The sequence below is a fragment of the Emydura macquarii genome, unplaced genomic scaffold (assembly GCF_026122565.2).
Source record: "Emydura macquarii macquarii isolate MOO-44397 ecotype Brisbane River unplaced genomic scaffold, CSIRO-AGI_Emac_v2 contig_2205, whole genome shotgun sequence".
Lineage (NCBI taxonomy): Eukaryota > Metazoa > Chordata > Testudines > Chelidae > Emydura > Emydura macquarii.
Window position 1 is genome coordinate 107214 of NW_027132342.1, and position 72089 is coordinate 179302.

General features: G+C 42.9%; 1 protein-coding gene across 7 annotated transcripts; it reads left to right on the top strand.

The window, feature by feature from the left end:
* Positions 1-2001: 2001 nt before the first annotated feature.
* On the top strand, positions 2002-41486 carry BPGM (bisphosphoglycerate mutase). 7 transcript variants are annotated; one of them, XM_067559122.1, is made up of 6 exons: positions 16395-16499; positions 20761-20821; positions 22040-22179; positions 23577-24228; positions 37226-37443; positions 41431-41486. In XM_067559122.1, exons 4-5 carry the CDS (start codon positions 23628-23630, stop codon positions 37405-37407), a joined length of 783 nt encoding a protein of 260 aa, XP_067415223.1. In that variant the 5' UTR covers positions 16395-16499; positions 20761-20821; positions 22040-22179; positions 23577-23627; the 3' UTR covers positions 37408-37443; positions 41431-41486. The 7 variants fall into 7 exon arrangements, with proteins under 7 accessions (XP_067415220.1, XP_067415225.1, XP_067415223.1 ...); XM_067559119.1 differs by lacking the exons at positions 16395-16499; positions 41431-41486 and adding an exon at positions 2002-2283 and having other exon boundaries at positions 37226-39824; XM_067559118.1 differs by lacking the exon at positions 41431-41486 and having other exon boundaries at positions 37226-39824.
* Positions 41487-72089: the final 30603 nt, after the last annotated feature.

Genomic DNA, 72089 nt, shown 5'->3' on the forward strand with positions numbered 1-72089 from the left:
TTCAATCTCTGCCTCTTGCCATCAGGAGGAAGAAGATGCCACTTTACAATCAATGGCAGTAGCAAGAGTTTGTGGACAGATCTACATTTTTATTGGCGAAGGGCCAGATTTACAAAGGTAAGCACCTAAAGAAGCAGATCGGCACCTAGTGGGATTTTCAAAAGCACCTTAAAGGTTAGGCACCTAACTCCTATTGAAAGTCACAGAAGCTAGGCACTTAACTCTTTTAGGCACGCTTGTAAATCCCACCAGATGTTTATCTGCAGCTTTAGATGCCTAAATTCTTTTGTAAATCTGGCCCTAAAACCCTGATTCAGCAAAGCACTTGATCACATGCTTAACTTCTTTGTCCCACTGACTTCAAGTTAAACACATGCTTAAATGCTTTGCTGGCCTACAGGCCAAATATGGGTCTCATGAAAAGTTAATGAGAGTTTTACCCTTTACTTTAATGGGGTGAGGCTTTGATCTTAAATCCAATACAAAAACAAACTATTTGTTTTTAAAACGACGTGACATCGGTGTAGTTAACTCACTGGATGTACGGACACAAAGCACTTAAATGGAAAGAAATGAATTGTTAAGGACATCATAAATTTTGCAATGCTCACAAAACAAACAGTACTCTTATCATGTACAAAGAAATGCATATTTGATCAAAGCACAGCAACCCTAACTCTGACCATAGATTGTTGAGGGTTTTATGTATTGTTTTTGCTATCTTGATTTTAGTATCTAAATATTTTATTTTTAGGGATACTGTTAGGAGAACTGATGGTAGAATTTTTTGAAAATTACTTAATTGCTATTCTTTGAGGAGAGCGCTATACATTTAATGTTTTGTAAAACGTGCCCTTGGGGTGGGTATGCTCCTGGTCAGCTCCCAAACTGAAGGAAACAAAAGTAGCAAGGCACAGGACTGAGTCAAACAGAGGAGGTAAAATGAGTTTGAGTTAATGAACTTACAAGAATCTTGACTTTTGAGTATTACCATTTCAAAATGTAACTTCATATAATCAGGTGTGGGGGCTGCTTCTCCATTGCCCTGCCCCTCTGTCATTTTTCTCCAGTTCAGCTTTCATTCATGATGGGTGTCAAATGGTCTCAGATATGAATACAGCATTTTATCCCAACTTGTTGCTCACTGTGTGCAATCCTCAAGTCTGGCCAAGTTTTGCTTGGTGCAAATCCCAGGGAGGAGAGAGAGAGGTGGCTGGAACAACCACCACTCTTCCCCAACCTTGTGACCAGCTGGATTGCTCTAATTTGTACTGGGCTGCAATGTCTCCAAAGGGATATTCCAGCTGCAGAGTATAGCTGTGCTTAACTCCCTTGGCTGCACCCTGATGTGGTGGTCTCTATCTTGGGTGCCATACTGGGGAGGTAGCAGAGAGCTGTTGGGCTGGCTCTATGCTACCTGGAGATTCTGCCATACGGAGGAATCCTCTAATGGCTTGCTAAGCCAGCTGTAAAGTTACTTTGTCTGATGGACCAGTGCAACCCAGTTGCAGGGAGCCAGGATCTGGCCCTCTTTTCACAGGTGTAAGTGACTAAGTAGTGGGAAGAATCAGTTCCATAACAGATCATTTCCACTTCATGCAGATCTGTCTTCATGCTGATGGTACTGCCTGACCTCTAGTGGCAGGAGAGGCAAGTTATTGAATGATTTTGCTAACATGAAATATAGTATGCCATGTAAGCAATTATTAGGTATGATCTGAACATAAGTTTTTTAAAAAGAGGCTAATGTGTATTATGTTTGAAAAATGGAAATGAATACATTTTTGAAAGATCTCTGTGACAGAGAGCTGGGCAGCAACCCCTTAGCCAGCCCTCTGTCATGTCAGCCCCAATTGAGTGAGGTAAATGGGAGCTGGCTAGGGACACCTGCACCTGATTTGTGAAGGGGAAGCAACTGTCTGCCTAATTAGCCAGTGGCTATATACAGGCCCAGGTGATAGCAGCAGTGAGAAGAAACTGGGGTACAAAAGCTCCTGAGGTAGCGAGCTGAGGAGGATTATTATTGGACTGTATACTTGTAAATAAACTACACTGGACTGCTAAACCAAAGGGTCTTGGAGTCATTTGTGACCGAGAGAGTGGCTGAAGCAGAGGGGCAATGGTGGAGAACTCTTACAATCTGAAACAGAAGACACAATAAAATGCAAAAAATTGCTGTTAAATTCTGATTATTTTTGTTTATTTCAGAGGCATCTGAGTTTACAGAAGTGTAAACAAAACCTGATTCAACCATCTACAGCACTGTTTGCAGGGTATGGTGTGGTATGTAATGTACTTTTTTCATCAGATTTGGTTGCAACTAATGTATGTTGTGATGGGACATGCCCACATCCCTCTGGCGAAAAGACTAATGAGCATTCCTGCACTCAGGCAGTGCTAATTAGGAGCACCTGTGGAACACGCTCCACCTGGAGAAGCAGGACTTAAAGGGTGAGATCTTCCATAGCTGGGAGGGGAAGGGAATAAGCAAGTTTCCCTAGGAACAAGGGAGCTGCTAGTAAAAAGGAGTAGCTTAGCTTGAGGCAGTTGCTTTGCTTTTTCTTTCCATCAGCCACCTCCCATTTGAGGCAGGCGGATGCTACTTCGCTTGGTATGAATGAAGGCCCTAGAGGGCAGCTTCCAGTCAGTGACCTATAGTGCTTTCTGAGAAGCACTGTGAGGGTTAAGAGACAATGGGACTGTAAATTGGGCTCTAAAAAAATCCCAGGATTGAGCAGAACTCCCAGTGGGAACAACATGATTGTCCAGGAGTGAGGGATCCTGTAGTGGACTTGGGGGCAATACACTCAAAGATACACGGGTTTGAGCCTAAGCTGAAGTTTGGCTGACTAGCGATATTAGTATGTAAAAAGTGCAAGATGCATTTTAGATGTACTTGACATGTTAATGGGTTAAACAATCTTTGTTTATGATGATTTCTCCCTTGAATTACCTTAAATCACTGATTAACAATGACAGTCAGTTGGTACCTGAATTTGTCTCTCTTCCATGACTACAATCACTGTTGTGTCTGCACTAAATCTGGTCAAAATTTTCCTGCCAAAATGTTTAATCAAAAGTCTATTTTCCAATTAAATATAAACAGAACATTTTTGAAAAATCTGTTTTCATCTAAAATTTCTGAATTTTTTTATTAACATTAGGAAACCTTAAAATGAAATTTGATTAAAATGACATGTTAGTTTATATATTCTTTTCATGGAAAAGAATAACTTCTCAGCCAGATCTAATCTAGATGGACCAAATATTTTAAAATAATATAACTGTCTGTCTGTCCTAGCCTGTAGTGTGCAGTTGCATGGGTTTGAAGCCCCTTCAATAAGTGCTAAATCGAATAAAGTGTGAGGTCCATGTTCATTATCTCCTCCAGGAATGAGTTCCACAGTTTAGGTCGATCTGCTGGGAAAGCTTCCTCCTATTGTCACAAAGCCTCCCCAGTTTCATTGTGTTAATGGAACATAGCTATTGTGGAAGCTCATGATAACAGATGGTCATCTCATGGGCCAATCCCAAGGAAGGCTTTGAATAGTAAAACAGAACTTGTACTATACTGCATTGTACTCTGCATTCAACAAGGAGTCAGTGAAGACAGAGCACTCGAATGTTCACGCTGACTGTGTTGCTAAACAGATGGGCTGATGTGTTTGGTATCGGCCTTTTTGGGGAATATATTTTCATTCCTAAATATAAATAGTAACAATCAAGATTAGAGGCTGCTAATTCATGAATCACTGTGGCCAGGACTATATCTGATAGGATGAGGTTCCATATTTTAGTCCTTTGCTGATGGAAGTGGGGATTTTTGTTTTTGGTTTGTTGCTGCTGTTTTGCCACCATTGCTGTTTGGGTATTCTGTGTCTTGTAAGCCCCCAAAGGCTGCAGAGAGCAATGTCCTACTTCAGGTAAGGCAGTAGAATTCACTACTCGCACCCCGCATGGAGCCTGAAATACGCTAACCAAACAATCATCAGATTCATTAGGATTCCATTGTGATATAGACTATGGTTGTAGTGCTATAATGTCAGACTATTTTTAAAGCACTCTTATGTTCATCCTCCTTGTAGTTATTTAGGAACAGGCTTGGGTGTAACTCTTCTGTGTTGACAATTGTTTGTGTTTTATATTGATTTAGCTTAAGTCTATTCCTTCCATATTTATGCTAGTGCTATATAGGGCACTCTTAAACCAAAACCAAAGTGCCCCAAGCAGGTGCTGCACCAATTTAAGGACATCCGTTTCTAAACAGATGTTCTTAAATTAGTTCAACTTCCTCGTGCAGAGGAGGCATAAAATTGGTTTTTGGGGGAGGAAGAGCAAGGCAGGATCTATCAGGCCTTTGATCAACCCAGAGACAAACATTCTGAAAATATACCAGAGAGCTAGGCGAGTATGGGAGTATCATGATCTCTTAACATCTTCATGTAACTTCTCCTGGCCAATCATTGTGAGCAAAACAGGTCCTGCAGAACTGACATCAGTCCATCAAATGCCTTCTCCTATTTCTTAATTGCTTCTGTCGGAGGGTGGGTGATATTCCAAGGTGATAAGCATCTGATGAACAGTTAATGTAAATAGAAATGCAACAATAACACCCTGGCCAACCCTGCAAACTGCATTGGACTCTGAATGGAAAGTGTGTTCAGCTCAGATGTATATTCATGCGCAGTACAGGTCTAATGTTGTATACTCCTATTAACATAATGAAAACTTTCTATTGCATGTGCTTAGCTACAGTTTTGCCAAGGCTCATCATTCTCTGAATACCAAACTGATGTCTTTCACACTAAGCAAAGACTCTTGTCCTCAGGATAGAATATTTTCCTGCCTAGTTTCAGTCTTCAGCCATTTTTAGAGCTGGCTGAAAAGTGTTCTTAGAAACTTCTTTACAAAGGGGAAAAATGCTTTTCACTCTTATCAAACACAAAATTTTGTTCAATCTTAAAAAATAATCTGGGTCATGAACGAACATGAAAAGTATCAGTATACAGTGACCAAGCGTTTGCTGTAAAACTAGAGGGAACAGTTGACACTGGTATGCACATGAACCAGATTACTTCGATGTAGACTAGCATTTTTGTGTGTGTATTTGTCACTTTGTGGTGATGCCTCTTATTGTATCATCTTCTGCAGGCTTTATGTGGCCAAGGAATAAGTCCCAGATTTCTGTGAATAGTCTAGCTTATCCTGTGGGTGGCACTTAGACATTGGTGAGATTTCTCACTCATGTAGCCACTCTGCATACAAGGGTGTGTGCCCTCCCATGTCTGATTACAGGTTAGCCTACAAGCAATGGCACCATCTCCTATGTCTCCAAAGGGTATGAAACCTAAGGAACCTCAGTGAGACAGGATAGGCTTCATTTTATTGGTATCTCCCTAAAGAAAACCTTTTAGTTTTATAGTTCAGCATATAGTTACATGATCTTGATTTACATTATGATAAAGCAGGGCTGTCAAACGATTAAAAAAATAATTGTAATTAATTGTGTGATTAAAAGTCACTCACACTGTTAAACAATAATGGAATGCCAATATACATTTATTATAACTATTTTTGAATGTTTTTGTACATTTTCAAATATATTGATTTCAATTACACACTGGGAAGTAGGAAGATTTAAACATTATATCCTTTTTGCAATAGCTGAAGCACCGTGAAGTTGTAACTTGCTCTAGGCTCCACAGTGAGCCATGAAAAGAGATCAGAATAGAGATGCGTAGCCTGATTTTGATCAAAACAGAGTAAATCTGGTATAGCTACATTTAAGTAAATGGAGTTGCACTGGTGTGAGATTAGAATTAGGCTCTGAGTTCCTGGCTCCCAGTCCATATTCCATTCAGCTGTCCCTGCTCCCTCTCCACACAGTTGTTGTATCATTAAAGCATGTGAAAAACATTGCAAAAAGCCAATATGGTATGTGAATTAAGAACCTTAATTTATGCCATGGCTATTTATATAGGAATTTACAGGATTGTTTCTTATGCAATACGTGGAAGACCTGAGTTTGTTCTCACATCTGTGTAAATTGGGAGTAAATCCACTGAAGTCTATGAAGTTACAGCAGCATAGAACTAGTGAGAGAGGAGTATCAGGTCTGCTGTGTTTAACATAGTTGTAACAGGTACAATAGCATTTGCATACATGACAGATACATAGTAATCAGCCCTTTGCTGTCTACCTGTGTTTCTGAAATCAGGCTGTGTCTACTACAGGTATTGTGTAGGAGCAGTGTCGTAGAAAAACCCATTGACATGCAACGTGAACTTCTATGCTTTTGACTGCATTCAGGGGAAAATATTGTAGCAAATCCATGGACAGTACTACACATACATGCCAGTAAGTTCATATTTAACCCAGTTTTCACTTTCTTAATATTAAAGTAATCAAAGTTTTAAATAACCCCCATAATGGATCACTATTTTGTGGTGGGAAGAGATGAGTGCAGGCAAGCCCTAATATTGTAATTTGTTGGTTCCCCATCTGCCACCCGGGCCATCAAACCTCATTGGAGTTCTCTTTTCTGCCTTCGTTTTTATTTGCTCAGATTCTAGCAGTGTTGCTATGCTCTAATATATCAGTATTATCCAGTCTGTTTTTGACCATCTTATCATGTCTAGACTCAACACCACCTCTCCCTTTCTTTGCTCAGAGAAATCCCTTTTTAGGTTATCAGCCCTCTGACAGTCTTTTTCTGACGTCTGGATGTTTTTCATTGCCTTGTTTTTCACAGAAAATGTTGAGCGTAGGCCTTTCTTCTGAAAGAGATTAAATAAATTCACTCTCAATGTTGTGGCACTGGAAATGTAGCGAGATGCAAAAACAAACACAAATGTAAAAAAATAAATAAATAAAAGCACTAACCTAACATCTGACCCTTCAAAATGGTTCCATTTCTGGTTCAAAAAATGGGCAACAATTTGGACCTGGGTGAATCTGATTTTGCCTGAATTAGTTCCATAGTGTTAGACTACAGTATCTCTTATTTTGTACTGACTGTCTAGCAGTTGTTTTGGAATCTAATGTCTTAGCATATAGGCCCTGATTCAGGAAAGCAATTAAGCACATGCTTAACTCCCACTGAGGTCAATGTTTAAAGTGAAGCTTGTGCCTAAATGCTTTCCTGAATGAGGGTCTTATTCCACATGCACACATCACCCTACTGTCTGAGTGTGTTATCTACAGTGTATATAGGTATATATTACTGTTCCAGTTCTGCATTCCTTCACCACACTGATGACTGAGTGCACAAGGAATGTAAATTTTGTCCTAAGTTAAGGTTTCAGATAGTTAAGATTAAGTTTCAAGTTAAGGTGTCAGGTGAATATGTTGTGATGTCTTGGGCATTTTCTGGGGGACTTCACAGCAGAATGAAGTTTCCATGGTAACATAACTACCTCTCTCTCATCAACAGAAGTTGGCCCAATAAAAGATATTACCTCACCCACCTTGTTTCTCTTATAATTGGGGACTGACACAGCTGCAACAACACCACATACTTAAAGTTTTACAAATATATGCTCTGAAATCTATCAAGAGGCAGATATTATGGATGTTTTAAATAAGTCAGAAAATCCCTGTTCTCATGTTTAAATGGTAATAATTTAACTAGAATTTCCATTTATTTGAAATGTTGTTTTGGAAGCACTCAGACTTGAAATACATCTCAACTTTATTAACTAATGTTTTAAATACTCAGATTTTTAAATCAAAGTTTAGCTTTAGTTAAACTGATGCCTTGTGCCACAATGTATTTATACTGACTGACAAAAATACCTGTGGTATGTGTAAAATAGGCTGAAGGATGACCTCCTTTCATAAAGGCAGGATGGAATGAATTTATATTATATCTATAGGGATAATTGTGAAAATAGAACTAGATTTTTAACATTTGGATTCAGGACCATACCTGATTTAAGATATGGGCATTTCTGGGGCATAGCAATTACAACCAATAAAACCATTAGTCTACTATTGCATAGACAAATTCTGCTCGTAGTTACTTTGAAGTAAATTTGGAATTACTCCACTGAAATCAGTGAAAGTCCTCCTTGTTTAACAGATTAACTGAAAGGAGAATTTAGCTTTCTGTGGGTAGAATCCTAGTTTTACTGAAAGCAGGGGGAGCTTTGCCACTGACTTCAATGGGGACAGGATTTCACCCTATGTGTATTGTTTAGAGATTAGCTCAAATAGCAGAATCGACATCTGGATTCAGATTTTTAATCCCCTGAAGTTCAGAGATGAAAGAACCCATGGTTTTAAGTGTGCCCTAGAGATGGGGGCTACCTATGAAATTCAGTTCCAGATGTGGGTTCAGATTCTAACTTGTACATGCAGATATCGTTGGTGATTAGATGCAGGGACTCAATAATTAATGCATTATTTATTTATTACTACTTAGTCTACTGCTTGGTAGATGAGAGAATGCAATGAAACCATAATATTTGTAGGCAAAAATAGAAGAGCTGCAATCTTGCTAACAAATGCAGTGCCAGTTTGATAGTTTACACGCTCATTTTGTTTTATTTCAATTAAGATTGGCCTAATCTTAAATTTACAATTAGATGAATTTTTAAAAGTGGCTGTCCTGGGTTGCTCCACTCACTGTTGGAGGACGTCCTGCAGGTTACACCTAGGAATTAGCTCTGCCAAGCCCATGCCCCTTCCTGTGGTTGCATTCCATCTCTCTGTCTTGGAGTTTCAGGACTCAACTGCTCCTGCTTCGTAGCTTGGCCCTCTGGCCTGGTCACTGTACTTTCCCTAGGGGAGGTGTTAGTTTCTCAGGACCCACTGTCCTAGGCAGTCTTTTCTCTCACTGTACCTTAATGGTGCCACTTCCCCAGTGATTGGTAGGGAAACCCAGGTCTGCCTTCTATGCTGGGTTCCAGGTCAGGAACCCTACAACTAGCAGTTGAGATCTGCACAGTCCTATCCCTTACTGCTCTATCCCTCCCTGGGCTACTTCCTACCTTGCCCTCTCACCCTACCAGTGACTACAGTCTCCCTCTCTCTGCAGCCATCTTCTACCATCAGCTACCGAGCTTTATACAGTTACTGTCTAGCTGCACTTCCTCTTTAATAATTCTCATAACTCCCTGGCTGCTGCTCCAAGTGCAGCTGAGTGGTTAATTGGTCCACCTAGCTACCTTAACTCCTTCAGGCTTTGTATGGGGTAGATACCCCATCACAATCTGGCCAATTTTATTCGCCTTCTGAATGGATTTATTGTATTGTTTTGGTTTTGGCCTAAAGCAGGCCCATTAAAGTAGTTGACACCACATTGATATCATTATTTTATTACACCTCCGGGCCCCAAACATGATCACAGCCTTATTGTGGTAGGCACTCTGCAAACAGGGTGAAAGACGGTCCCTGTCATGAAGAGCATACACTCTAATTAATGCAAGACACAACAATTAGGCTGCTGGTGTGCGGAGACCACTGCCTATCTTCCTGGCCAGTACTATCTGACTGGTAATGCTAAGCCCATGCTCTCACACACGTATAATGTGTAAAGTATATGTGTAAAAAAACCAAAAATGGCTGAGAACTTAAACACAAGATGGTAACAGATTGCAAATCTCAGTGGTGATTGAACCTGGTGATATTTTAAACAAAAAGTGCTCTTTTTAGCTATTTTCATCGCTTCACACTGACTCAACATACATTCTAGGTTTCAGAGTGATGTCTGGAGTTATTGTGTGTGCTGGTTGTGTTGTGTGGATGATTGTGCTGATTTGTGTGAGGGTGTGGTTGTGCTGGGAGAGTTGTGTAGGTGGTGTGAGTGGGGTGTGTGTTGTGGTGAGGGGCTACATGTGCTTGGTGTTACTGTTGTGGGGTGTGTGGGTGGGTTCAAAGAACTGTGGCAGTTGAGCCATGTAATCCACCATGTGTGCAGTCCCCCCTCATACAGACACTGACACTGTAGTGTGCAAATGAGCTGTAGAGGGAGGGTATGATTGTTTGCATTACCTCTGATGTCACAATGGTCTAGGACACATGGGTGTAATTCGTAAAGTTAAAATGGCTGAGAACTTAAAAACTGGACAGTAATAGACTGCAAGTCCCAGTGATGAGTGAACCTGGTGATATTCTGAACAAAAGAGCCCTCGGCCATGCTTTTAGCTGTTCCCATCGCTCCATGCTGACTGAATAGACTTTGTAGGTTACAGGGTGAAAATCCTGGAATCTTCTTGTAAAGATTGTTTCCTTGTCCTCCCCCCATCTGTCAGTATCTATCCATCTGTTGTCTCTTGTCTTATACTTAGCTTATAAGCCCCTCAGGGCAGAGACTGTCTTTTTGTTGTTTTTACAGTGCCTAGCACAATGGGGTCTTGGCCCATGACCAGGGCTCCTGGGGCCTACGGTAATAAAATAGTTAATAAAAATAATACGTGGATGTAATAAACAGAAGAAGGACTGAGGCAGATCCAGGAGCTATGACAATATACACCAGCTGAGGATCTGCCCTCAGAGAAAGGAGGATGAGGACAACAGCAATAAGGATGTGCATTTGTACAGGTCAGCTGGATGAGTGGGTTTGGAAGAAGACAGTGATGTTATGACCTAGTTTGGGAACAGCATTCTTTACAGGATAGAAGAAAGCATTAAGGTGCTTGTGAGGAAAATGAATAATGGGTGGTTTAGGCTGTATCACTAGTGGAGCAGAGGCAATGTAATAAGATACAAGAGTGCATAAATAGGGAGGTGCAAAGGTGTGCAGGGATGTAAAGGTAGGGGCAAGAAACTTGTGTTTGATATGGGAGAGAAGGAGGAACCAGTGGAGGGATTTAAAAGAGGGGGATAAGGTCAGAATGATAGGCCAGGGAGATAATTAGCACAGGTCTTTTGAATGGATGTGAGGGAAGTGACGGGGTGGCAAGAAGTCTGGATAATAGTAATCAAGGTAAGAGATGACAGTGGCTTGGTTGAGAATTGTAGCAGTGTGGGCAGAAAGAAAAGGCTAGGTCTTAAAGATGTTATCGAGGAAAAACTGGCAAGTGTGGGACACAGCTTGGATGTGCATTCTAGTGAGGGATGGAGTCAAAGGACTTGTCTACATAGTGAGTTGTGCGCAGCAAACTAGGGTGCGAATCTACAGTGCACCAGCTTGCCATGGAGTAATGTCCTGCTTTATCCTGCTTGGACACTGCTACAGAGTAGTGAAAGTCCTTGAGTGCAGCTGGCTTATTATTACTTGAAAGCTTTGTACACCTGCCAAGATATAATCCTTGGCTTGCCATGCAGTAAGTTATTATGTAGACAAGCCCAAAGGGAATGCCTAGGTCACAGGCCTGGGTGACCGGGAGGAGGGGAGTGTTTAACCCTGCCTGAAGAAGAAGGGAAATATGGAGGGCTTGGGAGAAAAGACCAGGAGTTGGTGGCAAGAAATCCTGGAGAAGATATCCGAAAGAGAGAGAGCCCAGAGGCAGGATTTGGGCAGAGAAAGCCTGTTTTAAATTGGAAACTGTAATTATGACTGTTCATATGTCAAATATTGTCTGGTATCTAGGTATAATGTGTTCCAAAAATAACTCAGAGAAAATATCAAGGGAGTAGAGCTTAGTCAGCGGAGAATGATGAATATTTTGGCAAATGTGAACAATACACCACTTATTTTACTGTTCTTCCTCCTAGTTTTATTTCCTTCTGTCTCTACTCTGCTTTACTCTTCTCATACTATTCTTACTTACAATACGATTGCATCGGTATCCACATGAAACATGATTTGATGAGAAAAGGACTTTCCTAAGTCATTTGTACCCTAAAAATTCAGAGTGAGAGAAACTGTTATGTTCTGGAAAGGTTCCAGTTTGAAGACCTTGTGGGGGGGTGGGAAGGGGGATGACAGTCTAGCTGTTCTGAGAGATAATGGCCATCAACTGAGTGAAACTGGGTGGAGCAAGAGTAATGAATGGCATTATGGGCCAGATCCTTGTGCAGGTAAAGCTCAAATTGGAGTCAATTGGCTATTTTTGTTATAAATAAATAATAGAATTATCTGGTAAAAAGTCTGGTAATGTGTACTGGTAACAGCTTTATATTTAATGGATGAGGAGGTCCTGGCTAATGGCATGAGTTGATGTCTAACTAGTTGAGGTTATGATCGTATAGTGGCATATAATGGTTTTTCCCCCATTGTTTATGTAGCCAATGGTGGCAGTATACCCCATGCCAACCTCTTATTTTTATTTTTATATTTTCAATCTCTAGAATGTATTCACTTCTTTTCCTTGCAAAGTGAATTGAGCACGCTAAAAAAGACATTGCCACGTGGAAGTGCTAATATGTATGTGTGCCACTGTCCTCTCAGAGATGGAATGATTTCTTGGATTGAACTCTGAGATTGGTTTTTGTCATAGGCCCTGTCCTGGCCATGGAGATTCAAGTGGGGTAGCTGAAGAGGTGTGTGGGGAATGCACATCTTACTAGCTACAGTCGTGTGGAAATTAGTCAGAAAAGATACTACAATAGCAAGTTTTATTATCCTTTCCAGGCAGCTCCCACTCTTGGAACTAGCCAAAACAAGGGGGAGCTCCTGGTACAGTGGCTTCATTGGAGCCATGCTGCCATGGAACCAAGAGGATGAGGGATTGCTGGAGGCCAGAGTTGGTGCTGAGGCACAGGGACTCCAGGCAGTTGGACCTAGCCTCCCATGGATCTGTACGGATGCTCTGGCATTTGCCTGCTTTGGGCTGGGGTCCTGGGGTCTTTTCCAGGAAAAGAGTAGTATAAAACTTCACTTGTGATGTGCAAATATGGTCTCAGGGAAGGATCCTTGTGGAGTTTTCCTCCCCTTGATCTGTGTCCTGTGGGTTTTTGCACAGGATGGGATGATTTGGACCCAGGAGTTAGATCTGTCCTCTTTCTATCACTTCTCTGCTCACGCTCATGGATGTTTCCTTGGCATGCATCCCTCACTATCCTTAACTGGCAGTAGGACTTGCATTAAGGCCTAGATACAACAATGGGATCTGTGTAGGGTGACCAGATAGCAAGTGTGAAAAATTGGGACAGAGGGTGGAGGAGGGAGGGGGTAACAGGCACCAATATAAGACAATGCCCCCAATATCGGGACTGTGCCTATAAAATCGGGACATCGTCACCCTACATCTGTGAGAGCAAACTTGGGTTCCCCGCAGAGCACTACTCCCAGGCCCAAGGTGCAGCCCGTGTGGAACTGATTGAAATCGGGACCTAGGTCTGTTCCTAAATGAGTATGCTCACCACTCCTATGTTCTATTGCTTTTATTTGGGACGTGTAGTGTCTTTTTTTTTTTTTTTTTAAACATCCTTTTTGCAGTTTCGGGATGTACATCACCCACATCAGCATCCAGAGGGAGGGAGAAAGGGAAGAGGTTGGTGTTTTGCATTCATTAGCTTGTTCCTTTGAAGGGATTTCTTTGCTCCCTTCAGGTTGTTTGTGTGTTTGTGACACCTTCACTTAGGGTTTGATTGTGCCATTTAGGCACGACTCTGCATTGGGTAGCCCTGCCCCACCAGAAGCACTGGAAACTCTCCCCAAGAGAGACAGAATGCCTCCCAGAGCTCCCCAGTGTACAGGGGGGAATGAACACAATGCATTACCCCTTAGGAAGTGTAACATGCTTCCCATCTCAAGGAGGAGGCTGGTCAGCTCCCCTGGCTGGCATGTAAAAGGAGGGTGGCGCTATGGCACTGCCTCTTTGGAATGCTTTGCAACCCCAAGGGGTAGTTAGAGAATGATTCATGTTCTTCCCTGAGAATGCCCTGTCCTTACGCAGACGACACAAAATGGGGAGAGGATCTTTACTCCCTTCCTCTTCTACTCCCCCGCCAGCTGCACAGACATATGAGAGCCAGGGGGAGGAATCTAGCCCTTAGAAATGTCAAAAAAACCCAAACAAACAAACAAACCTATCTCTTCTTCTGAGACCAAATTAGTTCTCTTCACCCTCTTTATTTGGCTGGACCCAGATCTTTTACTGCAGTTTCTTGCCCTGTTTTGACTATTAGGAATCTGAACTTCTCTTTTTCAGTTTCACACAGTTTTATTTAGCTTGTGACCAATACAGTGTAACTTTTCTCTCTCTCTTGTGCATCTATGCCCTTAGCTTACATCAGGCACATCCAACCTACAGCTCCTGAGGCTTTAAAATGTGTCCATTCAAAGGCTTCTGTCTTAAGAAGAAAATGTGCTTTGATTAAAAAATGGCAAATGGGTCCTGCGGTATTTAATGGGCAGTGTTTGAATCAGGCCTGTCACTATGGAGAGGAGGAAGGAAGCATCATCTTCCTGCCAGCCTCCCAGTCTCGCTGTTTTCCCTTCCTTGCTCCAGCTGCTCCGCTTGTTTGTAATGATTCTGAGTCAATAGCACCTCAGGGATATAAGCGTAGCTAAGCTAGTGTAACTGGTAACATAGGTGGGCCACTGTTGCCAATTGTGAAGATTTTGACCCCCTGCTGGTGCCAGTCTCCCCATGATAAGAAGCTCCAACTCTCAAGCCAGTTTGAGCTCTGCTTGGGGAAAACTCCTCCTATTCAGTTGCCTTCCCCAATTCCCAGCCTAAGCCTCCTCCTGGACAACTAGACATACTGCAGGAAGCCGTCAGAGCGTTCACACTCTCCTTGTTCCCCCTGCGTGGGGAGGAGGAGAGCAAAGAGAATTCCCAATACATTCCCACAGCAGGAAAGGAGGGCTGAGCAAGAAAGATCTCAGCGGCTCAGGGTAGTTCAGCTCCCTTTTCCCCTTCTCCTCCTGTGAAAAATGGGTAGGTCTCCTCTCTCCCTCTCCAATCCATCCTGGCAATACCAGCCCTGGGGTGGGGGGAGTAATCCCCGGAGCTGCAGGAGGGTCAGAGTTGAGGCTGATGTGTGGTGCAGAATTAATTAGTGGTCTGAAGGATGCAGAATGAATTAATTAGAATTTTTGAGTTTGGGAGAAGCTGGAAGTTTGACACCAGGAAACAGCATTTTATACAAATCCATGTAACTTGATTTATTTGGGTCTCCATTTGGGAGAGATGTCAACACTCTAACTGACCCACACACATTAGGGGTGGGCAGGAGGTGTTCAAAAAGCAAAACACAGACAAAAAACACAATATAATCATTTTGGGGCCAATCTCATGAGTTTCAGGGGTCTGGCTCATGATTTTTTAACTTTTGAGATTGGCAATACTGCAGATTCAACTGGAAATTAACACATTGGGGGGAGGGGAGGGATAAGCAACTCCAAAAGTCTTATTAAGATGGTAATAAGGCATGACAAGTTTTCATACTGGAGCTATAGGAGATATAATTAAAGTATTGAGTATAGCCTCTTGGTCCTTTTGAAATAATATTTTTGGCCCCCAGGCCAACAAAGTTAGATAACACTGGTTTACATGGTGTCTGTAATTTATTGATGGTATGCCCTTCTTTGCCATCTGCTTTTCTGTGTCAGGCACTTAGTTCTAGGAGGATATTCTTGCAGCCGATCCCTCCTTTTTCTTTAGTATGTGCTTTTTTTTTTTTTTTTTTTTTTAAATAAACCTGTGACTTGTTGCCACTATTTTAACAAGGATTTCCCACAAAAATCCCCCCTTTGCCTGTGATAAATCCATGTACTGGGGCGAGTATGTTTGCAGGGACAAGGGGTAAGAAACTGGGACCTCTATTACTTGGGCTTCCCCTGTAAACAAAAGCTTTCTCCTAACCAGGAGGAGGCAACACAAATAGGTATGAAGGGAGCAACCTTACATTTGGTTTTTGAAAAATAGGGGGAGTGCATTGTGTTGAATTTGCATACTTTCAAATGTTGCGGGTGGGGGTAGAGACCCTGGAGTTACCCTCATCTTGGAAAGAGTTTTGAAAATTCCTGATACCTGCTGCAATCTGGGCTAGTAACAATGTGCTCTTCAGAAACCTATTCTGTACCAGCCCGAGGGCCAGGATGGGTCAGGCAGGCTGGGGCACCAGCATCCCCAGAAGGGGTGATTCCATCGAAGCCTGGGCAATCACCCCCACTCCCCCTGTAACACCACGGCGGAGCTTTCACCGTGCGATGGATGAGCATGATCCCACCCCCGGCAGCACCGCACAGGAAACAAACCCTGGCTTGATCCCATCGCAGCCAGTAAAGAAAACCCTATTGGCTCCGGGTTAGGTTTATCTCTTCCCCCAGCCAATCAAACTCTCTCTTCCTACCGCAGCAGCACAGAAACTAGGGCCGGAGGAGACTGATTGGGTCGCCTCGCCCATCCCTGGGCCCGCGCGGGGCTGTCTCTGATAGGGAGCGGCGCTGCACTCTCGTGAGTGACAGCGCCGCAGCCCTCTGCGAAGGGAGCTGGGCCGGCTTGCTGCTCTCGCTGCCGAGCAGCCAGTTCGAACCTGTTCTCACAACTCTTAGCGGCCGAGGCTGCTGCTTGCTGCGGGCAGGAGCTGCTCTGCTCTGCTCTGCTCTGCTCTGCTGTTCCCGGGCGCTGCGGGCGGGCGGGCTGGCTTCTGTGATCTGCCAGGTAAAGGGGTTTGGAGTTGGGTGCAGATCTAACGGAGGCAGTCAGCTAAAGCCTGCTTCCGTTTGTAAAGGCAGAGGAGTGAATTGCTCCTGCAGCTGTGGGGTTTGCCGGCACCGTTTAGGCTGATGGTAATGTCATTTTCCCCATTCAGCTCCATCCTGCGCGGTTTTTAAGGTGCGGCTTGACAAAGCCCCTGGCTGGGCTGATTTAGTTGGGGTTGGTCCTGCTTTGAGCAGGGGGTTGGACTAGGTGAGCTCCTGAGGTCCCTTCCAACCCTCATCTTCCATGAGTCTAGGATCCTCTGCCAATGCATTTCAGTATTCCTGTGCTCCTCTTGGACTGGGGTGCTTGGACAGAGCCTGGACCATGCAGAATTAAGCAGAAGAGTGGGATGGTTCTTGTGTCGCCAGCCTACGGGGAGGGAGGAGGTTTTCTAGGTCTTCTCAACTTGTGATGTGAGTCAGGATTTGAGCACAGATGTCCAGAGGCACATTATTAGCTCACTGAACAGATTTTGCAATTCTGAATGTTACTGTCTCTCTAGCCTAATAAAGACCTAGGTGTAGACAACGTAATGTCCTCCAGGGCTCTTCGTTATTTTACAAAGCAGAAATATGAGCTATGACATGGCGGGGATTGTTGCTTTGAAAATAGAGTTTGAAAAGCCACTTGGCTAAATAAGCAATCTCTGATGATTTGTTCAGTACCATCTTTATGAACTAGGGGTGTTTTCAAAAGCAATACAGATAATGCCATTCAGATCTTGATTTACAGAGTTGCTGAGAGCCTTAATTTCATTTGATCAGAGTGGGAGCTGCAGGTCCTCAGCACCTCTGAAAAGCGGGCCTTGAAACAGCATTGGGTTCAAAGCTGTGCCAGTTTAAGAAGCTGCCATGTAGTTACCTTTCACTTCATTGTGAGGCATAGCCAAAAATGCTGTTCTACAGTAGGCCTAATCTTGCTGTCCTCATGAAGGCTAAAGTCCTTTTGACTTCAGTGAGACTGCTGTCTGCATCAAGTCTGCAGGATTGGGGCCCAATGGGTGCAGTCTGCAGAATAGACAAAAGTGATCAGTGGAAAAAAAATACTAGGGAGAATATATGAAATGAGAATGAAACCTGATCATTTTGCAATGGCAATATTCTTTACTAATCATAGTGATGTGATGTTGAAGTTAGGCTGAAGTGGAGCAGTGGGGCAGGAAACCATCTATGAATACTTGAAAAGTGCAATATCCAAAGAGGAGAGAATCTATTTCGTGCACCACTAAGGGGTATCGATAGGCAGAATAGCAGGAGATTATGAAGAGGGAAATTTTGAGTAGACATCAGGAACAATTTTATCAGACTGAGATCGGTTAGACTGGGGAATATTCCCCCAGGGAAAGTGGTGGAAGCCCTATGGCTTGAGTCATTTAAAACTCAACCAAACAAAGCACTGGGTCTGCAGACAGGCAAGGGATAAAAATTTCAAAAGTGCCTAAATCCTATTTTCAGAAGTGATTTAGGCACTTATACTGAGATTTACAAGATGTCTAAGGGGTTAGGTGGATTTGGGCACCTAGCTCAATTAGGCTGGGATTTTCAAAGGTGCCTGAGTGAGTTATATGCCCAAATCCACCTAACCCCTTAGAATGGGATTTACAAGGTGCCTAAATCACTTTTGAAAATAGAATTCAGCCTCCTCTGTCACTTGGATGATTTAACAAATGTACCTAAGGTAACATTTTTCAAATCTTTCTCCATCTGACTTCTATGATTCTGTCAGTCATGAAGCCTTCAAGTTCAGCTGTTTTTGAAAAAACATTTTAATTTGGATAAAAGATCACCCAGGTAACTGAATTTGAAGAGTGCACAACTTCACTTGTGACAAATGGTAGGGCTCTGTATTTAGATACTAAATACACCTATGTGCTTACAGAAGTGATGTTTAATGTTCTGAAAATATTGGAAAAGCCCACTGTGAATTAATAGAGCATGTGTGTTGTTTTGTGTTGGCGTATCTTCGTAGGAAGTGGCCCTTAAAAGAAGAATAAGGAGATAACACGCTTTTGGAGAGCTTGAAAATGCAGTTTAATTTTATTTCTGTTTACAAATAGTGGGCCTTGTTCTGCACCTTGTGTTAAGCATATATAAAATTCTACCAAGTCAGAATGGCGAAAGTGAGTTGAGCCCCTTTGACTCAAATGTGTTCAAATCTCTGCAATGGGAGAGCTGTGCAAAAAATGCATGTTTGCCTGTTATGTGGGCAGAATCCTGCATTTGTTCCTGCAAACCAGGTAACTGCAGGTACAGAGTATCTATTGAGCAAACGTGGTTACCTGACCTTCTGTCACGAGTGCAGAGTTTTGTCTGCGCCACTGGTGAGTATGCACTTTGCAATGCTCAAGCCATTGACTTTTTGTCTCTTTATGGCACTTGCGATATTCTGAGTGAGTGGTTTCTAAATGAATATTATGTAGGAGGGGCACAGAAGCAAGTTGATCCCTTTTCTGTAACTTCCCCAGTCTCCTTCCCTATAGGCGCTGTTGTCTACTTCACCCAGGGAGGCAGGGTCAGTGGCTTTGTCTCCTAGAGAAAATCAGTAGCTTCCATCTCTCTGAACCCATGTACAGATATGGGGTCATCAACTTTTCTCTGAGGTGGAGGTGAGGTTCAGAGGCTTAGTTTTGGTTCCTCTTTCTCCTTCACTTCCTGCAGAGAGGCTTCTGCTAGTTATAAATTTGTTGATTGTTCCTCTGTTATATTGTCTCTAAATTCCCTCCCTTTCTGTTCCCGTTGCTATCATTTTGCCCTATTCCATGGTCACTTCTCATCTCTCACCTCCTGCTCCTCTTCTGCAACCCAGCTCTTTTCCCGAATCCCTCTCCAGGTTACACAACTTCCAAGATCTTATTTTTCATTACTCCAGCCACATCACTTCTCTCCTCAGATCCTTCACTGGCCTCTCCTCTCCTTCAGCACCAAGTTTAGGCTTCTCAGATCTGATTCCCCATCGTGTCTCAGCTGTTTTAGTCCAGTGTAACTTCATTGGCTTGACTGTATGTAGCAAAGTGGAACCCCTCAACTGTAAAACACAGCTCCATCCTTACATCTACGCTCTAATTTAAGCAGCAGCTGGGGTAGGGAGGAGAATTAAACTCCTCCACATCTCCTGTTAACTGTCCTCTTCTCCCCTTGCTCTAGACTTTATGCCCCTTTGCTTGGGAGAGGCTCCACATGCGTCCAATCCACTTCTTCAGCAAAGCCTGTGTACACTGACAATATCCCCCTTATTGTTCCTGTGCCCTAGCTGTCTCATGTTAGTAAGCTCTTCGAGACAGAGACATTGACTTTTATGGGTCTTTTGTAATCACTGTGTACATTTACTGTGCTGCCTCAACAAGTCTCTGGAGAGGTAGGTTTAGTGGCTTCTTAGCGCATGTGGGAGGCAAGCAGCTTTCTCTTCTCTGAAATGCCCAATCTGTACCACACACAGCTGGGAGGTGTGATTCCTAGCCCAGGCCAACAGATTTGCACTAGCTCAGTTCAAACTAGTGTATCAAAAATAGGAGTGTGGATGTTGCAGCACCCGTGGAGGCTCGCTCCACTTACCAAAGCTCAAGTCCAGGAGATCTGAGCCTCCACCTGCACTGTAATCATGGGTGGCGGGTGAAGCTTCCCCTGGGGGAGGCTAGCTCCTAGTCCCGTTTCTTCCACTCAAGGCCCCGCCCCTGCTCGGCCCCAAACCCCGCCCCCACTTGGCCCATGGCCCTACCCTCTCCTCCACTCAGCCCTCCCACCACCACTGGAGGGATGCTGTGAGTGGCGAGCAGGGGGGTCTCATGGGAGAGGGAGCTAAGGAGGGACGTGGTGCGTGACGGGTGGGAGGTTTCTCACATTGGGAGGGGGTGGAGAGGAGGGATGCATGCAGTGGGGACCTTGGGAGAGGGAAGGTGGAGTAGAGGAGAGGAGCAGCCAGGCAGTGGGGGGCCTCTGGGAAGTGGGGGATCAAGGATCGGAAGAGGCGGGGCCACCACGGCCCAGGTATCTGGTGGTGGGTCAGCGGCAGCTGTGCCGGGGAGGCTTAGCCTTCCCTGGCCTATTATACCTCCCTGGGCTGGGAGGCACGCACCCAACTGCCATGCAGATATACCCAAAGAGGCAGGGATGGTGGCTCGCTTTGTTAGAGCCCCGGGAAGAAGTGATAGGATTGGCATGACTATTCATCAGTGTGGTTACTTCCTGTGCTAAACCTCTCACTGCCTTTTCTTTTCCTGCAGATAGCTTCATACCGAGGTCACGACGCTCTCTTGGCAGCAGCTCCAGTCTCTGTGCCTGGGGGTTTGTATAAGTTGAATGCATTTGCAATAGTTAAGGGGAGGACAGTTATTTCCATTTGTCACTCTGGTTTTTAGCTAAATATTTCAGTGCTGTGCTGATATTTAAGGAAACCTTTTTTTGCCCCGCCCATCCAAATATTGTTACGAGAATGGTGGTCCAAATCTTGCATGTAATTGCACCGATGAACCCAATGTGAATATGGCTCTGGGTGGGTCCATCATTTGTTTTCTATTCCTTGGTTGGCTTGTGTTGGGCCCCCACGATGCCCATTGAGAATTGATATAAATGGGTGCAACTCTCTTGCCTTCCTGGACACACAGGTTCTAAATTTGGACTTGTACATCAGTTGATCAATTCCTGTGGATGATAGTCTATTGATCTAGACAATAAACGTTCAGTATCTAGACAATGAACCTTCTGTATAAATTATGGGTTCTTTATGGGGTTATAGTGCTACAGAAACTTGCATGGTATTTTGCTGTGGGCAGCATATTTTTAGTAGTCTCCATGGGAAGAGACCACTGAAAGAAAAGCACCATTTTTCTCCAGAATGCTTTGTGGCATTTCTTTCTTGTAACATTGGGCTCTCAAAGGGATGGCTTAGTACTGTAAGCATCTTGCTTGCAATTTATGGAGTCACAAGCTTGAATCTCAACAGGGTTGACTTGAACTTTCTGTAATACAGACCTGATTTCTATGAATTGTGTGTGTGCGGAGTAAGTCATGTATTCAGATGAGATTCAGAACTAGGTTCTCCTGATTCTGCATGGAGACTAAAGATCTGTAGCCCCTTCCATCTGTTCATTCTGTGTCTTTCATTTTTACCTCCCACCCCATTCATGTTTGCCAGCTGTCCACCTGGCTTCCATTCTGTGTTGAAGAGGTCTGCAGGTTTCCTGTAAAATACTTTGGGGCACTTTGGCGGCCGGCCTAGAGCTGAATGGCCTGTGCCGTGAGCTTGGCATCAGTCTATGAATGATTAACAGTAAACTTACACAGCCCAATTCTGAGTTGTCTTTAAACCAGCAAATAATTATAAAAGGTATCCACTTGGTCACAGTGCTTTAAGCAGAGGCCCTAACAGGCCTTGAGATTGTGGATTAGTACTGAGGAGCATCTCTCCTGTCCCAATCTCACCCACTACGATCCCTGAGAGGGAGCAGGCAAACTGCCTTAACTGGCTCCCAATTGGTCAGTGTCTCCTCCTGGCTCTTCTAGACCCCTCACAGCACTAAGTCTGGTTGGTAGCCCCGCCTGCGTGGGTTTTCCTTGAGCTAAGCAGTGTCTGATGCCGATGCCTCCAGCCAGGTGCAGAAAGAATCTGATAGACCTCATCACAGATGCTTGGAAAATATAAGGTAAAACTGTAAGTCTTAAGATCTTTTGGGTAGGGGTTGTTTTGTTCTGTGTTTGCACAGCACCTAGCATAATGGAGTCCTGGTTGATGATTGGGGCTTGTAGGTGCTATGGTAATACAAATAATTACTAATAATAGCCAAAATGAAGTATGTATTTGGAAGATGTGCTGCATGGTACCATTGTGTTATGTCCATACACTTTCATCCTTGATGGTGGATGATAATTATAACACACTGTTCTGTGTGATCACACTGTTGCAGTCAGCAGCATCAAAACACTGATTCCATTTGTTGATTTAGCCCCTCTGACTAGCTGCTGAAGATCTATTCTGCAAAGCTGAATGCTGATATTGTATTCTGTGCTGTTCAGAACATAGTAGAATGCGTGGTCCCAGACCACACCATTTATACTGTCAGATCAAAAATGGCTGGAGACTTTTGGGGTTCCCAACTTGAGACACTTAGGGGCTGAGCACCCAAAATTCCAGGCAATGTTCATGGGAGTTGCAGATGCTCAGCACCTCTAAAAATCAGGTCCCAGGGTCTTAAGTTGGGCACCCAAAAATCTGTGGCTACACTGGCAAATTTTAGCCTAACAGCACAATCCATCTCCAACTGAAGACAATAGATTCCTGTTGAGGAGGCAACAGATAAAGAGAGAAAATGTGCCAGATTTCCTCTGGCTGTTGTTGTTAGGTAAAAATCAATAACCCAAAATTTGCCTAAAGATGATAGTCCTTGCTATGAACATCTTGCGATCTAATCCATGGACACAAAGAAAACTAGATGTACTTGACAGTAAAGAGGAAGGAATAACGCAGAGGATCTACTGTGGGGCTTTTTTAAATTATTGGCTCACTAATTATGGACATCCTAGAGTGGCCTTAATGAGGAACTCAACCGCCCAGACTGTGGCTAAATGGGTGGGATGGGGAGGGAGTTTCATGTGTAAGGGGAGCTGTGGACAAAATTACAAGAATGGGAGGTGAATGAGCATAGACTGGCAGAATGGAATTTGTCTGGGGGAAATGTAATGAAACAAGATCAGATATGTAGGCCAAGGTTGCATTGTGTAAGGACTTGAGGGAAGTGTGCATGTCCAATCCGATTATATCTCTGCTGCTTTAATTAATAGTGTAACAGCATGACCTAAGTGGACTAACAATTTCAGGTTGGGTGGAAGAAGTGAGCTGTAAGGTTAGGTGGTGGTCACTTGTTATATAGTGGGGAGGGAAGGAGTGCAAAGGCTAGGAATCGGCACAGAGGACACAAGAACCTCCTTCAGCGGACACAATGCTTACAGTACATACAACTTCATTTTACTTTACTCCCTAGTGCCAAATTTTCCATTGTATGAAGGATTTATTTGACGTACTCGTTTTATGTCTCTTGTCTAGATGGATCATCGTTAAATACTAGACCATAAGCTGAGCGAAGCCACAATCAAAATGGCAAAGTACAAACTAGTTCTATTAAGACACGGAGAAGGAGCCTGGAACAAAGAGAACCGCTTTTGCAGCTGGGTGGATCAGAAGTTGAGCAGTGATGGGATAAAGGAAGCTCAGAACTGTGGGAAGCACCTCAAAGCGCTAGGTTTTCAATTTGACCTTGTGTTTACATCCATCCTAAGTCGTTCTATTCAGACTGCTTGGCTGGTGTTAGAAGAGATGGGGCAAGAATGGGTTCCCACCCAAAGTTCATGGCGGCTGAACGAACGCCACTACGGTGCTCTGATAGGCCTCAACAGAGCAGAAATGGCTTTGAACCATGGTGAAGAGCAAGTGAAAATATGGAGAAGAAGCTATGATGTTACTCCACCTCCCATAACTGAATCTCATCCTTACTATAAAGAGATCTACAATGATCGCAGATATAAATATTGTGATGTGTCCCAAGACAAACTCCCAAAGGCTGAAAGCTTAAAAGAAGTGTTGGAGAGACTTCTTCCCTATTGGAATGAAAAGATAGCACCAGAACTGAAAAGTGGCAAGATGATCCTCATATCTGCTCATGGAAACAGCACTAGGGCGCTGCTCAAGCATCTGGAAGGTAAAAATCTTGCTCACAATTTTTCTGCTTTAGTGGTAACAATAACCAGACTTCCATTTATTAACGAGTCATCTTGTATGATTTTTGTTTTGCGTTAGATACATAGAGCCAATTTTTTGCCACACTTACAATCGTACACTGACTTAAATGGCAAGCAGAATTTGATCCTGAGGATACTTCCATTAAATAATGTAAGAGTTTAAATATCTGTGGTGTCAAAGGACAAAATAATAGGTTGATCTCTTGAACAAAAATCACATGGGAGGAGGGCAGGTGCCACAGAATTAGTCTGTTTTACTTCTTCATCCTTTTAAAGGGCCAGATTTGATTTACACCAGTGTGGTTTTAAATAAAAATCCGAGTAACCAAACCAACTTCAGTGGAATAAATAGACGCCAATGCGACCAGGATCAGAATCTGTCCCTTTCTCTTTTCCTCTGTTCACCTATTTTACTGTGATTGATCTAAATGGATGTTATACTCTGATGCTTTCAATGTGCCATATCATTCAAGTGCTGGGTTGTAAAGTACATGTGGTTGGGTTGTGAGGGGAATACTTACCTGGTACTGTGATGTATGTCTTCTTTTAAGAGTAAGCACTTGAATAAATCACTGACAAAAGCCAGTATTGTACTGACATCCTGTACCAGGTAGGTGCTTGTTAAAATATTCATCTATACGTATACTGTCATTTCCCAGTGTGGAAAGTGTCTGCCAATGAACAGCTAAACTAGCATTCCTGGTCACCTTGCAAAGGTTTGCTGATTGCTCTAGAGGGTGAGAGTTTGGGACAGGCCTTTGCCAGTTTTGGGACAAGCCTTTTTATACAGACTTGGGCCCAAGTTTAGGTCCTCCATAAATTAGTGCAGTCTGCCTTCCAGTTGTTCAGTGATGAACATAGGTCCTGGCCACGGTATGACTTTTCTTCATGATTGTGTAATCTGCTAGAGATGCAGTCACCTCAGCTGGCTGCAAGTAGATACCAGCTGAAGAGTGTTGCACAGCAGTTCTTCTACCACCAAAACCGTGTTTGTGCATCTGCACCTGCTGCACTCCCCAAATGTTGTTTTCTTTCTGGGACAGTCTGGGAAAGCATTGTCTCACCAAAGGGTGCAGAGAACATATATCTAGAGTGGTACCCAGGGACCAGGCAGTGTATTCTGCAATGTTTGACTTCACAAAGTTGGGAGAATAACTGATTCAGCCAATCTTACTCACATGGTGTGGATGTCTTGTCCCCACAAAAAAGTGCACCGAATCAGATACAGGAAAACAGCCACATGCCAGCCAAGCCCACTGGCAAGTGCAATTTGCCGCTGGCTGAGCACAACTGGTGCATAACTTTTAACCACGCTGTGTGCAGACACAAACCATGTGTAGAGCTAGCTATGTCAGTAACTGGTTACAAACTCATTTTACAGTCTGTAGGGCTAAAGTCTCTCCTGCTTTGAGATCCATTTAGTGTGGGGGTGGGAGGAGAGTTAGAGCTGGCTACAGCTCCCTGACTGTGATGCTGCAGCTGTCCTGCCTTTGTTATAAGTTAGGGACTGCTCTAAGTATACATCAGCTGTGTGTGGTCCCTAAGGAACCATACTTTTAACAGCAGAGAAATAACACAGCTGAGCGGAGTTGCATCCCTCCAGCACCACCCCGACACACCCCTGCCCTCCTACAAAATGTATCCGACGCTGGAATGTGGAGATGGTTGCACAGGATCCAGCTACACTGGTTTTATACTAGCTGGCAGCTTCCCCCTTCCACACGGGAGGAATTCTTCTTTGGCCAGTTTGGACACATTCTAGTTCCTTTGCCATCTGAGCAGTGCAACGGAGCTGGATTGCAGAAGAATCTCTCCAGTAGTGTGGATGGGGCTTTCAGATGTAATACTCAATCTGCACTCAGGCAAAACTCCCACTGGAGTTAATTGTGGCCATGGAGGATGAGGCAGGTTGCTGACGCTTTCAGGAAAGGTGTTGAGCCCCTTGTTCCCACTGGCTGGAGTTCTACTTGAGTAGAGCCTGGTTCTGCAGTCTTTAAGGTTGCACATGAATTTGTGTGGTCCAACACTCGTGAGTGGCCACTGACTGTTTGGGTGACCAAATTGGGATATCTTGGGCTTGACTTTTTTCAGAGGTTCTGAACACCGGTAGTCCCCATTAATTTCAGCTGGAGTTGTGGGTTCTTGGTACTTATGAAAATCAGGCTCAGGATGTCTGAACCGGGGTATCAAAAATCCATGGCCTCTTTTGAATGTTTTAATTATAGTGATTGCTTTAGCTTTTGAGACTATAGCAGAATATACCTTGATTTAAGCTAAGAGACCTTAAATGGAAGTAAGTACGAACAGACTTTCCTTTCTTAGGTTAAGACAGGTAAAATAATGACACAGTGAATCATTTCAGAGAGAAACTTTCAGCAAAAAATGACTTTCCTAAAGAGGTTTCACTGGCTCCTTTAAAAAGATCTTTGAAACACAGCTGCTTCTAAAACAAGGCCAAGAGTTCCTTGGACATGAACATCGTCCTCATTATGGTTAATTAAAACAAAGTTTGAAAGGCTCAGGCTTGCAAACCACATTTAAAAAAACCCCAAAAACGCTCTAGAGCAGCAGACTATCATGGTTTACAAGACTTTGATTGTATTTGTTCAGTGCTAGGAATGGATCCAAGCAGGATGTGTTCAAATGTCTGGAAGATCTGTCATGATTTCCGTGCAAGATGATGCTTAAATAACAAAAGCAACCAAGCAATTCTGCCGCAAACAATATTTAACGCAGACTGGAATACACACGCTCTACATGCATTTGGAGGTGAAACGAACTCCTGAGCAGAGAGATTATTAGGGTTTAAGTGGTGCATAGTCTCTCAGCATAGAAGTGAATTTCACCCAAAATACATTGTTCAGAATCTCTCATTTCTACAGCCTCAACTCTTCAATAACTACTTCAGGCCCAATTTCATCCTGAGTGTCATTCCCCTGAAGTCAGTGAATTTCATGAAGGATAAATGTGGCTTTGTGGTTTATGTGATCCTGTCCATTAATGCAAAGTGGGATGTAAAATTGCCCTGTTTAGGAGCATATGCTGTTTGGGCCCTGTTCAGATGATACATGGTGGTGGTGTTAGTGTTAGATGTCTTTTGAATGACTTAGGGGAGATTTCACAGTTAGGTGTCTGGTTCCCATTGAATGTCTATAGATCTTAAGTGTCCAACTCTTGTTTATGCCTTTGAAAATCTTCCCCTTAAGTTCTCTTTTTCCCCCCCCCCCCCCCCCCTCAATGTATCTGTTTTGTTGCTTGCTAGTTGAAGCTTCCTGCAGCAACCTGGCTGCCTGTGGCCATGTATATCTACAGTGTGTGTGTGTGTTTTTTTTGAGAGGAGGGGGAAATAAAAATAGAAATTAGTTAATGAGAAGGACCTATAAAATGACCGGATCACATGTGTTTAATGGAAGGCCAGAGATGGTGAGGCTAAGCTTTTAGTAGCATTATGACAGTTTAACTTCACAGGCCATTCCCTGCTTAAGCGTGAAGTTGGGGTGCAGACAGGAGATCTCTTAAGTACTTTTGCAAAGGAACCTGCTGCATTTTTCCTGAGAATTGGTGCTTCAGACTTTGAGACCCTTCTGTAAGAGCCCCACCATGGAGACACTGCCAGGTGCAGCGCTTACTACTGTGAGTAATCCTATAATTTCAAGGGGACAACTTGCAGAGGGATTTGTGGACAAGAGAGACTGCAGACCCAGGCTGTTAGCTTCGCCATGCAAGCCTTGCAGGGGAAGCTTTCTATGTCCCTTCCTCTGGACCCACTGAGTGCTCCCTCTGGGTACAGGTACTGCAGGAGCAGCTGAGTTTTCATCCCTCCATGTGGACAAGAGGGGAGAGCCACATGGCTCTGGGAGGCATCTTCTCTGCTTTGCTCTCCACTGAAATGTAGCCTCCTCTGGCTCAAACCTAGTCACTGCATAACAGTACTGTGCAATCCTGCAGGGCAGGCAGTGAAGAAAAAATACTGTATCCTGTTGAAACTGTAGCCATGACACACAGTGGCTGGGTTGCTCACCCTCACAGACTGGGCCAGGAAAAACATACTCTGGGGAAGGGCTGTCACCAGCAGAGCACAGAGACTTTGCAGAGTCTGAAGCATCACTTCTCAATTGGCAGGCAGGGAGTGTAGCACCTCCTTTACGTTTTCTTCTGTGCTTGCAACATGATGCTAATGGGGCTGATCTGTTTGTGCAAGGAAGGGCATCTGTGCGGGGAATGAGCTTTGTGTGAACCCCGGTGTGACAGAGTGCTGGAGGCTAGCCAGTGAGCCAGCCCTCTGATCACTTGAGGTACCTCTACTCAAAGAAAAACCCACAGCTGGCCTGTGCTAGCCAACTCAGGCTCCCAGGACCTGGGAGCTGTTTCATTGCTGTGTAGACTTCTGGGCTGAGGCTGGAGTCTGGGCTCTAGGACCTTGCGGGGTGGGAGGGTTCCAGAGCTCATCAGCCCAGCCCAGGAGTCTACACAGCAATGAAATAGGCTTACAGAGCTGAGGCTGCGGGACTGAGTCCTCTGGCATGGGTTAGCAGTGGGGGGTTTTCTTTGCTGTGTAGACGTACCCTTAGGCATCCATTAGTTCCTCTGGGGAAGGCTGATTGGGGAATGTGTCTAATAGCTGATCAGGAACCAGTTCGCCATGAACTGAGGGCTGCAAGAGAAGACACAGGAAGGAGGTGGAGGGAGAGGATTGGGTTAGGTGAGCTCAGTATGTTCTGAGATCCCAAGGGCGGGAGATCTGTTTCTCTGGGCATTGTAGGAAAGGGTGAGAAGCCACTGTAAATACTTCGCTGCACAAGATTGTGTTGGAGGTGATACTATAAATAACGTGGAGGTGCTATTCCCTGGAGAGTCTGAGCGGTTTCTGGGCATCAGATGATGAGGATGGAGCCACCTGGGTTGGCAGTCAGTCTCATAGATTTATTTTACCGGGGACTCTTCTTTGTTGTTGTTGTTGTTCCTGGACTTTGCCGTATTTGCCAGAAGCTGTCTGTGGATTGCTATGTTGGGCTGTGTGCTAAGTGACTGCTCTGGGCCCCTCCCTGACTAGCTTGTAATAAATTCCAGTGCTGGTCATCGGCAGATTGGAGCCTGCTTAAAGTTTGGACTACAAGGGAAAACTTTGAGGAGGCAGAATATAGTTTCCTTGAGCAGAATTTGGATAGGACCTTGACTTAACATACGCTACTACTATGATAGGCGCTTTAACCGCAACACATGGTCAAGACATCAGTGTCATGGTCTAGCTGAACGGTAGCACTGCCATCCCAGCACAAGAATGGGTCATTTGTTTTCTGGATAGCCATGAGGGGAAGAAATTTTATGGGTGAGGAGAATGAGACATTGCTACATTAATGTAAATATGCCCTTCATGTAACCTTCTCCATTTCACTAAAGCAATCTGTGCACCACACAGACTAGTAGCCAGACTCTGCTGTTAAACATATGTAAATCCAGACTTTAATGGCATTATCTCTGTGTAACTGAGATGCAGATCTGGCCCCCTACATGCTTCCAAGAGGAATAATACATTGAAGCCTCATTTAATAATCTAAACATCCTTGGCCATATTCTGCACTTGCCATTAATGGGGTTGCAACTGTGTGCAAGCTGTCAGGGAAATTTCATTAGTACTGTGCTTAGGTATTATACATTTCTGTCTGAAGAATCATATCCCTAAGATGCAAGTTAGGGGCAAGGACTGCATAATTGGTGCAGACATTTGATGTGGCTTTTATGTTTTGTTTTGCTGTGACCATAGAGATGGAAGGAAAGGACAAGCTTGTGAACTAAAAAACAATGACCTCAGAGGACTTTTGAAATGCGTAGGTTGCTTATTTAAAAGCAGACGAGACAAGCTGGACTGACTCTTGAAAATGAGTCATTTTAGATGGTGAGAAAGCCAATGCAATCAGATGCCCATCTGTAATATTTTTCTAAGCATAAATGTTTCAGACCAGTAATTTGTATGGGCTACCTATTAAACAAAAGTTAGTGAAACTCCTATTTCAATAGTGATCTCTGCTTATCCAGTAAGTTCTCTGACCTTGTTCCTTTGCAGAGGAAATCCTCAGATGTCCCAATTAGGCAACCTTATGTTGTCAGAGTGATGTAAGAGGCCTGGACCAGAGAGGCTGGCATCTGGCTCAATGTGTCCTTAAGCCTGAATGGTGACGTACTGCAAGAAGATAAATCTCTCTGGAGGATGGAGAGGGTCATGTATTGCACCCTCAGCAAGTTTGCAGATGACACTAAGCTGGTGGGGGAGAGAATAGATATGTTGGAGGGTAGGGATAGGATACAGAGTGACTTAGACAAATTGGAGGATTGGGCCAAAAGAAATCTGTTGAGGTTCAGCAAGGAAAAGTGCGGAGTCCTGCATTTAGGATGGATGAATCCCATGCACTGCTCCACACTGGGGAACAACTGGCTAGGCAGCAGAAAAGGACCTGGGGGTTACAGTGGACAAGAAATCAACAGTGTGCCTTTATTGCCACGAAGGCTAACGGCATATTGGGCTGCATTAGGAGGAGCACTGTCAGAACATCGAGGGAAGTGATTATTTCTCTTGATTCAGCACTGGTGAGGACACATTTGGAGTACTGTGTCCAGTTTTGGGCCCCCCACTACAGGAAAGATGTGGACAAATTGAAGAGAGTCCAGCAGAGGGCAACGAAAATGATTAGGGGGCTGGAGCACATGACTTATCAGGAGAGGCTGAGGGAACTGGGCTTGTTTAGTCTGCAGAAGAGAAGAGTGAGCGGTCTTCAAGTACCTGTAGGGGAGAGTTCCGGGGAGGATGGAGCTAGGCTGTTCTTGATGGTAGTAGATGACAGAACAAGGAGCAATGGTCTCAGGTTGCAGTGAGGGAGGTCTAGGTTGGATGTTAGGAAAAACATTTTCACTAGATGGTGAAGCTTGAATGGATTACCTAGGGAGGTAACCGTCCTTAGAGGTTTTTAAGACCCGGGTTGACGAAGCCCTGAGTGGGCTGATTTAGTTGGGGTTGGTCCTGCTTTGAGCAGTGGGTTGGACTAAATGACCTCCTGAGGTCCCTTCCAACCCTAATCTTCTATGATTCTTACAGAAATAAACCTTTGTTTGAGGTTAACATTGTAGAAGGATAATGACATAAGAAACTTTTAACACTTGTGCTGTCCTGTGTTTCAGTGAATCAAATTTGGCAGCATAAATAAATGTGCCTAGAAATTTGCTGTGATACAACACTGCAATAACTTATTAGATCTTCTCACTCCAAAGTGCTTTACAAAGTAGGAATCACTTACTTCACCTGCTTCTGAAATGTGTGCTGAAATTCTGCCACCACTGAGGTGTACCTGTTTAATAGCACACAAAAACATCACACAACACTGTGGGACCAGAAGTGGAGAATAGAACATCCACTTGAAACTTCAGGAGGAATTTTGGGTAGGTGGAATGCAATTATCTAGGTTGGACTCTCCCTGAGACACAAGTGCTGTGCTGTGGGATTGCAAGTGACCATGAGTAGGCAAAACTTTAGTTTTAAGACTCCTGAAAGACCACATCTCCAGTAACACTGTACCCTCTCACTCTGTGCTGGGGTACTGGCTTGGTATTAACTCAGAGGAATGAGTCCGACCTACTGAATCATAAATACTGCTTCCTGCAGCACCTAGGCATTCTTGGAGGGTCAGTATTCAACTACTGACCTGATGTCACCCTGCTTAGATTGTGAGACATGAAGGGATCTCAGCACAGCCCCGTGTGGATGCAGAAGTGAAATAAAAGGTTATTTGGCTTGTGTTACAGTGTGTGAAGTAACTGGATAGCAGCTTTAGCTGACACTTATGCAGTCAGAGTGGCGTGCTTCCAGTGTCTGATTTTTGTTCAGCGTCTTCCCAGCCTGGCTGGCTGGAAGTGCTTTTCCTGGATTTTATCTGACAGTTTTTATTTTTTTATCTTACTTTATTTTATCTGACAGATTTTACTAACAGTTTTCAGCATGCAACAGAAATGGGTACCTGACCTGCCTGATAAATATCTTACTTTCCAAGGAAAGGGTTTCTGTGTGCAAATACTTGTGTTGTGCTAAAAGAAAGCAAGCAGTATTAAGAGCCTCTCTGGAAAACCTTCCCTTTCCTCCCTTCTCAACCTTCACTTCTCACTTTTGACTGTGATCTTGTCAAGTGGCAGCATAATCTAAACAGTCTGGGCATTTCTTAGGTGGGAGAATAGTAGAGAAGAAACCCAGACATTTCAGCAAGTGCTGTGGACCATGGCACTCTTGCCTTTTTAATCAGTACATAATTAATGCCCCAACATGGTATTGGTGGACACTTTTGTTGCAGGGAGGGTGCTGTGTGTGTGTGTGTGTGTGTTTGGTAAGAGGTATAAAACAAAGGTCCTAAGCCCTTACAGTGCAGTGTTGTTGGTTTTTACCTCACCCACCTTGTCTCGCTGAGCACTTACAGGCATTTAAGATCCCACGTATTTTTCTTCCTAAGAGTGTTAAAACAAATGTCTTTGTCTAAACTGGAATTTGGTCAGGTACTGCCTCTCTAAATTCCCTTTTAGAACCATAGCACAGAAGAAATTATAAACAGTCACTGTGTGTGCTTCACCCCATAAGTCGCTGCATTTTAGAGGGGGACACAGCAATTCCTCACTTACATAAGGCCAAATTCTCCATGGCTGTAAGGTGATCTGTACATGTGTACACCAGGGTGAATTTGGTTTATAGAGTATAAAGTGTTTTAAGGATCCTTTAGGATGAGTGCTATGTGAATTTGAGATCATTAGCATTATGAACACAGAGTCTTGAATGCAGTACACGTGTTCCATAGCCTTTATTTAAATGCAGCAGCCCAGTGCTTCTGCATGGAATTCTAAAAGTGTATTGACGTAGGAGTACGCTCTCTGACTCTACTGATCGTCTTGAGGTTCTTGGAGCTGTTGCTTAGAACTGGCACATCATTTTTCTTCTGTTTTCATGCAGTGTCATACTGTTGTACAGATTGACTTTGATCAGTTATAGGATTGTGAGTAAAGCTGTGAGAAACTTGGTGCTTGCGTTTTGCAAAGATTTACATGAATTTCTTCCCAGTAGCATACATCTTTCTGAATTTGGGGTTTTAGAATGAAACCCAAATCTCAGTCATTTGCAACAAATCTTCCTTCAGTTCACACTGAAACCCCACATTTATAGTATATCAGGGCAAAATTATAAAATGGATTAGATTTGCTCATGAGATCTGTGAACTTTACTTTTCATTTTGCTATTTTTTTTAAAGGAGCATACACTTGTGGAGCTATGTAAATATCCTGTTAGGATTCATTTGCCATCCTGTTCCCATGGGCAAATGAATTTTGGTTCACTGCTCTGAAAGTCTCTCTAACAATGGAGAGCTTTAAACGAAGTTAAACCTTTTCTTATTAAAGCAACTGATAGTGAAAGTTGCAATCAATGTTTTTCCAGCACTCCTGATAAAGAGTGCTGCTATGAATGTCTTGATTTGTTTCTGTTTATATGTTGGTCATTCCCTTCCACCTAATGTGAGAAAAATGTGTCCCTTTACACCCCTGTGTTCTGTGAGAGCTGTCTGTTCTCTTAGCTGCTTACCACTACTTTACCTGTTGTTCCTTGGTCCATTTTGCGTGTTAATCCGTTTGGAAAGTTAGTGATTTGGTTTTGAACTTGTATTACTCCAGGCTGTCTAGCTTTCCAGTTACAATCTGCTTCTGTAACCCCAGTGTTTCAAAAAGATCCCTTTCCTTAAGTGGATCCAATAAATTATCAACAGCTTACTCTCTCGCACATATTTTTGTGTGCAGGAAATGTGTTTGCAGACATGGGGCAAAATTTTCACAAGCGTGTACATGATTACTTAGTCATACAGGAGCCAAAGGATATGTCTGTGCTTTGAGCTGGGGGTGCAAATTCCAGCTCTAAAAATAGCATATGGCAGCTAGCCCCTCCAACTGCTCACTCCACTGCCACTGCACTCTATTTTTAATGTGTTAGCTTGATCAGAGCTAGCTCTGATCATGTCTCCTTGAGCTGGCATTTACACCTTCCAGCTAAGAGTGTAGACATGCCCCAAGTCTCACTGAAAGTTGTGGGACTTAGGCTCCAAAGAAGCTTTTGAAAATTTTACCCATTATGTAGAAACAACCAGCAATCACTCTCTGGCTCCATTTAAATCCTAGTTTTCAGCTGTTTGTTTGGGGTGTGGGGGCTTTGTTTGTCCTCTGTTTTGGGGAGCAGGACTGATTGATTGAAGGTTTGTTTTTTGTTTTGTTTTTTCTAGTGATATGTGACCAGTACAACACAGCTTTATTGTGTAGTGTGTCTCATAGAAATGCTATCCCCAAAATGCTTTAGAATTAAATACAGGTGGAGTTCAATAAAAGTAGAAGAGAGAAATAACCATCTTTCCAGATAAAAATTGAAGCAAGATGTCTGCTCCAAATGGCGGCCATTGCAGAGAAGATTTGTCACCAGTTGTCTGTGGTGGTCAGTGCAAACATGTGGAGACAGAAATAAGGTTCCCTTTACTCTAGTGATTTTCTCACTGTTGATCTGGCAGCTGTGGTGGCAGTAATGTAGAGTGGGGACAGGTTACTCTCAGGCTCTCTATGTGTGGCACACACGGGGGTACAAAAAGTCTGCACTTGGCCTACACTAGGGCTTGGTGTAAACTAAAAAGTTAGGATGAGACAGCTACAGTTCTCCAGGTGTGAAAAATCCCTACTCCTGGAGGAGGTAGTTAAGCTGACCTAACCCCTGGTGTAGACAGCACTAGGTCAACAGCAGAATTCTTTCGTAGACCTAGGTACTGCCTCAGTTTACCTACGCTGATGGGAGAGCCCCTCCCCTCGGCATAGGCAGTGTCTACACTAAGGTAGTGTTTAAAGTGTAGGCAAGCCCTAGCACTGTGGTGGAACTGCATCGGTGTTAGGCCAAGGGTTTGTCTTCACTTAAACAGCTCCAGCAGCGCAGCATAGCTCTTTGATGTAGACCCCACCTATGCCAACAGGAGGGGTTCTCCCACCAGGATAGCTAATCCACCTCCCCAAGAGATGGTAGCTAGGTCGACAGAAGTATTCTTTTGTCAGCCTAGTGCTGTCTATGGGATGGGCTGGAAGGTGTGTGGTTGGGCCCGGGTTAACAACATCGCTCAGGGGACGGAAGTTTTTCACACCCCGGAAGATGTAGTTATGCCAGTTTAAAGTCCCAGTGTGGAGCAGTCCCAACAGTGAGTGAATTAAGTCTCTCTCTTTGTAGATAAGGTTGATGAGCCAAGTTGGAGCATGCAGGTTTTAAAACCAATCTCGAATAGACCCCTCAAAGTGACAGACAAATTGGTTGCGTAGTAGAAGTTGTTTCATGCTTCAGTAGCACCTTCCGGCACCGGTTAAGGATCAGGGCTCCATCGTGCTATGCGCTGTGCAGACATGCAGGGTATGTGTGTTTTCAGGGTGGGAGAAGTCCCAGTCCCAAAGAGCCTCCTGAAAGAAAGATGTGTGTCCTACAGGCAGATTCTCTTCCCTGCCCCACTTAGTTGGCTAAAAGGGAGAAGAAATTGACTGACTTCACTTCTTCTGCTGGGGATTCCCCCAGTGTGGGTGTGACATCTTGCTCAGGTAACCCAGAACTATGAGCCATTTTCTTACCGCTCTGCCTCAGCGTGAATGAGTATTGCTGCTGCGAAGCTGTGTGTCAGCTCCCTGACACATCAGCTTGTCTGACTTGCCCAGCATATTCTTCAGGACACTGCTAGTCCAAACCTTGGCTTGCAGGTAACAATCAGTGAACCCCAATTCCCAAGTTCCCCAGAGATGTGTCTCTGCAGTGTCCAGTCCCTCTCCCTGGGTGCTTTCAAAAGGCATTAAATTTGCTGCCTCCAAAAAGCGCCCGTCAGCCTGTCAGGTTGGCTGAACCCACACTTCACTTCAGTATAACAGCACAGTGAGGCGGCTTTGTAATAAAACAAGAATAAGTTTATTATCAAAGAACATAGGTTTAAGTGATTTCAACTACAGACTGAAAGATATAGGAGAGGTTACAACAACAAAACACGTTTTCAACTTCAGCAGGTTATAATCTTTGTCTAAGTAGGTTTCTCACCTATGGTCATTCCCCTTTGCCTTTCTCAGTTTTCAAGAGCTCTGGGTCCTTGTGTCTCTCAGGTGATGTAGACCAAAATGGCTTTCTGTTCCTGCTTATATTTCCCAAAGTCCATTGTCTCTGTTTCAAGAAGCAGGCAGCCTTCCTGGAGGTACAGCATCCCCTATCGTGATCATTAAAGGGACATCTTCCACCCTATTTGCTAGTTTGATGGCTTTGTTGACCTTATATGTTAGTGTACTTCCATTGTTTCTGGCCTCGCCTTGCTCCATTTCCACTGGAGATGCCGTCAGTAAGGGAAAACAACGTTTCTTTGTCTGGGACAGGCTGGACTTAATGCACTATCTAATATTTAGGAATATTTCCATAATTCCTTACACATCACCTGTACATAAATCGTACAATAATATTAATGATCAGGGTGTTTCCAGAGGACAGCTTACACGATATGCCCAGACTGATGTGAGTTACGGCATGGTGTGCTCTTTGCCTGTTGACATGGAGAGGCTCTCTGGGTCTCAGTGGGGAAGTCCCCACTGTGTATCTAGCTGGCTTCCATGCCACCCCTCCATGTTATGCTCCAGCTGGCTGAAAGTCTCCTAAGGACTGTTTCTAGCTGTCATAGGTTAAAGCTAATCTGCACTGGGGCCAGGGTTGAGCCAGGCAGATAATCAAGAAACCTTAATGGCCTCTGTGCTTCAACTCTGTACTTAGCTGAACAGATCGCTGCCGCAGCAGAGAATGTGGACCAATGTCTTTGCCCCAAAGTATCTCCAATTTTAAGGCATGAGGTTGCCTTGTGCTGGGTTTAACTGTGTGAGGTGTTTTGTTTTCTCTCTTTGCAGGCATCTCTGATGAGGAAATAGTTAATGTTACCCTCCCTACTGGCGTGCCTGTGCTGCTTGAACTCGATGAGAATCTGCGCCCTTTTAGCCGTCATCAGTTTCTAGGTGATCAAGAGGCTATCCAAGCTGCCATCAGAAAAGTGGAAGATCAAGGGAAAGTCATACCTGTGGAGAAGAAATAATGCTTCTGGATGCTGCCACCCTCCCTTTTGCGTGTGGTAATAAGTAGTGCTTTGTGAGCGTTCAATTGCACTTTGTGATCTTAATATTTAAAATTAACAAGTAGAAAGAGTGCTAGTTAGGCATTAGGTTAGTATGCCAACCTTTCACCTTTGAAGACCAGATTTCCAGTCCCAGTGTGGTTACAGGTGAAAAGGAGATGGCTGATTTCATCCTAAGTGATAGTAAGGACAACATAAAATTGCTACAGAATCTGCCACAAATCTTTGCTCACAGGGGGCCCAAACCAGCAAATATGGTAGAGTATATTACAGGTCAGGATTAAGAAGTATTGGTAGAGCTCTGTGGGGAAAGCTTGCACTGCAGAGCATCTGTCTCTCAGTAGTATTTTAAGTTCTTAGCTTTTATGAGCACTAAATGCTCCCAGTTTGCAAAAGGTAAGTATTAGGTTTGTTCTCTACTGGAAGACCTCTTAAGAAGCCCGCTTGTGGCAGGAATGTGTACATGACAGGCGGTTCTCTGTTCATCTTATTGCAGTCATGCTGCAGTGGCTGGGAATGCATTTTTGCTAGCAGCCCATCTTGAAGCACAAAAGAGTACCTTGTGGCTTTACTCTCTCAAGTCTAGTTCTTGCTCCAGGAAAAGTGCAATCCAGTAATAGCTTAGCTGGCTGTTTGTATTAGCTACACATTGAAGTGGGGTGTCCTTGGAAGAAGTCATCTTCTCCCCTGCCCCCTTATGCTTTTAAGACCAGTTTTTAGGGCTAAATTCTGCTAGGTTGCACCAGTGTTAGGTGAAGGATGGCCCAGTGGTTGGGGCACTGACCTGGGATGAGGGAAACTCAGGTTCAACTCCCTGCTCTGCCACAGACTTTGTGTGACTTTGGACAAGTCACTTAGCCTCTCTGGGTATGTTGACACAGCCCACAGCAGTGAGCCTTCTAGGTCAACAGACTCAGGCTTGTGGGGTTTATGCTAGTGCTCTTAAAAATAGCTCTGTAGACAGCACTTTGATGTAGTGGCTTGGGCTCTGAAGCCTAGGCAGGGGGATTAGAGTGCCAGTGTGAGCCCCGCTAGACTGAGTCTGTCGACCCAGGCTGGGAAGCTTACTTCTGCAGGCTGTGTAAACTTACCCTTAGTGCCTCAGGTCCCATCTATAAACTGGGGGACCTAGGGAGGAGATGGGCACCTCTGTGATAAGTGTCTATTGAAATGACACCCCTACAATCAAGTGATTAATGGGATACATATGTAGTGGGATTTCACTGATGTAACTCAATAGACTTTAGCCCTCAAAACGGAGCACAAAGAGATTAGTGTTTCAGACTTGTCATGGACTTTAGCCCTTATTAGAACAAGTACTCTGGATAGGTTTCAAATATTTAACATAACAGGATCGATCCAGCTCTCATTAAAGTCACTGATAACATTCCCATTTACTTTAATAAAGCCCGGTCCAAACCTGTGAAATCCCCGCTTCCACCACCCTGTGGCACTCCAGATTAAATACAAGCAAGTCACGCTAAAGAGTCGTCTTCACTGAACTCTTTACAAACATTTTTGCAAGTGAGATTACTATGGTGTTCCCAAACTTAACTCCTTGCAAGAGCAATACTGATGAGATTGTAATGGTGAGTGGTGTGTGGTATGTGGAGTGCCACAGAATGAAATAAATACAGCTGTTTTCATCATGTGATCTAGTAAATAGTAGAGAACATTAAAATTGACCTCCAGAGTTAATTCCTGTGAACCGCTCATCACAACTACCTATGTTACTTCAGTGTGCAGTGTCTTTTTTTTAAACAAATTTACCTTTATATCGAACATTGTGGTTGGGTTTTTTACATGCACTAATGTCAGGAAATTCCACGTTATGGGTCCTTAATCTCATTTCTCTTGCACTCTGTCTTAAATCTGAATCTGTCCCAGTAACTGAACTCTTTCAGTGGTGCAAATTCCGTCCTCTGTTGCACAGAGCTCCCACTGTCTTCCATGGAAATTGCATGTGCCTATTTGAAGGCAGAATGTGGCCCTTCGTATGTTCATTGCGGCCAAGTTATGGCTGCCGTGGGAACAACTGTGAATTCCCTGGGTGCAGTGCCTGTAAAAAATCTCACATGGAGCTTTTTGCAGTGAGTGGCTTGTTAATTGGATTTTTATAGGTGCAAGGAAAAGACCGCCTCCTGACAAATTGAGTGGCTTTGCCTTGCACTTCTTTAGCGCCCTGACTTTCACAATGTTGTAGTAGCTTGTGTCAGTAAAGCATGCTGACATAGTGCTGGGTATCCTTTCTTTACATGGATGGCCATTGGATTGCTGGTTTGTTTGTTTGTTTGTTTTTCTTTATATTGCACTTGCAAAAGGGGCTAGTGATAGCCTTTGGTGTTTTTAAGATAAAGTTTCTCTTTGTAAAATAAAAACCAGGTAGGTTTCTTCCCTTGTAGAAATAAGACACAATTTACTTTAATCCTCAAATTATTGTGCACTAGATGAGAATCTCTATGCAATCCCCTATACTTCTGACATTACAGCCTGGTGTATGTTTTATGTATATAATATTCATCTGTATATGGTGTTTGAGTTGTAAATGATCTCCTCTGCGGTCGCATCAGTACGTTGGCTGCCGATCGGTGAATGTTTACTCTCTAGAGCCCCATCACTAACATGCATTTCTCTTTGGGGTGAGAGCTCTGACACTAGCACTGTTATGGACATTCGTGAAGCAGCACTAACAGAGACTTCAGCAGGAGTGGAGTCCCTCATCTGTATGGACTGAGATGTACTTAAATGCCTGAACTTGTTGTGGGCGGGAGTGAAAAGAAACATGGGTTATCTAGTATTTTTTTAGCAGAGAAAAATTAGTATAGTTTTGCAAACAAGACTACCAGTGCCCCATGCTGGCCTCCGCTATCTACATATAACTCCCATTGACCACACAGGGATTCATGGACATGTAACTGAGGCCAGAGCATGGCTCTCAGCTGTTCACCATACTGCAATGCCGAAGGAGTGCAACATAGGAATTTTGGAGAACTTGAAGTGCTGCAGCTAAAATGTAATGCTCAGAACTCTGATAAGTAATCCAAACTGCATAACTGCCCGTGCATTTCACGTAACACAAAAGTGGGGCTAGATATCAGTGCCTCATGATCTCACTCAGAAGGGAAAGAGGCACTGATCCTAGGAACACTTGACCTTTAAGTAGAAGATTTGGAGGGAAAGTGCTGAGTAAATGTTCAGAAACCCTAGGTTCCCTCCCAGCAGCCAGCCAAGTGGAGCAAATCGAAAATGGCTTCAAATAGAACTGCGGAAACATGGCAGTTCCACGATTTTTTACAATGCTCTTAACTCAAGAAGCAATGGTAGTGCAGTGGGAAGTTGGGACTGCAGTTATTTTGGCTGAGACTCTGTTTGATGCCAAAGCAGCTTGCTGAGGTTCAGTAGCTATGCTCTTTAGCATTGTCAGTGCGGGGAGCAACAGACTGAGACCTTGATCTTCTCCTTGGTGCTATTCCATGCCCCTCAATAGGGAGCAGAATTGGAGGTCCAGTCAAGGAGTTCCTGAGCACTTACCAGCACTGGTCTCTTGACATCCCTTGTAATTCTGTTACTGACACACACACACACACACACACACACAGGATGTGTGTACTTTAGGACAGAAGCCAGCGTTCACGAGGAAGGGACCTGATCTAAAGGCTTTGTTGTCTTACAGCAAAGGGGTGGATCAGAAGCAGCCTGTTGGCCCTTCTAAATCCATGATTAGAAGGTGCATTTTCCCTTGATTGTGATTGAGCTTCAGAGTTCTGAAAATAATACAGCATTTCCATAGCAGATCTCATGGACATGGGTTGGTTTGCTTATGGGTTTGAAATGTGTGGTTTGTTGTGTGATCCTGTTGAGAACACTTGTAAATACTTATTGTAGAGCTGGCAAGTCCTTTAAAATTCAATAAACCACCTGAAATACAATTTTAAAATGGTTTGGCTTCAGCTCTTTCTTTTTTCTTTCTTCATTTTCCCATAGATAATCAGAAAATGATGGCTTTTTGCAGGTTAACTTTATAATCACCATGGCATTGCACTTTCAATTTAAGGATGCCAAAACGCTTATCAAACTGTCATTTGCATTTCAGTGATGTGTGATGAGCCACTTTTTGGGTAAAACATGGCATGCATACTGCCCAACTTTTTTTCCTTAAATGAAAAGAAGTTGGGGGGAGAGGTGTATGTCCATTTCAAACTCTAGGGGAATTTAGATAACGAGAATTTGTGTAACTATGATTTTTTTAGCTTCAGAATACTGAGGCTTTTAACATTAGAAGTCACAAAAAGTTGGCAACAGTCTGACAATGTTCGATGTCTTTACTTAAAGCTTTGGCTGCTGGTGACAAGCCTCCTTCCCACCCCATGCCCTTTACCTGAAGCAGAACTTTGATCCCCAAATTGGAGAAGTGTCTGACTCCATGAGGTCTGCTAAACCTATTGCTGTTGCTATTGATTTGACATGGAAGACGCTCAGATGCCATGGTGATTGGTGGCAGCATAAAACCTAAGAGAGAAAACCAAGAAGGCAAAGAGAAGCCCCAAAATATATGATCTTAAAACAAAACAACACAAACAATCATGATTTTTTTAAGCCAATCTCATAACTTTGGGCGGCCTGACTGTGATGTTTTGGAGTCTCACACACTGGGAAGGGGTCTGAAACTGCCTGCCTGGTAACCTTGGCCTGGCCTTCATGCTGTGCAGCTTTGGTTCCATTTCCTGACAGCACTTGCCTGCCCACAAGGACAGTGTCTCACATTGGCTTCCACCAGCCGGGTTGCTCTTTGCAGGGTGACACCAACCACCCTTCTAGTCTTAGTCTCCCTACATTCATCCTTCTTGAGTTCTTAAGTACCAGACGTTTGGACTGTTCCCCTCTGGTTTGTCCGCCCCAAAGGTGTGAAACCTGCCCTCCCAGGTATCAGTTCACTTTGGCGCACACACTCAGCACAGTTTGCACAACAGAAACCTGGCTGGCCTGAAAATAAATGTAATACAAAATCACAAAAATCACAGATTCCAAGATGAACTAGTGCAGGAGAGCAAATGTATACAAGTTACACAGCAAATCAGCCAAGGCACAATCTCAGGCTTTTACAATTCCATATTTGATAAAATCTCTTTTCTAATACTAGTTACCTATTGCCTTTGAACAGTTTCCCAGCATACCACTACCTGGAGGGGGCACTAGCATTCAGTTTCCTGTCTAGAGGCTATTCCTCAATTTCTGGATGAAACTTCAGCTTTACACCTCCTTCTTAAATCTTCCCCCCTCACCCCTTTGGCATGGTGATGCATGCTTATTCAGTGCCGGGGAAATTCTCTCTTGACTTGATAGGTGGGATGTCTCAATGTTGTCCATTATCGGTTGTCCACTTATGGTCCATTATTTTTCCTGGGCTGCACAATCAATGAGTACTTGAAGTTCATTTCACGTAAACTATCTGTGGAGGTGTCCCTCCCTACTGTGATGTGTAGTTAAAATTATAGCACAGATTAGGAACACAGTTTTTTATATACATAGATTCATAACCATGTGTATCTCATAATGACCATTACATTCAGAACATTACAAGCTTTCATAAAAGACCTTTCTTGATCTACATTTATAGTACAATAATCCAGTATGCCATCAGTTGGTTTAACTGCTCATTTTCTCTTCTCCCCTTGGGGTGTCTGGGCCCTGGTTTTCATGCCGATTCATGATTTATTTTTTATACCAGTTAGGGTTGGTAATGCCACCACTCAAGTGAAAGGTGCCCTGGGATTTAAGGAGAACAGATGTTCAAGAACTCTATATAACTCTGCTGAAAGATGGCACCACCAGCAGTGCCCCTTAGCCAATGCAGAGCATGGTACCAAGTTATGATTTAGAAGGAAGAGCACCTCCTGGGTCGTCAACATCATTTCCTTTATTCAAACAAAAGAACAGCTGAGTGTGGGCTTGGCCTGATGACTCTGCTCAGTTTTAGATCAGAAAAGTTACAGAGCAAGGGCCACTGACTACAGCCAACCTTAACAAGGGCTTGAAAAAAATCCATTGAGCAGGGGGGCTAGGGCAACTCCTTGGCTAGAGCCATCACCTTCTGCAGAACCTACACTTACTATTTTTGTAATGAACGCTCATAGTTGTGAAGGTAACGTCCAAATGCAAATTGAGTCCAAGACAATCTAGTGCTGCTTTCCTAAATCTTCAGTCAGAATGCTCTGTTGCTGCCGCTGCTCAAATCTTCTCCAAGGTGCAGCAAGATGAAAACTGGCCAGAGTCTTGTCAGTCTTCAGTGCTGGTTTCCAACCACCCACAGTTTCCTCTGGCAGCAAGGTAGCAGAGGAGCATCAGGACATGCAATGGTGGTGCAGCCATGTTTGGGCCCTGGCTTTTAGAGAGAACAGGTGGGTGAGGTAATATCTTCTGTTGGACCAACTTCTGTTGATGAGGGAGACAAGCTTTCAAGTTTACACAGAGCTCTTCTTCTGGTCTGGGAAACATACTCAGTGTCACAGCTAAATACAAGGTGGAACAGATTGTTTAGCACAAGTAGTTAACACATTTCAAGGGACCATTCAAGGTGAAGTGATCAGTAAACACCACTCCAGTCATAGGGGGGAAAAAGAGAGAGGAGAAAAAATATGGGAGGGATTTTTAGTGGGTTATAGATTGTTGTGTAAGTTATAAATCCAGTACCTCTCTTCAGTCCATGCTTTTTAGTGTCAGCAAAGTTATGAATTTAAGTGCCCAGGTTTGTTTGAAGGTATTGTGCAGGTTTCCGTTAAGGAGGAGGGCTGATGTCAGAGATGGAGTGATTGCTTTAGTGAAAAGTGTTCACCCACAGGTGTGTTTGTCCTAAATAATTTTTCTGTGAGAGTTCATTTGTAGCATGGTTTCACCCACATAGTTGTTATTGGGACACTTAATGCACTGGATGAGGTACGCCACATGATGGGCATGTGTACGATCCATGGATCTTGAAAGGAGTGTTGTATTGTAGGGGTGTTGATCATTGTAACAGTGGAGACTGGAGAGAAGTCTGCTGTGTTTGCCTCTGTTCTGGCAGGGTCAGTGCTGCTTCGAGTTGGTGTGTCCTGGCCTGTGAGCAGCTTTCTTCTGATGATGTGCTTGGAGAGGTTAGAAGAGTGGGCTGTTTGACTGGAGAAGGGTTAACTGGTCACTTCACCTTGTCTCTCTAAGCACCAGGCCAGTTGAGCTGCTGCTTTCCCGTTTGTAAAAGTTCTGAGCAACAGCCAGGGCAGGCGGAGGGGACAGGGATTCAAATGGAAGCTCTGGAAAGGCTGGGATTTGTCTCCTTGAAGCAGGCAGAGAAAAACACAGGGACGGGCTCCTCCCCAAATCATAGCAGCCAGGAGGCTCTGGGGTGGGAGAGGGTGAACAGAGAAGATGGCCTTGTCCCTTCTAGCGGGCAGGGCAGAGGGCCTTCACATTTATCCAACACGTAGCTGGAGGATGATGTGAAAGATGGAGCCTTCCCCGAAAAGGGGAAGATGGGCTGAATTTTTTGGTGGCGGGCATTGCATGGCCCCTTTGAAGTACAGGTTTTGTGAATTTGGCCTGTCACCTTCAGTGAGTTTGACACCCTTGCTGTAGAGTAATGGCACAGAACTCTCTGGTGGTTGCTATGGAGTGGCTTACCCCCATAGGCTGAAGAGCCTGGGGCTAAGCCTGCCCTGATTACAGGCTGAGCCGCACCTGGGTTGAATCGGGGGGCTGCCAGGATCAAAAGAACAAGAAGGTGCAGTAAAGGGAGGAGGCACAGGATACTGTGACCAGGTCTGTAGCTGCTGCAGGGGGCAAGAAGGTGTCTGTAGGGGAAAAAAGCTGAAGAAGTGGGAGAAAGCTCTCCAGGTAGGGAAGCCTGGGAGAGGCCCTGTGAAAGCAGGGGAGAGACTGCCAACTGGGATGAAGGCTGTGTGTGTATGTGTGTGGGGTATTTTTTTGGGCTACATTAGGAGAGAAACACTAACCTGCTTGTGGCCTAGAGGGCCAGTGTGCCTCAGAGGACTAAATAAATGGGACCCCTTATGCTGGTTGTCTGAGCCCCCTTTGAACTGTGAGGTTTTTAAGGGCGAAAGGAGGAGAAAATAGGCAGGGTGCTGCAGAGTGACATCTGGCCCAAGAGGGTGCATAGGAGATGGCCCCTATGTTAGAGGGCACTGCAGTAACCCAGCCTGGGGGCCATGGAAGGTCTGTCTGTCTGTCTACTGCAAAGAAAAACTTGCAATACTGAGTCTCAGAGCCTGGGTCAATTGACTTGGGCTCAGACTGTGGGGCTAAAAATAAAACGTAGTGAGGGTCTCAAAGCCTGGGCTCCAGCCTGAGTGGGAATGTCTAAGCTGCTGTTTTTAGCCCCTGAGCCTTGCAAGTCTGGGTTAATTGACCTGGTCTCTGAGCCTGTGCTGTAGGTTTTTCAATGCAGTATAGACATGCTATAAGGCCTGGATCACTGTGGCAGTAGCTGCCTCCTGGCTCATCACAGATGGAAATAGGCCCTGGATGCTGCTGCTGCTGCTCTGTCAAACTAAAAAGGGCAGCCAATCCGACCCTATGCTATGCATGTGCGCACTGATAACAGATGTTATGTACACCCAACTCCACTCACTGTGCTCACTCATTTCCTTCCGAGCCATCTTGCCCAGGGCTTCTGAACTTGAGACATTTATTTCCCATCCATTTGCCCATTTCTTGGGCAGTGGGAGAAACCACTGCGGTGAGTGAAATTCCATTTTTAGGGAAGAAGCATGAGCCTTCTAGAGTGCAAACCTCTATGTTTAAATCGTTTCCTGAGGGAAACAATTAGTCACAGAGCCAGGCAGTGCTTTGTTGCCACCTTGGAAATCCCCTTCAGTCCCAGAAACAAGCAGAACAGCAGGGAAATTACTTAATCATGTTTATTACGTTCCTGCCTAAGGACCAGCCAACCATGGGGCTCTATTGAGCCAGGCACTGTGCAGATACAGAGTAAGACACAGCCCCTGCTTGGAAGAGGTTTACAATGTAAACAGACAATGGTGAGATTCCTACTTCTATTAGTGCTAAAATGGATGTTTTTCTGCTTTAATAAAAATTAAAAACAATACCCCTGCCTTGCCACTGCTGGACAACTTTATTGAAAAGCCTTGTTTTTATACACCTGAGACAGCACTGTGTAAAATGGAAAGCAGTTAAACAAAGAAAAAAGCATGCTTTCCTGATGCTTGTCATGCTCCAACAGCTTTTGTGGTGCCCGTAAGCAGCAATGTAGTTAAGGGTCAGATGCCACTTCTGCTCTAATCTGTGGTTCTCTCCACACTGCATACTCTTGGCAGGTTCCAGCATCTGTGCTGGGGTAGGAGTGGGTAAGCGAGGTAAAAGATACAGCACATAAATATCTCCAACAGAATTTATGCTGTGAGTCAGTTGGTTCTGGTGCACTGCAACCACACATCCACTTGCACAAATGCAACTGAACAACAGGTGGAGCAAGAGTATTATGATTAGTTTGCTCCCTAACGGAAAGGCACAATGGTACACTGTTCTGTGCAGGTTGGAAGAGGAGGTTGTGTTCCAGCTCCCCAAAAGTGCTGTTTGTGTTCTGGTCAGTAACAGAGCTCTGTCATTTAACCAGCTGCATGAAGGAGACTTAGATTCTGAGGCTGAATAAATGGATTTGTAAGTGAGAACTAAATAATTACTGCACAATATGTAGCCTCTTTTCAAATGTAACACCAACTTCACAGGGCTAGATAAATGATACAGGAGCAATATCATTGTTGTACCATTTCCTGGAAGGCTGGATTGTTTTAAGTTTGTCCAGAGTCAACAGTCAAGGCTGGGGTCCCATAACTACTTTTATCGGTGGGTGGGTGGGTGGAATTAAGTAAAATTGCAGGTACTGTGGGTTGGCCTTGGAGTGTGAGCCCACAAGAAGATGACATTTGATCCAGTTGAAGGCAAAGACAACTCAGCATCTTGCAGGAAACATACATAGGAGCAGGCTTTGATCTGCTACCATAGTTGTTACAGGCAATGGTGTGAGGTACGACTTGAGGTCTAGTGGTTTTGAGAGAAGACTGGGCATCAGGAGAACTGGTTCTGTAAAACTATCAGCGTTCGGGGGTGTCATGTAGTTCTGTACCAGGTATGGCTATTGAGCTTGCTTATGCACACCAGATGTGTTCATCATAAGATCCTTTAATGCTCTGCCAGGTATGACTGAGGCTTATTTAAATAAGGTATTTTTACACACACTGCCACTTAATGGCTGAATAACATACTACAGTTTAGCATTCCATTATGGGGAGGGGAGGAGTCTGTTAATCTAGGAGACGGGGACAGGTGCTAAGAAACATTCAGGTTTGAAAAAGATATTTGTCAATGATACCAAGCTAATTCTGCTTGTTGTAGGAAAGGACAGGAAAAAAGCATTGTTGCGTTAGAGGACAAACTGGACAGATAGCAGAGCTATGTTCCAAAAGGGAATAATAGGTTAATTGTTGTTTGGGTACCTAATCTGAGCCACTTTGGACCTAGCTTCTGGAGACACTGACCACCCACAGCTCCAACTGAAGTCAAGGGCAGCTGCAGGTACGCAGCATCTCTGAACACTAGGCCCAATGCATCTCAAAGTGGGCAGTCCAAAAATGAGGCACCCTCTATGGACACTTTTTTTCTTTCTGAAAGTGTTGGCTTCAGGGGATTTGTCCAAGGGGAGTGTGAGTCTCTAGCAGAGGTTATTGAAAAAAGAACTAAGGAAATCTGATTCCCCTGTCCTCTGCTGTGAATGCAAGACAACACTGCCTCTGGTTAAATATACCTATCTGAAACCTCCTTATTAGTGTGGTGTGAAACTTGTGAGTTTCAGTTCCTAGGGTTTTCAATAAACGTCTTCGTGAGTTTCAGTGCATGTGTGAGAAGAACACATTTCAGGTGTATGCAAGAACAGAAATTCCAGCTGTAGTGAAATATATTACTATGCTCTTTGTTAGAATAACAGCTAACACTGAACTTATGTCAGAAAACAACAGAGAGACATAAACTCTGTCTTATGGAGATGTTCACAAGCTTTATTTCACTAGACTAAAGCCTTAGGAGAATCTTTCGTATGGAGACTTGCCACTTTCTTCTGATGCTGGAAATTTCATACCCAGTGATTCCTATGTCACATGATTGGCTCTGGCTCAAATGATTTCACCAACTGGAAACTAGGAATGTTCTCCATCCTTCATGAATCTATAAATCCATCTCATAAGCAACTGGTACAGAGGCTGCTGAAGAGCTGAGAGAGAGACAGATTACCTCTTGACCAGAAGATAAATAGCAGTGACAAACCAGGCACAAACGTACACCGATTAAGGAACAACAGTATAATATAAGGTTACATGTTTGATATTTTACCTTTTATCACTGTAGTGTGGCCTGCTCCTATCGAGGAAAATGGATTTTGTCTTGCCAAACCCACACTGTATTCCAGCTTGAGATAATCATAATGGCCGCTTGATATCCTATCAGGCCTAATATAGTGCTAATGACATTGACTTCTACAGGGGATGAATTATAGCTGACTGTAATGCAGCATGCAATATCAAAGTGTGAGGCATTTAGATACTAGAGTGAGTGGCGTGATAAACATCCAGCTGGATAGATGATATATTGTATGTCTTCATAGTGGGTCAGATTCCAGCTTTCACTCTGAGTTTTCTTGTTTATGCCAGTGAGTTTGAATTTCTTATACCAAAGCTCTCAACTTAGGTTTTACATTGATTTTTTTAGATTGAATTTCTTATACCTATACAATCAAAGTGCAGCGCTTCTATTCTGTTGTTTTTTCTTAGCTTGTTGGAGTTCTATACTGATGAACTAAAATAATAAGGAACAGGTATTGGTGGCAAAGTTTGCATTGCTGGCTGAAAAAAACATGCAAATTATATGTACTTGCATTCTAAATGGGCATTGTTTCTATTTAATATACTGTACCAGATTCTGCAAAACTCAAATTTCATGCAGATCAGTCAGGCAAGTTTCTCTCTCCATAAACAAATGTCAGAATAAATAATTCTGAAGGGTCTGACCCTCAAATTACTAAGAAAGGAAATGTTTTTTTTTTATTTAAAAAAAATTGCAGATTTCCCTCAATGCATTAGCTGGAATGTAGTCTTTATTAAAATGCTCTCATAGGACATGGTCTTCTGTGACTTCTTACAGGACCAGATCTTCAAACATGCTTTGTGTACAGCAGCTCCTCTTCTGGCCCTTTGTGCCAGAATTTCAAAACAAGTCACCAGTGAGAGGAAGGATGCTCTCGCTGATTAGGATGCTTGTCTCCTACTTGCGAGATGTGGGTTTAATTTCCTGCCCTGTCACTCATGCCCTGTGTGACCTTGGGCAAGTCACTGAGGGTGGGATTCACAAAGGGGACTTAAGTAACCTGCCACCTAGTGCAATTCATAATCTTGAGTTGGGTGCCCAGGCTCCCTATACAACAGAGGGGGGAGTTAAGCTCCTACAAAAGGATTTACAGAAGCCCGTACGCTGAGGCAGGGAGTTAGCTAAGATGGCCAACAGGAAATGCTGAAGAGAGGAGTGTGGCCTAAGGCCTGCCCCTCAATGACAGCCAGGCACTTAACTCCCGGCTGGAGGAAAACACCACTCTCCCCTCAGCGTCTTGAACCTTGTCCTGGAGTCAGGCGCTTGTGTGTTCGTCCCTTATAACCTTGGGCCAAGTAGTTAGAGCACTCACTCAGCATGAACTCATCCTGGGTTCAAATTCTTACGCTGCCTGCTGGAGAACAGGGACTAGAACTTGGGTCTCCTATCTTCTAGGAGAGTGCCCTAACCACTGATATATAGGATATTCTGGGGTAGGGTTTGCTCAGTCTCTACCGTTGCAGCTGTTCCATTGTGTATAAATACTTAAATATTCATTGAGACAGAGAGAGAGATATTGTAGCCCAGTGGCTCATTTTATCTTTTACAAAATCACATCTCTCCTCCCCCTTCTTAATTCCAATCTAAGTAGAACTAACTTGCAGCCAGAAAGAACGGGATAGGCCAGAGAGTTGCACCGTTACCAGGAAAAGGCAGGTCTGCGTGATTGGGGATTCCCTGCTGAGAAGAACAGACAGGCCTGTAACCAAAGCTGATCCATGGAACAGAAGGGTGTGCTGTCTGCCAGGTGCTAAGATACGGGATGTGGACCTCAGGCTGAAGAGGATCTTAATGAGAGTGGGAAAGAATCCACTGATTGTCCTTCATGTGGGTACAAATGGTATAGCTAGATTCTCGCTGGAATGTATCAAAGGAGATTATGCCAGGCTGGGGAAGACGCTTAAGGAAATCGAGGCTCAGGTGATCTTCAGTAGGATTCTGCCTGTCCCTAGAGGAGGACAATAAAGGTGTGACAAGATTCTGATGATCAACAGATGGCTCAGGCAGTGGTGCTATAAGGAGGGCTTTGGGATGTACCGTCACTGGGAGGCATTCCAGGACAGAGGACTGTTCTCTTGGGATGGACTTCTCTTGAGTAGGGAGGGAAATGCACTTCTAGGATGGAGGCTGGCACAACTGATTAAGAGAGCTTTAAACTAGAGAGCTGCGGGAGATGGTTGGGAGATGCCCAGGTAATCTCTGTGCCTGATTTTAGCATTGAGAAGGAGGAAAATGAAGTAAGAAAGGACACAGCGGTGGGGAGCAGAATGGATATTAAGAGGAAGGATAGTGTAGATACCAGTCTAATAGGCAATATTGGCTGTAGAATGACTGTGCCAAATCAGGTAAGGAATGTGAGCGAAGCCAAACAGCAAAAATTAAGATGTTTGTATACCAATGCAAGGAGCCTGGGTAACACAATGGAGGAACTAGAGCTACTGGTAGAGGAAGTGAAACCAGATGATATAGGGATAAGAGAAACATGGTGGAATAGTAGTCATGACTGGTGTACAGGTATTGAAGGGTATGTGCTGTTAAGAAAGACAGAAATAAAGGCAAGGATGGTGGAGTAGCATTGTATATCAATGATGAGGTAGACTAAAAAAATTAGAAGTGATGGAATTGATAAGACAGAGCCTGTCTGGGTAAAAATCACATTGGGGAAGAAAGTTACTAGAGCTTCCTCTGGGATATTGCTTGGGGTGTACTACAGATCCCTGGTATCCAATTTGGACATGGATAGAGACCTCTTTAATGCTTTTAATGCAGTAAATACTACTGGGAACTGTGTGATTATGGGAGACTAATGTCCCAGATATAGACTGGAGGAAAATGCTAGTAGTAATAAAAGGGCCCAGATTTTTCTCCGATGTGATACCTAACGGATTCCTTCACCAAATGGTTACTGAACCAACAAGAGGGGATGCCATTTTAGATTTGGTATCCATGAGTAGTGAGGACCTTATAGAAGAACTGGTTGTAGGGGACAACCTTGATTCGAGCGACCATGAGCTAATTCAGGTCAAACTAAATGGAAGGATAAATTAGATGTAACTAGGGTCTTTGACTTCAAAAGGGCTAACTTTAAAAAATTAAGGGAATTAGTTGGGGAAGTGGACTGGACTGAAGAACTCATGGATCTAAAAGTGATTACTTCAAGTGGAATTACTTCAAGTCAAAGTTGCAGGCACTATCTGAAGCCTGCATACCAAAGAAGGGGGAAAAATTCATAGGCAAGAGCTGTAGACCAAGCTGGATGAGTAAGCATCTCAGACAAGTGATGAAGAGAAAGCAGAAAGCCTACAAGGAGTGGAAGATGGGAGGGATCAGTAAGGAAAGCTACCTCTTGGAAGTCAGAACATGTAGAGTTAAAGTGTGAGAGGCCAAAAGCTAAGTAGAGTTGGACCTTGCAAAGGGAATTAAAACCAATAGTAAAAGGTTCTATAGCCATATAATTAGGAAGAAAACCAAGAAAGAAGAAGTGGGACTGCTAAACACTGAGGATGGGGTGGAGATTAAGGATAATCTAGGCATGGCCAAATATCTAAACAAATGCCTCTGTTTTTAATGAGGCTAATGATGAGCTTGGGGATAGTAGTAGGGTGACTAATGGGAATGAGGATATGGAGGTAGAAATTACCATATCTGAGGTAGAAGCCAAATTTGAACAGTTTAATGGGATTAAATCAGAGGGGCCGGATAATCTCCATTCAAGCATATTAAAGGAACTCACACATGAAATTGCAAGTCCATTAGAAAGGATTTTTAATGAATCAGTAAACTCGGGGGCTGTACTGTATGACTGGAGAATTGCTAACATAGTTCCTATTTTTAAGAAAGAGAAAAAAAGGTGATTCGGGTAACTACAGGCCTGTTAGTTTGACCTCAGTAGTATGCTAGGTCTTGGAAAAAATTTTGAAAGAGAAAGTAGTTAAGGACATGGAGGTTAACGGTAATTGGGATAAAATACAACATGGCTTTACAAAAGGTAGATCATGCCAGACCAGCCTGATCTCCTTTTTTGAGAAGATAACAGATTTTTTAGACAAAGGGAATGCAGTGGATCTAATTCACCTAGATCTCAGTAAAGCAGTTGATGTGGTTCCACATCGGGAATTATTAGTTAAAATGGAAAAGATGGGGATTAATATGAAAATTGAAAGGTGGATAAGGAACTGTTAAAGGGGAGACTACAACGGATCATTCTGAAAGGTGAACTGTCAGACTGGAGGGAGGTTACTAGTGGAGTTCCTCAGGGATCGGTCTTGGGACCAGTCTTATTTAACCTTTTTATTACTGACCTTGGCACAAAAAGTGTGCTAATAAAGTTTGCAGATGACACAAAGTTGGGAGGTGTTGCCAATACAGAGAAGGATTGGGATGTCATACAAGAAGATCTGGATGACCTTGTAAACTGGATTAATAGAAATAGGATGAAATTTAATAGTGGAAAGTGCAAGGCCAGGCATCTAGGGACTAACAAGAATTTTTACTGTAAGCTAGGGACACATCAGTTGGAAGAGAAGGACCTAGGCATGTTGGTTGATCACAGGATGACTATGAGCCGCCAATGGGATGTGGCCATGAAAAAAGCTAATGCAGTCCTAGGATTCATCAGGTGAGATATTTCCAGTAAAGATAGGGAGGTGTTAGTACCATTATACAAGGTGTTGGTCAGACCTCATCTGGAATACTGTGTGCAGTTCTGGTCCCCCATGTTTAAGACAGATGAATTCAAACTGTAACAGGTGCAGAGAAGGGCTACTAGGTTGATCCATGGAATGGAAAACCTGCCTTATGAGAGGAGACTCAAAGAGTTTGGCTTGTTTAGCCTTACCAAAAGAAGGTTGAGGGGAGATATGATTGCTCTCTATAAATGCATCAGAGGGAGGGATAGGAGTTATTTAAGTTCAGCACCAATGTTGACACAAGAACAAATGAATATAAACTGGACATCAGGAAGTTTAGACATGAAATTAGACGCGGGTTTCTAACCATCAGAAGAGTGAAGCTCTGGAATAGCCTTCCAAGGGGAGCAGTGGGGGCAAAAACCTAGCTGGCTTCAAAACTAAGTTTGATAAATGTATGGTGGGGATGGTATGATGGGACAGCCTAGTTTGGCAATTGACTGATCTTTGCCTATTGGTGGTGGATATGCCAGTAGCCTGTGATGGGATATTAGATGGGGTGGGTTCTGAATTATTACAGAGAACTCTTTCTTGGGGGGTCTGTCTGGTGAATCTTGCCCATATGCTCAGGGTTTAGCTGATCGCCATATTTGGGTCAGGAAGGAATTTTTCCCCAGGGCAGATTGGCAAAGGCTCTGGGGGTTTTTCGCCTTCCTCTGTAGCATGGGGCACAGCTCACTTGCTGGTGGATTCTCTGTACATTAAAGTCTTTAAACCATGATTTGAGGACTTTAGTAACTCAGTCATAGGTTAGAGATTTATTACAGGAGTGGGTGGGTGAGGTTCTGTGGCTTGCATTGTGCAGGAGGTCAGACTAGATGATCATATTGATCCCTTCTGACCTTAGAGTCTATGAAAACATTCAAGATCATTTAAATTGATAGTCTGCATAAAAAATAAATCTTTGTATCCAAACTTTCCTACATAAACTTCAAGTACTCTCTGCCAAATATCCAAAGTAGGAAGAAATATTCATTTACAGCGTTACTTTTTATAACTGCGCCTACCTCCCTTCAGGTTGTTCACATCTCACCATCTTTTTTCCCCCCTGTATTTGAGAATATTTTCGATGTTGTGATTTTTTTTGCCTTTTTGAAGTCAGAGGTAATCTTGGAGGCATGTTCTCTAGGTATATGAAAAACCGTTCTTCAAAGTTTGGAAAACGGAAATGATATGTTATGGCTTTATTTAAGTGTATATATGTCATAAAATATAATACAATATTGAGGTTTTATTATGCAACACTAATTAAATTGCAGCAATATTGTTCACAGAATGCTGATAATATATAAACAAATCAACACTAATATATAGCCTTCTATTTTGGAGGAAATGTTTGTGTCATGAGAAGAAAAATTAGTACTGAAAACATATGCTTCAGATTATTTGAAAAAACAAACAATAGATAAATTTGGCTGCAATTTCTAAATGGCATATTTATTTTTGTAACAGGAAACTGAGTAGGGACTCATCTACAATTTCCCCCTTTTTTATTTTTAAAAGGTAAATATTCAGGAAGTCATCTCCAATTTGTAAGAAGTGCACACACATTGTACATGAAAAGGAGCTGTAATTTTGTATATGATTTTCATGTGCCCCCCCCCCCACTTTTTTTTTTTTTTAATATAGGAACAAGTAATGACCCTTTGAAAAGAAATCTTGTAACTTGCCATGGTACAAACCCAAAGCAGCACAGCTGGCCTTTATCAGAGCAGAGTGTGCTCTACGTACAATTGCTCCTTTTGCTCTATTTTGTAAACCTCGTACAGAGTAAATAAGTTATCCATTGAATGAACTACAAAGTAGTGAAGCCACATTTACATGGTGGACTGCTGCCATGCCCACAAGGGGCTAAGCCACAAACTTCATAACCTTCCAGCATCTTACTGTGATTGGTCAACTCAAAAACAATATCCCTGTTTGTACTAAAAAGGAGCTTTCTAATTATCTTCACCTCTGTTAGGTTAGATTAAAAAAGCAGAAACTGCATTACGGAAGGCTCTAAAAGACGACAACTTTTCTGGACTGCAGCAGAAACAAGTTGTTTGCTGGTCCCCATTAAACAAAGTGATCATTTACCAAACAGTGTTCAGCACCACTTATTTTTGATCAATAACTAATATGCTTATAGTAAGGGATAAATATGTGAATGGTTATTTTTTCCTAAAGGTACATGATGACATATGTTGACATTACATACACCTTTAACTGGAAATAGTTCTATCTTTTTTTTTTTCATGAGACAGTTCACTTGCAGAGGAAGAAAAGTTAGAACATCATAAGGATATCCTCACGGACCCAAAGGGGGAAACATCAAGCAGCTGTAGGAACTCTCTACACGCAGAGCAAACAGTACAGTACAAGCACGTGTTTGTTCAGAAAGAGATACAGAAGCTGCAGAACACAGTACAGGTCAACAAGGTTTTGAGGAATAACACAGCTCTCGGAGCATAATTTCAGAGGGAGAAAATACAAGTGTAAATGTAAATCATAGGGGTTCATTATAAATGCAATTCTCTCTTACTGAAATATTCGCATCATCTCAAAAGGAGATGCAAGTGAATTTTGGTCACTAAGACAATAATCTACAGGTCCTTATCAACTACTCTGAAATATTCCAAAAGATCAGGGCAACTTTGCTGAAGTTTTAAGAGGTGAGATACAAGAAAAAATATAGGCTGTATATGATAATCATTTTAAAAAGCTGATTATGTTGTACAGACTAGTGACTGAGACGAAAGTACTGGCAAAAAAGTATGAAACAGGAAAAATTCATCATTCAATTTTTAAAAAAACCCTTAATTACATATATATAGGACAACCTGGAACATAACTTTGGTGTTGCTTTATTATCAGGGTGTAACAGTTAGAGATTCAAAATCGTGTCAGTAAGAGAAAAAGTTTATTTAAATGTAATGTCTTAACTAATAGTGTAAATTGTGGATGAGATAATAGCTTTGATTGGACCAACCTCTGTGGGTGAGAGAGAGATAAGCTTTCGAGCTACAGCGAGCTCTTCTTCAGATCTCTGTGTAGCTCGAACAGTTGGTGCTCTCTCTAACAGAAGTTGGTCCAAGCAAGGATATTACCTCCCCCACTTTGTCCCTCTGGGACCAACACATTCACAGTACCACTCCCTATGCTAGTGTAAATGGAGTGAGGAATGCTATGGGTGACCAGATGTCCTGATTATGTAGAGATAGTCCCAATATTTGGGGCTCTGTCTTATGTAGGTGCCTATTATCCTTCTCCCCATCCCAATTTTTCATACTTTCTATCTGATCACCCTAAACGCAGTGGTGTCTGATAGCTTTACCTGCAGCTTCTCCTGCTAGCTAATGCTCTGCAGCAGCAACCTTCACCTTAGGTATGTGTGGTGTCTGAAAAGCAGTCCTGCTGGAGGTCCTGCTGGCTGGACAAAGGGGAAGCTGCATTCTTGTTCAGTTAGCAGATTTGCAGGTACTTGAGTGATGGCCAGAGTGACAGATAATGGTGATTTTATGTCAAATGTAGCAGGTCAAGCTTACTCCCCTTACTTGAATACATGCTTCTAACTTAAAACTTGCTGTTAGTCCCAGGGCTGGATTATTATAAAAATGTTCATAAAAGAAATAATCACAGTGTGCACAGGAAAAACAGGGTGTCACTAATAACTTTTTTCAGCATGTTATTAAAAGGGAAACATATAACCTCCAATAATAGTTATTTTGATTTATTCAGAAACAAAACTTGATGAATAAAATCAGTCATCGTGTTGTTTTATAAGTTATTTCAATTTAAGAGCAACAATTTATAAATTCCCTTTTAAACAATGTTGGCATATCATCTAACTATGATAGCCTGAAGTTGACATCTCTCCCTGCAAGTTTTCCCTGTCCTGTTAAATTTCATAATGAAAAGAACAATATATTCCTTAGATCCCCAAATTGATTTATAGTTTTTGTCTCCTAAACCATGAATAATTTAACAGATGTCCTTACCAAACATGTCAGGTAACTCTTATAAACATGATGCCATGAAACTGTGGCTCCCTGTAGTTCACAACTCTGCTCCCAAAATGCAAATAAACACATTATACACAGTGGAGCTCATTCTGTACACATTAATTAGTGGATGAAATTTGACTACAGGGCCCAGTTTCTCACAGGTATTTAGGCACTAGAGTTGCCACCAGTCTTGTATTATAAAAGGTGGCCCTTATTGAAATAAAAAATTGCCTGTCCCGTACTAAATCAGTAGGGGCTGTCTTTTATCCGGCATTTCCTCCTCTACCTACTCCTTCCATATTTGCAGGCAGCTCTACACCTCCTGAAGGATGAAAAAGGCACAGTTCATTGGCTGCATCATCCCTTGTTACAAAGTTCTTAGTGGTCACCCTATCGCCAGGTCTATGGAGGATTCAGCCAATCAGGAGGGCTCTCCCTATATCTGATGGAGCCTGGGCTGAGTCACGGGTGGGATTGGGCTGCACAGGGAGCTGGGGCAGAGAGTTGGAGCTGCTGCCTAGTGGGAAGGAGCAATGGCTGGCTCCTGGTGTCAAGCAGAGGCTAGGAGCACCCTCAACCCCAAAACTCTTTCCCCTCTGGCACTCCCCCCTACCGCCCAATGAGACATGGTCTCTTCTCACTGGCAGTATCTGAGCTCTGTCCCATATTTTTGAAATGCAATGTTAGCTGCCCTAGTGGGGGTGCCTAATGGCCATTTATTTCCATGAAAATTATGTGCTCAAATTGCTTTGAGGAGCTGGGCCCAATTCCCTATTGCATGTTTACAAATAAAGTGTCACACAGCCCTGGTAAAGCTCCCTCTGCTGGACACTCACCAGGCTGCTGAGTTTGGGTTCCAATACAATGGACCTGTGCACTCTCAAGCGTCTTGATCGGGATAGGCTGCAGCACTGGCTCTTTCTGGAGACTCTCTGGCTCACTTCCTAGATGCAGACTCTCTGTGTTATCCCAAATGGGACCATATGGCACAGCCTGGGCTCTGAGGACCAATGCTGACTTGCCAGATTTCCCAGTAGCTTAACCACACCCTTTTCCAGAGCTGCCATCTCATCAGCACTCTGGGTTTACTGTTACCTCGGCAGGGACACATGAGAGTTGAAAACAAACAGACTTGCCGGCTTCGTAAGGGTTCTCAGAAACCAATCTCTCTTTACTTTAGCTAGCACAAAAAATATGAAGATCTAGACAAAATAATAAGCATAACTGTATACATTATCCTGCCTCAGTTTCCTCACCACTCTTGAGCGCTCGTCGGTACAGGTGTGAATCCAGGATCTCCCTCCCTCCCTCCCCCCCTGCACGTAGCTTCTCCTTTGAATTGTCCAGTCTTTCTTTCCCCTAGGCAGCCAGTTTCCTTCTTCCTTGGCTGGTACCACTGTTAAACACGTCCCCTATGCCATGAAAGATAGTTGTGCTCTCCTGCCCAAGCTTTCAGTCCACTCTGAGTTATACCTTCCTCTTGGACTCTGTGGCTTTTCAGACCCAGGCTTAACACATGATGTTTTTGTTCTCCTGTGGTAGGATTTTCCACTCTCCAAGCACCAGCCTCTTCAGACAAACTTGGCTGAACTGGTTTCTCTAGGCTTAACAGTCCCCTTGTCCCAAGGTGCTTCCATCTGAATAGGTGACCATTAAAAGTCTAATGACCAACCATTGCACCAGAGGAAGAGATGAGGTACTGCCATGGCAACAGATGGTGGATGTCACATACAATGATATAGCAATTTCGTAAGATCAATCAGAGTTCATAAGTTGTACATAAATCCTCCAAATTGTCACAAAGAGATTCCAAAAAAGGAGTACTGCAGAGCCAAATCTATATTCTGACCTATTTTAAGCATAAATATTTCACAAAGCAGAAATCAATGCTATAAAACAAATGCAAAAAAAAAAATGTTGAATGTCTTCAAAACTATAAACTCTATAGTTCAGGCTTTCTTGTTCTCAAAATAATTAGAACATAATCTTTACTCTGTGAAACGGAAAACCCTGTCTCAACCTTGACTATGGTCTCGCTACTGCTCCAACATTCATTGCCAACCTCTAATCTAAAAAGGCATGAGCCAAGTTGAGACCTGGTGTTAACCAGTGTTCCTCCCATGTAAATCTCTAGGCCAAATTCAGTAGCAATATTGCATGCCAAGTACAAGTGGATCAGTGCCTTTACATGGCAGAGTAGTGCAACTTGCACCAATTTAGCATATGTGCTAACACATGTAACTTACAGTATGCATTAAGGGAGTCAAAGACAGAAAAACAACTAACAGGAGCTTTTTCAGATAAAGCAAACTCCCCTTATGGCACTTTATCTTCTATTCTCCTGTTATTTGCTTTCCAACTACTCCTATCTTCCCAACGGCACTCTTAAAGCTCATACTCCAAGGGCCTGATTTTGACTCCAGTGCAAATTTATTTATTCAGAGGTTACTCAGATTTGCTTTCTCATAAATGAGATCGTCTATCCTGAAGTGTTTTATGCACATGGAACACATGTTTATTCTGAACATGATATGCTAGATTTTGCAAAGCATTTATATTAAGAAGCTAGTAACTATGTAGAGCAGAAACTGAATCTAATAGAGAAGCAATTAAAAATATTCCTAACCCCTCCTGTTGTTTTCCACCAGAGAAAAATTATCTGTAACTCTTTACTGTATATTCTGGTGTGAATCTCCTATTTCTTAGCCTTTTTTAGAGACTAGGTTCCCATCTACGGCCCTTATTAAATTAGCTTATTCTTTCCACAGACACTTCCTGGAAAAAGCCTATCAGGCAAAACATTGATACCAAGTAACCCCTCCTCCTTTTCCTTCTCAATAATTTTAATGTCCTCATTTTGTTTTTCTGGTACTCCTGTAAAATAATTTATCACAAATAGCACTAAATGGGCACTTGGCACACAACATAGTTCCCATAGTTTAGGGTGGAAATATTTAGCAGCAGAACCAATTGAATTGTAATGGGGAAGTGCTATATGATGTGTTTGTTGTTGCAATATATTGCTGTCACACATAGATTTGACCCATGCTGTGTAATTAATTATTTTCATAACCCTATCCTGCCAAGGTGCTCAGTTCTCTTATCACGGTGAGAGTTGAGGGTGTTCAGCACCTCAGAGGATCAGGCCATTTGTTAATTGTGTCACAAAAACTGTGCCAAGCTTTGAGTAGATGTCATTTGATGTTAATACTTTCAGGATCCAGGGATAAGGTCTCAAGAACAAGAAGAGCCAGTTTTAGTCAGTCCAGAGGGAAAGTCAATTACAGAAATATTTTTTGGAGGTATATTAAATGGGTTTGCCCTATCTATGGGTTTTACATGGGCATTCTATACCTCAGTTTTATAGAGCTTTGTAATTTGGGTTTTATGTTGGTATCCTAATGTTAAGATTTTTAGAAAATGGGTGCCTAAAGTGAGGTTCAAAGGGCCTGATTTGCAAAGGTTGAGCACACTGACTTCAATAAGAGTTCCCGGAAGTTCCTCGTGTGTGAAAATCAGGCCATTTAATTAATGGATCCAGGAGCCAATGGAGCTGTTCTCCACAGAGAAACTCAGAGGTGGGGGAACAGGGGAGCTGCTAAGAGGTTCCATCATTATGCAGCTCCAGTGGACAACACCTAATGCCTAATGGATATTACACTTCCACTGAGGTTAATCGATGTTCTGTCTGAGTAAGAAATACAGGATCCAGCACTTGGTTGCAGTGATGGGGGTGTCCATCGCACACAAGCCCAGAATGAGTTAATATGGGCCAATTAACCTTCTATGCTGCACCTCGAGAAGAACAAGGGCTTGATGGGGCCTAATGGCGGATACAGCCCAGGTGGAGGAGAAGCTGGACTAGGACTGTAGAGGTAGGAAGTAAGGACAAGAGGGGGCTGTAGGGAGGAGGTCTGCAGTCACTCTGTAGAAGGAAAAGAAAGGGAGTTGGCTAGGGACAAGAAGGTGATCTCGAGGGAGACTAGGGAATTTGATAGGAGGGTGAGGGGGTGAAGTAGCCATGTAGAGTGGAAGAAGCTCTGGTGGTAAGCCCATGTATAGACAAGGAGCTAGAGAAGTGGGATAGGAAAGAGCCCAGGGAAACAGCAACAGGGTTTGAGACTTTGTAGCGCTAGGTTGCTATTCTTAGAGTCCCTGGGCTGGAACCTGGAGTCGCCAACCCAGGTTCCCCTAACAGCCACTGATAAAATGGTACTGGAGCTAGATTTGGATCAGAAGACTGCCTGAGATGGTATATGGACAGCTTGTCCCATGGGATTTTGTCACCCTGGAAGGAGAGAACTATATAATGACCTGGCTGGAGGGCTGAGTCACAAAGAGGGAGCATCCTGAGTCATGGAAAGGGAGGCCTCAGCCTGCGCAACTGATGGAAGGGGGTGACAGATGGGGAGAGAGCCACAAGGAAGCATGTCAGTGATAAGGTGGGACCCCTTCACATATACCCTCTTGTATTTTGTCTTGTCCACGTCAGTTTTTGTAATCTGGGGACCCAATCCTGCTCTAACTGAAGTAAATGGCAAGAACAACCATTGATGTCAGAGGAACGGGTTTTGGGCCCTTCCTGTATATTTTACAGAATGCATAGTGAATTAGCACCTTTTAAAAGTGTAACATTCGCACATTAACAAATTGTCTCACAAAGCGTTAAATAAGCAGTTAAATAATAATTTTCAATTCTGTCCTGTTATCTGAGTCCAGTAATGGTGCAATGAGTAGTAAGATGAGGCTTCCATGATGCAGTATCTGTCTCTACTCTAATCCTCTCTCTGTTTTAAATGAGTTTTGTACATGTATTTAATACCGACATTTTGTAGAAAATGAAGATTAATTCAATGTTAAGACTGCACAAAAATATCAGAGTTAAGATACCAACTGTAATTTTGTACACCTGTATTATAGTGCGTCTTCACATGATAACACAATCTGTACCAATGTGCATAGCATTTTGCATATGCAATATCATACAACTTAACTACCGTGCTTTACTATAGATGAACATATATTCTTTTGCATGACTGCATAGCTGTTTTGTGATTGGTTACTGAGATGCTATTGTGGTGTGTACAATAGAATGGGGTGTGTGTAGGGTGGATCTTAACTCTGCTTTCCTGCTTTTTAGGTTATTCAAATCACCATCTTAATGTTGCAGTAATTTAGGCCCTAGTCTTGCAATAAGTGCTATTGAGACAGTCCCCCCATCCAACTTCTTGTAATGCTCTGGCACCAAGTACAGTTTTGTTTGCATACTTATCTTTAGCCAACAATCCTTTCTCTGATTGCTTAATTTGGGCCAAGATTTGGACAGACCATTTGTGGTAACAGTGCAACAAGTAGTGTTTGGAGTCTGTAAGCCAGAGAGAGAATGATCTACTCCAGCAACCAGCCACCATAAAGAATTCCTCATGTGTTCACTGCATATATGTCCTGTCTTGCCTTTATCACAAGGCATATTACAAGTACCTAAGAAGCAAATCAGTCAGAGGGACTAAGGCTCAGCAGACTTTACTGGTGACTTACACAGCATCTAGTCGAAATGCATCACAGGTGACCACAGACATTTCTTCAAGGTAACTGCTTAAGAATTCAGTTAAACAGAACTAGCAACACCACTTGCAATAGCCTCATGTGATGAGTTCCAGCACTACTGTATGCCTCAAGATTATTTCAGTCTTTATAACATTATCGGCAGTCACACAGCTGATGCGTTGCAGATAGTTGTACAAGTTTTGTCGAACTGGCCGTCTAGGCAGTTAGATCCAAAGAAATGTTTATTGTTAGTTGTGATGCAGTCATTTTTAGCCTATTCCCATTACATTTTTTCTCTGAGTAAGACTCTATGACTAAAAACTGTTACTTTGTTGCAGAGTTGCTGCCTACACATTATATACATGCAAGCAAACAAAAAAACCCAACAACCCAGATGCTGTCAAAATGAGACTCATCCACTAAGATTTACCTCTAACTTTCACCACTGTAAATTAGGAGTAATTTCATGAAATCAATGGAATTGCACCATCATAAAACCAATGCAAGTGAGAGGAGAATCAGGTTCTTAGTTTTTCTCATCAGTCATATGCTTTACTAAACATTTTCCCATCTAGAGCGACCTCAAGCAGATCCTACTAGACTTCAGGTCAGTGGAGAGGTAACTGATCTCTCTCTTCTATTACAAAGTGATATATTTTACAGAATGGTGAGTATGAAAACTGCATTCCAAGTGGCTGAAAAAATTTAGAATCCACCTAATTATCTTCCAGAAAATGCATACATGAATTTCTCTGATGAAAGTGCCACAAGCCCAAGGGAAATTCTCAGGACAGACACACTTTTAGGTTGAATTTGAAAATGTAACAGGAAATTAAAATAAAATGGAAAGATCTATGACCAATACCCATGAAGAATCATTTGACCAGTGTCTAGATTTCAGCTGTACAACAAAACTAAGCAAACCACCAAGAAATATCTATTTGTTATGCCTTTTTGGGAGAAGGTCATATTTCCCAAGCTCAAACCACTTTAAATAAATACGACTGACTGCAGGAAATGAGTGCATTATGACTTTCATTGATGTACTTGTAACTGTAAAAGATATGCACTTTGTCAGCATTAAAACATTGCCTTTTCCTTGCAGTCAATCTAATTGGATACATCTGATGATAAAGGGTCCGATCCTGCTCCCAATAAAGCCAATAGCAAAACTCCTAGTTATTATATTAAGAGCAGGATCTGAGATTACTGGTGATGGAATAGCGCCAGATGTAGCTGAGCTGATGAAAGAGATTTTAATCACAAAAGTCAGCCTTGACAGCAACGTTAATTCTGCTCCCTTATGTGCAAGAATAGGGCCTAAATTACTGCAACATTCACTCTAACCCCCTTAATGACACTGGTGAGCAGTTACTCACAAAAACTGCTTTTGTGAGTAACCGCTCACCAGCCTGCATAAAAGTTTCATAATCTGAGCCTATAATAATTTTACTAGTCTTGATCCTACTGATCCTCTCTGAGCTGAACTCTTTGTGAGAATGTACTGTAATATATTTATCAGCTGCACAGTAGTACAAAATAGTGCACAGGTGAATCCATGGCTAAAGGGGGGAATTGCAATGTAAAGAGAAACCACTGCTTAATTCTAGGTACTTACATGTGCTTGTTGGAACATCTGTAGTGCAAATAATACAATTCCAGCCTTACAATATAGAATGCATTATTATCAGAGTAATATTTCCAGTTACCCAGCTGCTGTGAAAAACCCTGATTCTGAATATATTGTTCTCATGGTATTAATTAGCATTAGCACACCGTATGGTTTTGGGGGGTTTTTTTTGCATAAAATTTGTTTCTTAAAAGAACTTGTTTTACATCAGAAAGACACATTGCTTTTTAAAGCAATGCATTTTAATGAGTAACACCCCTCCACCCCCCAAAAAAACATTCAGCCCCTCATTAGTTGAATTTCTAGGGGATATTTTTTTCTCCTTTAGGCTAAGAACGAGCATGAGAAATTTCAACACAACTGTTTGTTTTGGGAAGGCACCGATTACAGGACGGTAGCTTGGAAGTGCCATCTCAGCCATTGCTGTAACAACCAACCGTTTCCCCTCTCCTTGTGCTTTCCTGCCCTAATTGCGGTCAGCAGGGGGAATTGGGCTGGAGCCCCACTCATGTCAGAGAGGAAGGCAGCTGACAGGGTCTCCACTTTGGAACTTTCTCCCCTCATGCCTCATCCCTTGATCCTCAATCATTCTATTTTATTGGCCTTCAGGGCAGGCGGAGAGGCCCGTTTGTTTTCCCTAACTAAGAGGGAATGAGAGTGGCTCTTACAGATTTTACATTTGCTTTTTGCTGCTGGGTTATTATTGATGGTGGTGGATATGTTGATTAATGTTTGTAGGGGATTTGTTGCAGGGTTGTGTATATCGCAGAGTTGTGTATTTAAGAATTATCAAGGTGTGTCTAGAGCAAGACTGACCATACATCTAAATAAATTCGTAAATCAACTGAACAAACCAGGTATTTCATAAGTGCATCCTGGCAGGAGTAAATAAAACAAAATATTTTACAGTCTGATGTGGCCAATATCGTATGGTATTCAAGGGCCTCCTGAAAAGCACTAAGGCTAGCTCCTCAAAGGTATTTAGGCTCCCAACTGCCATTCAATAGAAGTTAGTAGCCTAAATATCTTTGAGATCTGGGTCTAAGCACACTCAAATCCATCCATTGAGCACCTCCTACAGTTTGGCCCTAAATAAAGTGTTATCCTTATTTGGGAGGATGGGATTTCAACAACAAGTGAATTGAAAGCCTCTCCAGGTGCAAGCGGTGGAGTTATCTAATGAGCTAGGAGAGAATCTAGCCCTGGTCCTGCCTGTGGTCTCTAAACTGCAGGCTGCTGCAGAAAGAACAAGCCTGTTCCACAGACTTCTTTGTATCTTGGAAGTTTCCCATCTAAATAATCAACCAGCCCAGATCTGCTTAGCTCTATAAAAATCAGACGACAGCAGCTCTGTCAAACAGTATATACAAACTATTGCCGAGAGCTGGTGAATTTCCCCCTCCCCCTCCAATGTTTCAGAGGGAAAATGGTTTTCAATGAAAAATTATATCTTCATGGGGGAAAAAAATCAATTATTACATTTTCCACTTTGTCATTGAAAAGAAATTGAAAACCAAACCATTTTTGGTAAAAATACTTATATTATTTTCAAAAAATGAACATCCTTATTGACAGTGGTCTTCAAAAAGTGAATTTTTCAGTTTTGTCAAAAAAAAAACCCAACTACCCACTTTTGTGGGAAATTTAGACAAAGGGGAAACACATACTACTTAAATTGATCCTAAAATAGACATTTTTTGACAAGTTCTACAATTGCCTTTTCATTTGCATCTTTCCCTGACTCTTAATTTATTTAGCCCAGGATGTACTACACATCTACCACTCCATTATTTAAATTTGTCAAACTATTTTATTAGATATGTCATATTCCACCAGGCAGATGACAAATGGAAAAGTTTAGGAGAGTCATTGTTGCAGGAAAATGTTGCTAAAAGGGATTCACCCTGTATGATAAAGGTTTTTATGGGGCACATAAATGTGTCATGTGAGACTCTTCCCACAAGGAATGTTTGCAATGAGTTGTCTTTTTCTTTCTGAAAAGTAGAGTGTATAAACTGCTAGCTCATTGGTCTAAAGTCAAGTTCCTTTACATGTTGAGAAATTTCCTATCTTCATGTGAAATTACAACACTCCAAAAAGAGTGTAAAGCTCAGAATGCTGGGCTCTGTGATGGAATAAATTCCCACTTACATGTGGGAATGACCTGGGCAGAAAAAAGTCTTTCTCTGCATTGTTCACCAATGATTTCACTGTACTTTTGCACTATCAAGTACTGGGGAGAAATGAATCTAAACGTATTTATTTTGAATGTAGTATAGTCTTTTTAGTCTTTTCTAACCCCTTGTACTAATGGAAGCTGTTGCTCTCTATCTGATTTCTTTTGATAATAAATTATCAATGTAGCTGGTAGTAATGTAAGTAATTAAGATTTCCTAACACTTATTAATATATAGATATATTTAAGATTGCCTAGACCCTGTTTTTAGTTGTTTGATATTTTTGCCAAGTTGAAATTTTCCATGCTGGGTGTCTCTGACTGAATTTTGTTAGTTTCAGCAAAAACAGTTCACAGTTTCAGAGAATAAAGTTAGGGAAAATAGTTTGTTTTGTTAAAGTCTTATAACTGTCGTACTGAGATGCTCTAGAATTTCCATGCTTTGGAGCAAGGACTTGAATTTGAGCAGGGAGTTCACCCTGGTGTCTGAATGTGATTTTTACTCTCCCCATAAAAGTCTGGCCAAGTTTTAAACCTGAGAAAATGGCAATTTATGCATGCTCAAACAGAGGCTTGTTAGAGTTTGGCAGCTAATATCCCTGAAAAGATTCCATTGGTACTGAGCATGCTTCTTCCCCTCATACTCCTAACTGCTGACTGGATTGCACAGGTGACATCCCTATAGAGCAGTTGAGGTAATCCTCTCAATTCTGAGGTTACAGGGGGTGAGCAGGGCTTTTTCTGCAATGGCTGATCATGGCAGCAGAAAGCTGCTGTGGAACGGAAGTGCTGGAACGGAGAGCAGGGTGCTTATCTCTCCTGAGGTCTCCGTACTCTCATGTTTGATGCCCAGGCAGCATGAAGGAAAAGAAAGAAGCAGCCTGATGTGAATACAAAAAGGTGAGGAGCAGAGGGAGGACAGCAGCAGTAGGAGGAACTATGGAGAGGGAGGCTAAGGGCAAAAGGGAGCAGGAGCACAGGGGAGGATGGGGAGGGAGGGGCAGATAGCAGGGGACTGAGAGGAATAGAGACAGGCTGGAGTGGGCAGAAGCAGAAGGATTTATAACCTCTAGAGCATACTTCCTTCCAGAACCTGGAATAATACCCAGGATTCCTGAGTCTCACCATTCCCCTGCTATCAGCAAATATCCAAAGTGTGTCTTATACTCCTCTGATGTGCGGTCCATACAGCCTACTACTACCAGTTACTCCATTAGCCCAAGTGGAAGGCATCTTTTCTGTGGTTCTAAAGTTTGCAGTCCTGTTGATGGCCCATGGTTCATCTATTTGATGGAATTTCTCTTCTCAATTTATTTATTTTTTTTATACCTAAGGAAATTACATTTTAAAATGTACATTAAAAGCACTTCATTAAGTTGCAAAGTAAACCGCTCAAAGATTAGAAATGCCATAATTATGGTTGCCTGTGTGACCTTAATTTGGCTCCATTGTGCATATGCATAGAATCATAGAAGATAAGGGTTGGAAGGGACCTTAGGAGATCATCTAGTCCAACCCCCAATTATCGTGCATATGATAATGTCTTTAATTACATACTATTCTCCTGCCCCCAAACAAACAAACAAACAAACAAAAAAACCCACCTACTAATTGGACAAAGAGCGATTTTGAAACTGGCAAATAATGCGGATGAACAAATGGGTCTGACTTACTCCTCCTCTGATGCTGCCAGTGCAGGGACAATAAAAATATGTCCAAATGTACCAAAAACAGACTTGAAAACTAGCAGGGTATAACTAATGCACATTTTCGCTAATGTTGCTATAGACAGAAGAGGGCATGAGACCTCTAACACACTGAATAGCTGCGCTTGCTGCATTTAAAAATTAATATTACTCTTTTGGAATGGGATATGTTATAGTCACAGGGCCTACGTCTTCGTGCTCTGATTGGCAACAAACACATTTTAATGTCAGAGATGGGGACAAACAACAATCTAGGCAGTGGTGTTGAATACTGCAGCTGTCAGACTGCCTGCAGGAATGTTCACCTCCAAATCTGTATGTTGAGGAATCCTTCTGTGTTCTCCAGTTCTTCCATGTAGTATCTTACGTGCATCAGCGTCTCAAAAATCAATGTCTAAACGCCATCGCATTCATCTCAGCACTTCTGGTGTCCTCTCCAAAAGCAGTAACACAGCAACCCAGACCCTTAAATGTTTACCTTATAACAGATACTGCAGCTTGTAGACCAACAAGTCTACAGAGTAAACTTTGAGCTGTAATAAAGTCCTTCAAATAGTCAAGGAAGGAGAGGTCCAAAACACAACAATGGCATTCCTGCCAGTGCTTTGGGAGTTGCCAGAATGATCTCTTGAAGAGGTATCTTTTCCTTTTAACATAACAAAAAAAATAGCTTTCAGCAAAAGACCTGTTACTTCAGGGACCAGAGTTCAAACTCTGAAGTGTTCATAAAATACTAGAGAGCATTTATGGTTGAATGGAATCTTTCTCCATGTTACCCCATGCTGGTGATGCCCAGGAACAAGTTATTTAGTGACTGAAAAACACAGTGTATTCGCACACAGCTAATCCAAAGATGCCTATACATATTCCTTTTAAATGTCAACCCCCAAAAAGCAACACTCGTGTCTGGGCTAAAACAGCATAAGGTGTCTCAGAGGCAAGGGAGACTCTTCTGAGAAAGTGAGAATTAGAGCAAGTGAACGAGGTGAAGAATGGAAATGCCCCTCTCGTCTTCACTACCGCTAAACTCTGCATTTGAAAAAGCATCAAGAGAAGCCTTTAGCCTTTCAAGCAGTCCAGGCATTCCTAACAGCTGTAAACTCAGAAAGAAATGGGAACTGCTAGGATTTCTTCTGAATTTTAAACTGTTTAAAAATACTAATATTGGCTTGGGAATACTCCCTAGTTTTGTTCTAATCTTTATGCATTGCTCAGGATACTAACTTCTTGCTTTGGAGCTACCGAAATGAAGTCAGACATGAGTATGGGCACTGTCCATGTTTTTCATGACGTTTACTCCCAGTTCTGAGAATAATTTTCTAGTACTTTGGCACATCAGCTATAATCTGGATACCCTCAGTCCATTGTAGTTAGTAAATTATTGCATGATTTAGACTTGGCTTTAGAGCACTTTTGGGGAAAAGTCACCCAATTTATGAATTTGACCTTTACAAACATGAGAATTAACTAGGAGGTTTCTAAATTTGATTTGGTTGGAAGAGTCAGAATGACAGAGATTTCAGTTTGCAGCTATTCATTGACATTCTTTTCAATTCTTTTTTAAAAGACTACAGGGTTTCTCTAATGAACTTTCCCACAAAAATCTATTTTTGTTTCTGGTCAGTGGGTGGATTTATTTGTTATGTGAAGCAAAGGATGGGGAGGGAAAAATAATTTGGTTTGAGTGCTTTAACTGTATCTGTTACAACCCATCTCTTTTGTTAGTTAAGCAGCCAAAAATGTGTTCCTCCTTTATAGAAGAAGGAACAGAAGGGCACCAGATCACAGCTCTTTAATGCAATAAAATCTTCACAGAGGCCAGTATGAGGAGTTCTAGACGGTTTGTACTGATCACTCAGGACCTGATTCAATACCCACTGAAATTCATGGGAGTCAGAGAGATTTTGACTTGCCCACAGTCTCACATGGGAAATCTGTGGCCAGGCTGAGAATAAATACATTTTAGAATTTCTGCTTCTCCATCCTGTCCCTTAAACCTCAGAGATGACCTCCCTCCCACTGCGAGCCTGCTCCTATTTTTGTCTTGTGCCATATTTATTCTTTTTTAATTATTTTTTTGCACTTTCAAAAGACTTTCAGTAAAAACCATCATTGAAAATGAAAGCAAAATACCATTACATCCTCACTGGGGCCACTTGCATGGACAAAGGGAGCAGGATTTAGTTTTATGGACCTGATTCTCTGTTCATTGAAATCAGTGGGATTCTTTCCAGTGACTTCAATACCCTGTGTATCAGGCCATAAGGGTCAGAGTCATAAAAATAATTGGACCCCGAAATCCCATGAACTTTACTGGGAGTTAGGACCTAAATACCTTCATGAGTCCCCAACCCTAGGTGTGTTAGGGCCTGATCCTACAAAAATGACAGGAGTAAAGATGACTTGAGTGTGTAAGAGTTTCACTCTTACCTGTCACCCCTGGCAGCTATGTGCCTGAGTGGTATTATGGGTATCAATTTTTGTCATCCTTTCCCTCAGCTCTCTTAGAGGCTGCCCTACTCTTTCTCTCTTTTTATAGAAGTGATTTTTGTCTCGTGTTGAAGCAGAAACAATTCCAACATCTCTGCTGCCATGAGGAGTTCCTCCCTGTGGAATGTCCAAGAAGCCCTGCTGGTCTCCCCTTCAACTGCTTCCTCCCTGATAGCAGTAGTCATATGTGAACAGTCTGGCTGCAGTGCAACATAGCACTGTTTGCTCTGTCTGAGTATGCATGTGGTTTATGGAGTGGTGACAAGTTGGTGTGCATATTTAAGCCAGATGTGATAGCTATGTAACATGATAGCAACAGGGACACTTGTACCATAAGTAAGTGCCGTTTTCTTTCGGTAAAAGTTTCCTAATTTTATTTGAAACCTCCTGTTATTACTTCTGAGCTTGGCTTAGCTCTTGTGTGTGTGTGCGTGCGTGCTGAAAATGTACGCAGGCAAGAAGTGCCTCAATGACCAATTGGATTTGATACTTTTAAATGAAAATATTTTTCTACTTAGGAACCAGTTTAGTAAGGGGTGATTAGGGGGGGAGGAGGGGAACCACCTCTATTCAGTGCTTATTACATCCAAAGTTATGGGGAATTGATGCATAGTAACTGCAGATGTCTGCAGAGCGAGTGGTCAGTATCAAAGCCGTGGCTGCATTGTTTATTGGGTTCTGCAGCAATAATGCAAAAATAAGTGATAACTTAAAGCAATGCAAGAACCGCCTGTGTTATTTAGAAATGACCTAATCCAGGTGCTCCTTTTGCTGCTTGTGTAATGCCGTGGGTTATAAGGCTTCCTCCGTGCACTGCTGCTGCATGCTGTCACCTCCAGTTTTTCTTGATCAGTCAGAATTCATCTTGCAAAATTGTTCATTTGACTTGGATTACATGGGTTAGATGATGAACTGGTGATGCAAAGCTGTTTCCATGGATGACTACACCCTACCTGGGTATGTTGTGGTGCTGTCAGCAAAGATAGGCAGGATTGG

Bases quoted from the DNA above. Each gene is read 5' to 3' on its own strand.
- BPGM (XM_067559119.1), top strand. From the start codon at position 23,628: ATGGCAAAGTACAAACTAGTTCTATTAAGACACGGAGAAGGAGCCTGG. The intron at 24,229-37,225 runs GTAAAAATCTTG...CTCTCTTTGCAG, and splicing joins GCTGCTCAAGCATCTGGAAG to GCATCTCTGATGAGGAAATA.